Below are 67,927 nucleotides of genomic sequence, written 5' to 3'. Positions count from 1 at the left end.
GATTTGTGGGGATAGTGTCAGGGAATGGGAATTGGGTATGGGAAGACATATCCATAATAGAAAGGTTACATTCCCAGAGGACTAGGTTTGCCATTTTCTTCTCCAACTCATTTTCCAGATGAGGAAACTGAGGCAAACAGAGTAAAGTGACTACCCCAGGGTCACACAGCTGGTAACTAGGTATCTGAGGCCAGATTTAAACTCGGGCAGATGAGTCTTCCTGACTCTGGGCCCAGTGCCAGCCAGCTGCCCTTCCCAGGGGACCAGGGCATGCAGTTTGGATCCAGGAGTGGGATGGTGACAGATTGTGGGTGAGGTGAGGAGGCATGTGGAAAGCTGAGGGTGGGTCAGTGAGTCAGGTCTGCTGTCAGTGAAGGGGGCTGACCTGGGGTCTTGGAGGTCCAGGGGAACCCCATTCTTGGCCCAGGTGAAGACAACGTTAGGGACGCCGCGTGCCCGGCAATGTAATGTCGCCGAGCTGGACCTGTCCCCGGCGGCAGCCACCTTAGTGAGGGGCTGGGGGTGTTCGACCTCAGGAGCAACTTGAGGGAGGCAATGAGGAGTGGGCATAAGAGGAAGAATTCTGCCATCTAAAATGGGGCGCAGAGGGGTTTCTCTAAGCTCTGAGATTTCAAGGGGTCACAGTGAGGGGCCTCTGAGGACCACGGGGGAGTCACCTCTAAGGTCCAGGTGGCAGATGGGTAGATCCAGATGAACTTAGTGTGGAATCCCCTCATTTGGGAGGGCCTGTTACCTACATCTCACAATCAGCTGCGAGACTGCCCGGGCAGGAGGGGCTATCCCATTGTCCACGATGCACTGGTATGGCCCAGCCTGCTCCAAGGTGGCCCGATGGATCTGAAGACGCCCCGTCAATCCTTGGGATATTTGTTCCATGTCCTCCATTTCTTGTTCTTCCTCTCCCTTCAGGGACACAGATCATACTGAGGGCCAGAAGCCCATGGCAGAGGGAGAGACACAGCTCTGGCTTCTGCCTCCCGGGACTCTCCCGGACTTGGGCTTCCCAGAACATTCCCGACCCAAAGCCTCCCTCTCTCCTCTGCCTTTCTGTCCTCTTCCAGAAGTACACAGTCTAGGAAAGTCCCCATAATCCCATGAATGGATGCTTCAGGCGAAATCCTGCCAGTTTTCTGGGGTCATGTCAAATATCTTCCTTCAGCTGGGGGTGGGCAGGGCAGGAGCCCTTGGAGAAATGCCATCACAGAGTGGGCAGGGATGTGCCACCCAGGGTTGAGGGTTGACTCGGGTAAAGGAACAAGGCTGTGAAGTCGAAGCTGGGGTTGGGGGGAGGCGTAGGGGAATCCCTCACCAGCCTCTCCCACCGAAACATGTCTGGAAGGACAGGGTTGGCATCGACGATGCAAAGAATCTCAGCCGATCCGCCTATATCCACCTCGGTGAGATCCTGGATGGTCCGGATGGTGGGGGGATCTGGGGAGGCAAGAGGGGCAAAGGGCAGGTGAGAAAGCCTGGGGGGGGTGTGGAGGACGAGGGGAAGTCCAGCCTGATGATGGTCTCACAGTGGATGTCCAGCCTGATGATGGTCTCATTGACGCCCTCTGCATTCTGACAAAGCAGCCGGTACTCCCCGCCATCTCCCTTTGTCAAGTTCCACAGTTTCAGGGCTCCTCCAGGGAGGATCCGGTGTCTGGGACCCCCATCTGGGAAGTGAAGGGAGGGATGCAACATCAAAAAGGATGTTCAGGGGGCAGCTGGGTAGCTCAGTGGAGTGAGAGTCAGGCCTAGAGACGGGAGGTCTTAGGTTCAAACCCGGCCTCAGCCACTTCCCAGCTGTGTGACCCTGGGCAAGTCACTTGACCCCCATTGCCCACCCTTACCAATCTTCCACCTATGAGACAATACACCGAAGTACAAGGGTTTTAAAAAAAAAAAAAAAAAGGATGTTCTTCCTTCCCAGAACCCTTCAGGACCATAGTCTCTTTTCCAAGGGTCTTCTCTCCCACTTCAGGTACCTGGACTCAGTTTGCTTCCCTGGAAGCTCCAGTTGAAGAACTCTGGGGCTGGGTTGGCAGACACAGAGATGGGGAACAGCGCTCCCCCATGTTCCTGGGCTTCCACTTTGAGGACCTGATCGTCCAGGAACTTGGGAGGGTCTATGAGGACAGGGAACGTGATTACTGGGACCTGTGTGTGGAGCCAGGCTCCGGCCTTGGGGAGGGGAGGAGAAAGTCACCAGACATCTGTTACTCGTTCACTGTGTGCCAGGCCCTGTGCTAAGCTTGGCGTGGTTCCTGGGTCTGGCTCGGGATCAGGGATGGGTCACGGGCCCCCTCCCCAGCCTGGCCACCCCCCAGAACACGCACAGAGAACCTGGAGCCGATAGAAGGCGCTCACGGTCTCTTGAAGCTCAGGGCTGTTGGCCTTGCAGATGACCCGGTGGCCGTGGTCCTGGGAGGACACATGAAGAAATATGCTCCCCGAGGCCTCCGAGCCCCTGAACCGGGATGGCTTGTGCTTGAAGGGCACTCCTTGGAGCCTGGGAAGGAGGGGGACGTGAGGGGGCGTCGGGAGCCCCGGGGACAGCTCTGGGGGCTGGGATTCTTCAGGCCCAGCCAGGGGGGCCTCACCTCTCCCCTTCCTTTTCCCAGGACAGATTGGCCGGGGGATTACTGCTGAGGCTGACACACGTGAGCTTCACGGAGTCTCCGGGCCGCAGAACGGAGGTATTGGCTGAGATGGTCACGTTGATGGGAGGGACTGCCACGAGGAGGAAAGGGATGCGTGTGTGTGAAAAATGCTCTCGTGCCATCCCCAAATTTCCATCTAGAGGGTATGATAACTTTCCAGAACCTTCCATCCAACACCCTTTCCCCTTTCCCCCAGGGGTGAGAGTTTCCCAAGCCCCATCCCTTGGGGCTCCCTTCCCAAGAGGATCAGGGTGATGCCTCACACTGCACGTGGAACTTGGTGGAAGCCGAGGCTTGGTCGTTAGTGGCCTTGCAGTTGGAGGTGGTCTTGCAGGTGTAGATGGCCTGGTTGTCACTAGGGTCCAACTTTAGGACCAACTCTCTCGTGAAGGTGTTTCCTGACTTCTCCACACTGCTCCGTGACCTCTGCTCTGTGGCTGACTTGGGTTCTACCACCGGCTTCTTATCCTTGAAATCCATTCCCGTCCCAGCCCCCAGAATCCCTTGGCACCCAATAGCCAGTTGGGCATTTCTTTCCTCCTCCTCCTCCTCCTCCTCCTCCTCCTCCTCCTCCTCCTCCTCCTCCTCCTCCTCCTCCTCCTCCTCCTCTTCCTCCCATTTCTCAGTCTCGACTCTCCTCCCCACCCTTCCTTCTGAAGCTGTTCCAGGTTCAAATTCCTCCTCAGCATTCTTCTCTCTCCCCTCAGAACTCTCCTTGCTTAGGTAAAATCCCAGAATCCTGATCCCCAGAATCCCCCACCAGTGCATCATACAAGTGGCCTCCCAGCACAGAGAGCCCCAAATTCCTGGCATTTTCTATTCTCAGCGCCCCCACCTCGCCCCGCTTTATAGGCACACCTGCTTCCCTGGGAAGGAATTTCTGCCTTTTAGGAATCCTCAAAACCCTTCCTGAACCCGAGTTTTCCACACTAACCTTGCACCAGGAGAGAGAGGGATCTGGGTTGCCCCCTGTGGCCAGACACAGGAGCCGAATGTAGTTTCCTGCTCGAAAAATTTCCCCCTCCGGGAAACTCTCAATCCAGAGTCTTTGGATAGGATCTGGTGGGTGGTAGGGAAGGGGGAGATCAGCCTTTTTTCATCCCAAATTCTCCCTGAACTTAAGCTGTGGGGTCTAGGAAAGGGTCTCGGAGGGAAATGTCCTCAGGGAGCAGCCTGGACTATTGAAATAGTCTCCCAACGGTTCTCTGGGTCTCTAGCATCCCTAGTCTCCAATTCATGCAGCTGGCAAATGGACATTAAGAAAGCATGGACCTGATTATGCAGGTCACTCCTCTGCTCAAGAAGCTTCAGTGATTCTCTATTCCCTCTAGAAAAAAATACCAACCCTCTGTTTCGCCTTAGACACCCTTTCTGCTCTGGCTCTAGCTTGGTTTTCCAGGCCAGTTAATGCATTTCTCCTCTTCACGCAATCTTCATTCCACCCCATCTAGCTTACTTGGCAGACGGGGATACACAGCATTCCATCTCTGGGAGCCCCAGATGACACCTCCATTTCCAGGAATCCTTGCGTTATACCAAGATACTCCAAGATCACCTTTCTACATTTTCCTATTTGTTGAGGCCTTCCTACCCAGTCACTGTGTATTTATTTGGTTATCTAGTCTATGACTATTATCAATCTTGCCCCTACCAGTTTCCCCAGTTCCCACAGAGGGCTGGCTTGGATCCCTGCGGTATTTATATCCCCAGACCCCAGTTTTAAGCCTGGTACGTAATAGGTGCTTACTAAAAGCATGTCTGGGGCAGCTGGGTGGCTCAGTGAGAGCCAGGTCTAGAGCTGGGAGGTCCTGGGTTCAAATATGGCCTCAGGAACTTCCTAAACTGTGTGACCCTGGGCAAGTCATTTACCCCTCATTGCTTAGCCCTTAGTACTCTTCAGTCTTGGACATAATGCACAGTATTGATTCTAAGAGCAAAGGTAAGCGTTTTTTACAAAAATAAAAGCATGTCCATTGATTGGGAGGTCAAAGAATGTTCTGTTAGGTTGCTGACGACTCCAGGGGACTCACATTTCACATTGAGTGTGACCGATTTCTTGAGGGTCTCCTTGGCAAAAGCCTCACTAAAGGCCTCACAGGTCAGCATGAGCCCGTTGTCTGCCCTTCTCACAGTGTAGGTCACATTCGACATGGTCACTCGGCCACCGTGCAAGCCCTGAGGATGGAATCAGAAGCTAAATTGGGGCCTCCAGCCCTCCAGCCCAAAGATTTCCTCAGGACCCACTTAAGGTGGACCCAAGCCTTGGGGTCCTCCTCAGTCCCTACCAGTTTGCCCAGGCCCCACAGAGGGCTGGCCTGGATCCCAGCTGTGTTTATCCCCAGAACCCAGTTTTAAGCCTGGTATATAATAGGTGCTTAATAAAAGCCCATCTAGGGCAGCTTGGTGGCTCAATGAGAGCCAGGTCTAGAGCTGGGAGGTCCTGGGTTCGAATATGGCCTCAGGAACTTGGGGACCCTCCTCCTTGGGGACCAGGGCTGGAGCCCTCAGAACTCACATCAGTGACGGTTACGTCTGTGGGGATCAGCTCCCGCCACCCCAGCCACCAGCGCAGGAGGACTCCGGGGTTGCTAGACTTGGTGTAACAGGAAAAGGTTGTGGTCTTGTTTTCTTCTAGGCTTGTGGAGCCCAAGATGATGATGGCGCTGGGGGGGACTGGAAGGAGGGAGATGGAGAGATGTGAAGATGGCACCAGTCAGAGCTAGAACGAGGCCGGGGTGGCTGGCTGGGGCTTTCTCCCCATCAGGACCCTGCACTTTGCCACCCCCAAGCTCCCACTCTTACGGCGCTCCCTCTGCTGCCAGCTGCCTTCCCCAGTTTGTCTCAAGGGCCCAGGGCACTCGCTGGCTGCTCCTCTGGAGGAAGGGCTGCCCCTCCTTGTTGCCCTCCGCCATGTTTTTAGGACCCGAGCCATGCCTTTTACAGAGGACGAAAGTGACCTTCTTCCCAGTTATAAGGAAGCCTGGCGTCTATCTCCCTCTTCAAAGCAAGGCATCCCAGAGCCCCCTCTCTCTAGAGGTCCATCTCCCCAAACTGCATCTGCCCTGGGCACCAGAATTCCCAGTCACGGTTCTGGTGCCCAAGCTGGGGGCACTAAACGAAGGCTGGGGCAGAGGAAGGGGACACACAACTTCAGCACAGAAACTAGTGACTCCGAGGAGACTCTGGGACGGAACCGGGCCGAGGGCAGCTCTCACGATCCCGCGGTCCTCACAGGTGATGTGCAGCGTGATCACGTGCTCTTGAACCTCAGGGGACACGCTGTTCTGGGCCTCACAGCTGAGCTGGGCCCCATTGTCCTCCGGCTGAATGGTCAGGGGCAGGAGGCTTCGGGCCAGGGCCTGCTTGTGGTCAGTCTCCCAAACTGTGGAGATCACCTTCCCGTTCTGGTGTGGGGAGAGGGTGGAAAAAGTGAACGGGGGGTCCTGGCACTGAAAGCCTCGTTTTCCCAGATCCCCCACCTTACCTTTAGCCACTGTAGCGTGGCCAGAGGGTTTCCCCCTCGTGACACACAGAGCAGCTCCAAATTCTGTCCGGCTTTAGCTTTCCCTTCCAGCTGGCCTGGCCACTCAATGACAGGAGGGCCGGGGGGAACTGGGGAGAAGGGACCCAGAGGACGTTCAGCCCTGGACGTCCTCAAAGAGACCCAGAACGTAGCTTCCTCTACGTCCCACCCTGGCCTCCCATTTCCCAGTGAGTCGCGATGCCTATGCTTCCCGGAGGGGAACATGCTGGACTCTCTCAGTGAATGAACAGGGCCCCCCCTTCCCACCATGTGCTGGCGCCCTAACTCACACAGAATGTTCATGGTGAAAGAAGATTTCAAGGGCTCCTTCATGGCTGGATTGATCACTTCACAGGCCAGGAGTTTCCCGTTGTCAGAGGGCCTGGGAGTCACCCTAGGCAGAGAGGGATTCAAAGGGAGGGCCAGGGAGGAGACTAAATTGGGGGGAAGAGTTTGGGTCCTTGGGGGTCCATGGCCTGCCTTCCCACCTTACCTGACTGTAGCCTCGGTGGTAACGAATTTCTCCTGGGATCCAGGATTTGTGTAGGGAAAGACATCCGGAAGCAGCCAGGTGTCTGCTTAGCAAGAAGAAGGGGGAAAGGGAGGGAGAGACACACACAGAGCTAGATCAGGAATTAGGGAGAATGGGGGGACCACATCTCCCAGTGATCCAAGGGAGCTTATCCCCAAGATCCAAGCTTCCTTGGTTTTGCCTCTCTCGCTCTGCCCTCCACAGCCACACATGCCGATCTCTATCTGTGGTCTACTTTTGGGGTTCTCCCCACCATTCCATCTCCCTCCTAAGTAGCCTGCTAATACCTCCACCTGACTAACCCAGGCCAAACTCATGCTCTGGTCAACCAAACCCCCTTCTTCCTGCCTTCCCTTCTCCGGTTAATAGCCCTGCCCTCCTCCAAGTCATCTCCTTCCTCCCCTCCCACATCCAATCAATCCCAAGAGCCTGTTGATTCTATCCCAGCCCTGTACCCCCACACAGCATAAGTGCAAGCTCAGGATTTCCTGGCCCCTGCCTTGGAATATTCCAGCAGCCTCCTCACTTATATCTTGGCCTCTAGACCCTTCCTCCCTCCAATCCATCCTGCACAAACGGCCAGATTTAGCTTCGTGTGACTGGCTCTGGTTCTTTATTTTATTAGAGACGTTCCTGCTGGAACCTTTCAGTGGTTTCCCATTTCTCAGAGGATAAAGTCCAAATTCCTTGCTTTGATCTTGAGTCCCTCCTATGGCTTTGTTCCCTGTTGCTCCCATTTTTGTTCCCCTCCGCTCCAGCCCAATGAGTCCTTCTCGCTCTCTTTGACCATATCTTTTCTCCTCGTACAATTCCACAGACCTCGGAATGCCCGTCTGAGCCAAATCTAGTCTCTGCCCATCTCTCAGTGTCCAGGTCAAATGGCATCTCCACCAGGACGTCTTGCCTGATTCTTCCAAAAGGAAGTCTATTTATCCTTCCCTGAGCTTCCAATATAGTTCAGACCTTTAAATGCCCTTTCCCAAGCGGTCTGGGGTTAGAGGAAGGGAAGGGAAGATACATTCATTCAGTGCCTTCTATGTGCCAGGCACCTTGCTTAGAACTTGACAAATATTATTTCATTTGGCCATTCCTGGGCACATACCTTCTCTTTCCTACTATAGAAGAGCTTGGACAGAAATGCTAGGACATAGTCAGGGCCTGGACTCCTGATTTAATTGATAGAGGTTCCTCCTGGATAAGGAGGTTTCCCATGTCAGTGGAGGTCCTTGTGGGGGGAAGCTTTGACTGGGGTAGCCATCAGAGGACAGAGGGGGTTGGCACGGTAGCTCTTAAGCCATTTATCGTCTCTAAAAGGTGGCCTTTGGCTCTGGGAGTCGGTGACTTGCCCAGGGACACACAGCCAGAATGTGTCAGAAGTGAAGCCTAAGGGATGGCATTTGATTCACTTTTGGATTTCCCACAAACTACCCCCCCCCAATAAAACAGCAGACACTCAATGCATCCTCATGGAATTGGTAACTATGAATTAGTGAATGGATAGAGTATCAGGCCTTAAGTCTAGAAGACCTGAGTTCAAATCTGTCCTCAGATACCCTGGGCAAGTCACTTTACCCCATTTGCCTCAGTTTCCTCATCTGTAAAATGGGCTGGAGAAGGAAATGGCAAACTAGCGTCTTTGCCAAGAAAATCCCAGATGGGGTCAGAAGAGCCGGACACGACTGAAATGGCTGAATGACCACAAAATATTGGTCTCACCAAAAAGTCTCAGTCACATACACCCACTCACCCTGGTGAAAGGAGATCTCAGCCTCTGGTTTAGAGTCACTGGAGGTGCAGGTGACTGAATACTCCTCTCCAGCAACCCAGGTGACCAAGCTCCCAACCTCAGGATTCATTTGTATCGCCTTGGGAGGTACTGAAGGAGGAGGAGGGTCAGAGAGCAGAGAATCTCACCCCAAAGTCAGCGAGAATGACCCCAAGACTAGATGCCTGAGCCCCCCAAAGCTCGTAAAGAATGGGGTGACTGATGCAGGGATCTCCAAGAAGGTTCACCCCAGAATCTGGCTAAGGAGGCTCTTAGGATGGTCAGAGGCCGGTGGAGGCTCCTCTCTGGGGGGCCTGGGGCTGAGGTCAGGGTGGAGCAGAGGGAAGGGAGGAACCCTGCTAAGAACTTGGGGCCCTGAGGGCCAGAGCTCATACCTAGCACAGTGACGCTGATCCGAGGAGAAATGAGCTCGGGGCTGGTCTCGGACCGGCTGACTTGGCATTCGAACTCCGCGTCGTCGCTGATATCAACCTTAGAGATGTGGAGGTGAAACTCGCCTGTCCAGAGAGATTCGGCGCCCTGAGGTTCGTTCTAGCCCAGAGAGGAGTCTTCGCTTGCATTTGTGGGGTGATGGTCAACTCTCCCAGCAGCCCAGGTCAGGAAGGTCCAACCCCGACCCAGAAGGAATCCCCTCTTCCTCCGACAAGCAGTCAAGCAGGTCATCGTCAGACCTCTGCTTGGAGGCTGCCGGTGGGGCGAATTATTAGAAGTGTTTTCCTTGGGTAACCCTGGGCCCCTCTGCCTTGGACCTTGGCAGCCAGACAGAACTCACCTTGATCGGGGTCCCCTGTCATGTGGTACCTGGGGAAGCCTGGGATCTGAGGGTTGGGACCCAACACGAAACCATCTTTCACCCACTGCACGTGCCCTTGTCGGGCCCGGACGCCGCATTTCAGTACGACGTCCTCCCCGGTGATGACCGTCACGTTGTCTGGTAGCATCCAGAAGTCCTGCCGGGGTGGGGTCTGGAGCCAGACTTTGGGGAAGAGAGAAGTCATTGGAAGGGGACGTGGAATCGAGGTCTATTAGGGGGAGGGGTGGGGGCCGATGGTCTCTCTTACCTGCCCCAAGCAGCCGCAGGAAGATTCCGGTACGCAGCGCCGCCCTGGGCATCGCCATCTCTGCCCCCCAACTCTAGCCCTTCCCTCGCTCCGGCTCAGCTCCCTGCTTCCGGATGTCTGGGAGACTTAGAGACCATCAGAGCCGAGAGGGGCCTGGCTCAAAAGCAGCCAGCTGGGGGCCTGGAAGCCCGATCTGCTCACTCCCGGGGCACCCTTCTTTTCGTTACACGCTCTCCGGAGAGCTCTGGCTCTTTCCTCCTTATTTTCCTGCTGGGGTGGGGGCAGAGCCGGGATCAGGAATCCCCCCTCGTCAGCACATGCCAGAGACATTCCTCAGCCTGACAACCCCTCCACTCCCAGGAACAGCCAACTCTGCTCCCTGCCATCTCCCTCATCCTGCCACCTTGGGAGGCATTAACTGGGCTTGTCCCTCGGGGACCGAGTGGGGCTTTCAGGGCTCCTACAAACAGAGAGCTGGAGTCGGGTGGCAGAGCGGGCAAAGTGTTGGAGATGGCATCAGGAAGGCTTGAGTTTGAATTCTGCCTCATTTATTGCCTGTGTGACTCTAGGCAAGTCACTGCAATCAGATGTTCCTATCCTTAAAATAGTTACAATGAGAGGCAACTAGATGGTTCAGTGGATAGAGCACCAGGACTGGAGTCGGGAGGACCTGGGTTCAAATCTGGTCTCAGACACCTCTTAACTGTATGACTTTGGGCAAGTCACTTAACCCCAACTGCCTCGCCCTTATCATTCTCTTAAGTGATACTAAGACAGAAGATAATGGTTTAAAAAATAAGAAAAAATGGTTACGATGAAAGCTCTTCACAAGTTTGTGGTGAGGGTCAAAGGCATTAATCTATGTTAAGAAAGGGCTGTAAACATCTGTTCTTACTACTGCCATCTGATGGAACTTTTCCTTTTACAGAGAGGGAAACTGAGTCCCTGAGAGTCTCTGGCTTTAGAGTCAGAGGCTTTCAGTTCAAATCCTGATTCGGCCACAATCTCTGAGCTCTGGGAAAGCTATTTCACACTCCAGAGCCTCCGCTCTCCCTGTGTACGTAAAACGATGGAATCCGACTCCCAAACAACTCCCTTCCAGCTCTAAGTCTGTGATCCCAGACATCTTCCTTGAGGGCGCTTCCCTCCGTCTTCGGGTGCTCACAGAAACCCAGCTCTCTCCAGAAGACGCCGTGGCTCTCGGGGCCCTTTCCACGGCTGGCCGCCCCATCTCTCAAAGCCCCTGACACATATGTAGGGCCAGGAGGAGGAGGAGAAGGCTGTAAATATTTCTCCTTTCAGCCCTTCCTCCAGTCTCTGTCTCTCGATCAGTCAGTAGCCCAGGTTCCTCCTTAAAGTTTAGTCTACCCTGGCCAGATCCTCAGTGGATCTCATTTGTCCTTCTCCACAATGAATGAATGAACGAAGACAAAAGCATTTTATTCTTGTTTAGTCGTGTCAGATGTGACCCCATTTTAGGTTTTCTTGGCAGAGATTCTGGAGTCGTTTTCCATTTCTTTCTCCAGCTCACTTTACAGATAAGGAAACTGAGGCCAACAGAGTGAAGCAACTTGTCCAGGATCATACATCCAGGAAGTGTCTTAGGCTGGGTTTGAACTCAGGTCCTCCTGACTCCAGGGTCACTACTTTATTTCACCATCTAACTGACCCTTCTTTTTAAAAAATTTTCATTTATTTATTTATTCATTTGTTTGTTCATTCATTCATTCATTCTTTCGTTCATTTGTTTATTTGTTATTTTTAAGACCCTCACCTTCCATCTTGGAGTCAATACTGTGAATTGGCTCCAAGGCAGAAGAGTGGTAAGGGTTAGGCAATGGGGGTTAAGTGACTTGCCCAGGGTCACACATCTAGGAAGTGTCTGAAGACAGATTTGAACCCAGGACCTCCTGTCTCTAGGCCTGGCTCTCCATCCACTGAGCTACCCAGCTGCCCCCTAACTGGCCCTTCTTAAACACTTACCAAGTGCTTATTGGAAGCCAAACATGAGCTAAGCACTGAGGAGAGGAACACAAAAGTGAAGGAAGTTCTTACCCTGAAAAAGCTTATATTCTAAAGGAGTAGACCACCCCTGGGGGGCAATTAGGTGGTCCAGTGGATGAGTTCCAAGCCTGGAGTCAGGAAGACTTGAGTTCAAATCTAGTCTCAGACTCTAGCTGTGTCACCCTGGGCAAATCAATTAACTCTGTTTGCCTCAGTTTCCTCATCTGTAAGATGAGCTGGAGAAAGAAATGGCAAACCAGTCTAGTATCTCTGCCAAGAAAACTCCGAATGGGGTCATGAAAAGTTGGCTACAATTGAACTACATCAACAGAAGCCATCCCTAAAGCTCGGGAGGTGTGGAAGTCGGGAGAGGGTAATTTAGGCTAGTGTCTAGCCCTTGCCTCCTTCAAATGCCCTTGGCCCCCATGAACTGTCTTCAGGCTACCTCAACCGTCCTTGAACATGGAGAGAAAACCTCCCACCCACCCCCAGCCCCTTTCTTTATTTTTTCTTAAACCTCTTTGATTTCCTACCCAATGGGGTGACTTTATCAGAATGTGGTGTGTGCCTAGGAGGAGGTGAGTTCATCTGGTGGAAGCCCCTGCAGGGACCAGTAAAGGTCAGTTAAACCACAGCGAGCAAAGGAGCTCCTTTCAGGGGTGAGACGTGCCAGCCAGCCCAAGTAGAGTTCGGGAATTCCGAGGCTAGCGTGTGACCTAGAACAAGTCGGTTGGCCTATCTTGGCCTCAGATTCCTCATCTATAAAGTGGTGGGACTGGATGAGATGGTTGCCGAGGTCTCTTCCAGTTCCAAATCTGGGATTCCCCATTATAAATCCCTTCCCACCAAGTCTGGAGGTGAAAAGAGTGGACGAACCCAGCAGCTTTTCATGGAGGAGAGGCACAGACGGTGTGTGGAGTCACTAATTATTATGAGCCCGGGGAGATCTCAGATCCAAGGGAAGAAAGAAAACAGGAGGTGCGTGGCACAGTGAGAAGGGCCCTGGCTTTAGAGTCAGAAGATTTGGGTTCAAATCCTGTCTTTGATGCTTTGCCTCACCCTTCCTGGGCCTCTGGAGTCCCTTCGAGCTAGGATCCCATAATCATAGGTTAGGAGGGCAGCATGTAAAAGAATAGAAGCATTATATCTTGTTTAAAGATGGGAAGGTAGGTGGCTCAATGCATGGATAGAATGCTGAGTTTGGAGGCAGGGAGATCTGAGTTCAAATCCAGCTCCAGACACTAACTAGCAGTGAAACCCTAGGCACATTACTTAACCTTGTTTGCCTCAGTTTCCTCATCTGTCAAATCAGCTGGAGAAGGATATGGCAAACCACTCCAGTATCTTCACCAAGAAAATGGCAGACAGGGTCATAAAGAATCAGACACAACTGAAACTACTGAACAAAGGGGAGGAGGATCCAATCTTGGATGGGGCAGAGGGTGACAAGATTTCAATATGCAAGGTCCGGGCAAGGATGGACCTTCCCTCCAGCCCATGATGCAAAGTCTCCCTGGGAGGGCTTGAGCCTCAGCCCTTTCCTCCCTTCCCCAGACCTCCCTCCCTGACATGGCTGGGGTCTCCAGAGGTAGATGTGTCCTCTGACCCTCTCCGGGCAGAGCTGGATATCACACCTGGGGCGGAGGGAGGGCTGCCTTGGCGTTCTCTGTCCCTTTTTCCACGTCTGGTGGTGTTACTTTCAAGGGGGGGGCGGTGTAGCTGCAGCCCTGGTTAACTGCCCGTCCGGGCTTTTCCTCCATGTGCCCAATGGATTCCTACCCCATAGCCAGGAGATCACAGGAAGTCCAAAATGAGGCCCAGCCAGATTTTGCATCTACTCTATTAAATCAACAAGCAACCTCCCGGACACCCAAATGAAGCCGGGCAGGATTGGGAGAGACCAATCCGTGAAGCCACAAAAATGCTTCTCAGTTCCCCAGAGGAAGGCGCAGAGCAGAGAGAGGAAGATGTTTATTCACCCACAGGTGTGTTTTTGAGAGAGTTCCCAGGTGTTCTCAAAACCACCATTTCCATAAGGACGTTGGAAGCAGGGTGGAAAGGAAATGGAACGCAGGAGATTTATGGATGATCAAAGATGCACAGCCCTTTGGAGACTGGGAGGCGATATAACTAGTTGTGGATAGAGTGTTTTGGAGTACCAAGACCTGTGTTCAAATCATATATCTTGGCTGTGCAACCAAGGCTGAATCACTCGGAGCCACCATTTTCTCACCTATAAAATGCCCGTGGGGCCCAGATAAGAAAATGTTTTTAAATGGTTTACAAAAGGGGAAAAGACCTACTTGTACAAAAACATTTATAGCAGCTCTTTTTGTGGTGGCAAAGAATTGGAAATTGAGATGATGCCCACCAACTAGGGAATGGCTGAACAAAGTGCGGTACTGTAAATATGAAAAATGATAAAGGCTGTGATAATAATATAAATTAGTATTTTAATTAAAGCCATTTTGATAGATAAAATCATTAGACCACGCGCTTGTAAGCATTCAAAACTGCCGCCACCTCCATTTTGTCTCCTGTTTCCTGGCCATGGCCTACTCGCAAAGAGAGCACTCCCTCCTAACCCACGAGATTTAAGCTCTCCCCTGTGTCAAGACATAGGAGACGGAAATCAGTTGGACCATGTTGGATCACGGGAAATGTAGTTTTATACATTTCCCAAATTACTTTTTACAATTCCCCGTGAGGTCCGGCAAAAAAAAAGGTTAGTCCTTTTTTCTTCGCTGGACCTGTAAAAATAGCAACTTCTAAAATTTTCAGGAATTTTGGGGATAAAAGAAATAGATGAACAAATGGTTAAAATTAGACGCATTGACAAAAAACCAATTTGGGGGGCTGTCCCCCACTGGCACAGTGTACAATTTAAAACAATACATACAACTCAATTTCAACTCCCCATAGTTCAATCAACTGCACCCCAAAGTTCAAAGTTTGGTCTTCATGGTACAGTGAAGGCTTTTCAGACATCTTCATGGTGTCTTCACCAAAACAAGTTCGTCGTCTGGATTCTGGGGAGATGGCAAGGTCCTTATCCTGAAATTATTCTCAAAAGAATTTAAACCTTACATTATAGATTACAAAACATACATTTTCTTCTAAGATTTTATATAATTCCCCGTGAAATTACTCCTAAAAGAGTTAAATAAATATACATATATTTTTACATTATCGAATTTTAAAAAACTTAACAGATATCCCCGTGAGGTAATTCTTAAACACACCTTTTTTCTAAAAAAGGGTATCTCAGGTCAGCTAAGGATGAGTGGCTGAGTCCTGGGGGTTTATATGAATTCAATTGGCAAAATAAAAAGAATAAAATTCAAGAAAAAAGAAAAAATTAACTTGTGAAATGTAAAATGTGCAAAAAAATCTGGGGAAAATAAACTTAGACCTTTGAATGAAGGTCTAATTAAAGTGAATTCACAGTGTGCAATTACCCATTCAGGGCCAGGACATAAGGAAAATGTCTCTCTCTGATCTGACTTATCATCAGCTTTTTAGGGAAGTGAGCCAAGTAAATAACCAATCTTAGGTGCTTTCTAGGAATCTAAGTCGAGGGGACCCACGTCCTCTAAAGTTTTAGAAAAGACTGGGACTCCAGGACTCAAACCCAATTTCAAGCCCTAATGTATTGGCATAGAACTGCTATTTTGCAGATCTTAGTCAGTCAAGTCTCTGACCATGTGCTTTTTTTAGCACTATTAATGGCTTTCATATTCCCTTCTGGAATCAGAAAGGCATTTAAATCACAGTCCTATAGGCTCAGGTATTTGCTGTAGACTCAGAAAAAGGATAAATAATGATTATATATGTACTTCCAGTACAAGATGATAAAAAGGGAAAATCAATTTCTCATTAGAAAAATGTTTCAAAAATCAAAAAAAAAAATATATATATATATAGCTTAGAACTAGAAGGGTTATGTTACCCCAAAATGAGGTTTTCATTTTGTGAGTGAAAATGGATCTTACAAAAAGCAGATTCACAATGCACATTCAAATAGAGTACCATTATTTCCAGTAGCACATTTTAAAACAATAAATAATGATGTTCAAAATTATATACTTGTTACAACTTTTAACCCTTGGCAAATGCTGTTATTGCTTCCATAGCAAAATGTGATATTTAAAAAAGAAACCTTCTGGTATAATCATCCTCAGATAAGAATATACAGGAGCTCCTTGGCTTCCTGTTTTTAAAAAAATCCTGGATAGGAATGCTTCTACCCATTTAAGGCAATAATATCTCTTATAATAAAATATCTAAAAGCTTTATCCTTTAAGACAACAATTTCTTAAGGATTTAAAGTAAAAGTTAAAAAAGATCTCTTGTAAAATTACAAGGTAATATTTAAAGCATGGAAACTCTCAAGGTTCTTTGCAATTACCAAGACAGAATAAATTTTAAAGACATGTGCTCTATAAGATGTTCATAGGTGGTACATATAACCGCATTGTTTCTGATACAGTAAGCTTTAAGTAAATTAGTAAATATAATAACATCATAAGCAGAAACTTCATTAGCGTAAAATGATTCAGTGCAACAGGAATATCAACGAAGTAAGCAAGATTAATTAACAAAACTAATTAGCAATATACAGTAAGATACAGTCTTTTTAAAACAGAAATAAAGCTCATTCAGTTCCGAGGTTTTAAAAGTTCACCCCTGATTTCAATTTAAGGTTCTTTTGATTGAGTTCTGCTGAGTTTAAGGGTTTTTTTTTTTTTATCACCAGTCTTTGCTATCAGTTCAAAGTTCTGAGCAGGTATGGGGTGAATAGGCTTCCCCTAAGTTCAGTTTTTTTAATAATCGCAAAAGTTTGAATAGGCCAAGCGCCTGAGAGGTTCAGATGCTAGGTCCACGTGGGCTTGGGGTTAGAGGAGAAAAGCTCAGGAAAACTACCCACGTGTAGAGTCTGTGTGGGTTGTTGCCTAATTAGGTCTAAGGCTAGAAATAGGGAGAAAGGGGAATATACCCAAATGGTTTGCGTCAGAGCTGAAGCAGTCTCTGGAGGTCTCGATCTCAGCAAAGGCGGCAGGACTGGGTTCCGTCCTGGAAATCTCAGGTTCTGGAGCTCGGGGTTGAAGTGGAAGTGGTCAGGATCAGCAGCATCAGCAGCAAGAAAAGCATCAGCAGCAGCAGCATCAGCAGCAGCACATTGGCTGGGCTCCGGCATTTTAGTTTAAAGCCAAAAGCCCGAATCGGCTGGCCTGACCTCCCTCCCAAGGTGGCTTGGGCTGGACTGGCCGGCTGAGTCCCACTGGAGGCAAAAACGTGCTCTTGCTTTTAGCAAAAGCATGGCAAGGAAAGTCACTTTCCTTTTTTAAAAAAGTGCTCAAAAGAGCTGAGCCAGATGGCCAAAAAGCAGGCATGGCTATAGTTAGGCTATCTAGAAAATTCGCTTCTGAGACTCTGGGTCCCAGAGCCGCATGGCTTTTTCCTCTTAGGCTATCTAGAAAATTGAAAATTCTATTTCCAAACTTCTGGTTGCCATAATTGTAAATATGAAAAATGATAAAGGCTGTGATAATAATATAAATTAGTATTTTAATTAAAGCCATTTTGATAGATAAAATCATTAGACCACGCGCTTGTAAGCATTCAAAACTGCCGCCACCTCCATTTTGTCTCCTGTTTCCTGGCCATGGCCTACTCGCAAAGAGAGCACTCCCTCCTAACCCAGGAGATTTAAGCTCTCCCCTGCGTCAAGACGTCGGAAACGGAAACCAGTTGGACCATGTTGGATCACGGGAAATGTAGTTTTATACATTTCCCAAATTACTTTTTACAGTACATGTTGGTGATGAAAGACTATCGTGCTTGTGTAAGGAAAGAAGAACAGGAAAAAGCTGGAAAGAGCTCCATGAACGGATGCAGAGTGAAATAAGCAGAACCAGGAGAACATTATACATAGTAACAGCAATATTGTCTGATGATCATCTGTGAAAACTTGGCTCCTCTCAGCAAAGCAAAGCAAAGATCAGGGACAATCCTGAAAGACTAATGACAGGGATGTTCTCTACCTCCAGAGAAAGAGTCAGATGGATGCAGATCGAAATGGACTTTCTTTCTCATCAATATATTCAGTTTTATTTTGGGATTTGGGTTTTATATGAGTTCGCTCTTATAACAATGACCAACTTGATCAATGACACATGTAAAACCCAGTGGAATTGCTCGTTGGCTACAGGAGGGGAGGTGGGAGGAGGGGAGAGAAAGAACATGAATCAGGTAACCATGGGAACATCTTCTAAATTAATTAAATAAATAAACTTAATTTTAAAAAATGACCAATTGGAAAGTACGTGTTGCTTGATAATAAAAATAAAATAAAAAATTTTAAACTAAAATGCTTTACAAACGCCAGATATCATCGTCTCGTCCTGAATTCTTATTTAAAAAATTTTTAATAACAAATTTTCAGATAAGTCTTTGAAGTTATATGATCCATATTGTCTTCCTCCTTTCTTCCCTCCCTCCTCTCGGAGCTGACAAGCTGGGTTATACATGCATTATCTTTTTAAAAAAATCTTTCATTTTATTCCAATAACAAATTTACACATAAGTTTTCCAAAGTTACATGATTTGTGCTATCTCCCTCCCGGCGCTGACAACCAATCCAATCTGGGTTATACATGTGCTATCACGCAAAACATATTTCCATATCATTCATTTCAGTGAGTGAATAATCTTATAGAGCCCAAACCCCCAAAGTATACCCAAATAAACAAGTGATGAAATATATGCTTTTGCCTGTGTTCCTACTCCAACAGTTTGTCTTCTCATTTTTTTTTTTTTAACCCTTGTACTTCGGTGTATTGTCTCATAGGTGGAAGATTGGTAAGGGTGGGCAATGGGGGTCAAGTGACTTGCCCAGGGTCACACAGCTGGGAAGTGTCTTGAGGCCACATTTGAACCCAGGACCTCCCGTCTCTAGGCCTGACTCTCACTCCACTGAGCTACCCAGCTGCCCCTTGTCTTCTCATTTTACGGATAAGGAGACTGAGGTCAAGAGAGGTCAAGACTTTTGCCCAGAATCACGGAGCTAATTGTTGGAGCTTTTCCCCTGCCCCAGAGGCTAGGCCAGGGGTTCCCAAACTTTTTTGGCCTCCCACCCCCTTTCCAGAAAAAATATTACTTAGCCCCCTGGAAATTAATTTTTAAAAAAATTTTAATAGCAATGAATAGGAAAGATATATGTATTAATGTTTCTACCTTTTTCGTAAAATATAGGAAAGGTGTAAATTAGAAACATTGAACTTTGAAATTATGAAACTATTTATTGAACTCAGAAATGCACCTGTGGCCATCACCGCTTCCCTGGATCTGGATCGCTGCAGCACCCACCAGGGGGCGGTGGTGCCCACTTTGGGAATCACTGGGTTAGGGGGACCCAGGAGTCCTGGTTCTTCTTTCGTTTGAGTCACCAAACTTCAGGAGGTTTCACCCTCAGGGTTTTGGCTCCCCCCTAAGGTTAGAGCTCAAAGAGCCTCTGGGTCTGTTTCATGATCAGTGCTAGCCATGAGAATAACATGGTGGGAACTGGATAAATCCACTAAGGGGAGGGGGATCAGGTTAGTGTAGATGTGTGCGCAGAGGTTAAACAGCTTTGTCTAGCAATAGCCCAAGAGTTGCTGAGATGACGAAGGGAAGGAGATCCAGCATCCTGAGGCTCCCCAGCCCTGGTCCCTCCAGTCCTAACAAGCCCCCCTGGTCATCTCTGACCTCTCCATCCATCCCTGTGCCTAGCTTTAGTTAACATTTACCGATTACCATGTACCACCTAGTGGCAAAAGGCTAGTGAGGTTGATACCTTTCAGCTAGACTATTGGGAAAGTTCCCAACAAACACTGACTGATTAAGGACCTACTATGGGGGCAGCTGGGTAGCTCAGTGGATGGAGAGTCAGGCCTAGAGACGGGAGGTCCTGGGTTCAAATCCGGCCTCAGACACTTCCCAGCTGTGTGACCCTGGGCAAGTCACTTGACCCCCATTGCCCACCCTTACCACTCTTCCACCTAGGAGCCACTACGCAGAAGTTAAGGGTTTAAAAAAATTTAAAAAAAAAAAAAAAAAGACCTACTATACGCTGGGCACTGCTAGATGCTGGGATTCCTAAGGACAAAATAAAAAATAGTGTCTGGTTTCCTTCTCCCCATTCAATGTAAGTGCCCTGAGGGAAGGGTCTGGTTAGTTTTGTCTTCTTCACAGTGTCTGACTCAATCCACAAGCATTTAATACTGGGCCGGGCCAGGCACTGGGGAATCAAAGGCAAAAAGCAAAATAATATATAAATAAGGAAATGAATTCTAATAGGGCGATGTGTACTTACATGAGTATATGCAGTATAAATTAAAAGAAAATAAATAGAAGTTAGCCAAATGCAAGGGATTTAGGAAAGGAGACTGGGAAGGGCTCCATGTAGAAGGGGACGATTTGGGGCAGCTGGGCGGCTCAGTGGATTGAGAACCAGGCACAGAGATGGGAGGTCCTGGGTTCAAATGTGACCTTGGACACTTCCTAGCTGTGTGACCCTGGGCAAGTCACTTAACCCGCCACTGCCTAGCCCTGACCACTCTCTTGCCTAGGAGCCAATACACAGTATTGATTCTAAGATGGAAGGCAAAGGCATTAAAAAAAAAAATGATTGAGGGGCTGTGTCTGGAAGGAGGGGTAGGTAAAGAGGGAGCACATTCTAGGCATGGGGAGCAAAAGCAGGAAGACGGGAGATGAAAATCCCCTGGTGAGGAACAGATAGAAGGCTCTGAAGGGGCTGGAAAGCCAGGTTGGGGGCCGATTGGGAAGGGCTTTAAAAGTGAAATCGAGTTTAGTTTCCTCATCTATAAAAATGAGACCATCAAACTTACTAGACGCTGAGGTTCTTTCCAATTATAAATTTGTAACTCTGAGCTTATCCCAGTAACGACAGGGAGTCACTGATGTTCACTGAGTGGGAGAATAACAGTCAGGGCTGTAGAGAAGGAAAATCATTTTTGGCAACTATATGGAGGATGGATTGCAGAGAGGTCTTGAATCAGGGAGACGAGTTACAAAGCTATTGAAATAGTCTGGCCAATCTAGAGAGAGGAGGTCCTGGGTTCAAATATGGTCTCAGATGCTTCTCAGCTGTATGACCTTGGACAAGTTACTTAACTCCAATTGTCTAGTCCTTGCTGTTTTTTTTTTTTTTGTGTTAGAACCAAAATATAGTTTAGATACTAAGAGAGAAGGCAAAGGTTAATAAAAGAAAAGAAGAGAAGAGAAAAGGAGAGAAAAGAAAAGAAAAGGAGAGAAGAGAAAAGAAAAGAAAAGAAAAGAAATAGTACAGCCAGGAAAGATGTGATGAGGACCTAAATCTAAGATGGTGGCTGTGTGAGTACAGAGAAGGGCTCAGAGGGTAGAAATGTAGTGGTACAAAATAGCTAATGTAGACATATTTTACATGATTTCATATTTATAATGGGTATCATAGTTCTTGTCTTTTTTTTTTTTTTAACCCTTACCTTCCGTCTTGGAATCAATACAGTGTAGAGCAATAAGGGCTAAGCAATGGGGGTCAAGTGACTTGCCCAGGGTCACACAGCTGGGAAGTGTCTGTGAACCCAGGACCTCCCATCTCTGGGCCTGGCTCTCAATCCACTGAGCCACTCAGCTGCCCCCATAGTTGACCATTCTTGGGGAAGCTGAAACTGATGTTGAAATTAAGTACTATGTATTCTGGTGCCACCTAAAGGCCGTTAGAGTTTTAGCATTTACAGAACCTTCCATGTCATTTGTTTCTCACAACCACCCTTCAAAGTAGGTGATATTGTTCCCACTTTACAGATGAGGAAACTGAGGCTAAGAAGGTGAAATGACTTGCTTGATAGCTAGTAAGTGCCTGAGTGAAGATTTGAACTCAGGTCTTCCTGATTCCAAATCTATCAGTTTTGTTTTTTTTCTTCTTACCTTTTCTAACGACCTGGCCAAGCCTCCTAAACCAGATCTGTTCTAGAGCTCAACCTAACCATCCACACAGATTAAAACAGAATCACTTCCATTTGAATTGTCTTAGGAAGGTCCTGAAGGTACAGGTAAGATAAGGACCAGACACTGAGGTCTTTTCTCAGCCTGAACTGTCAAGCTTCACTACTGCAGAGGGCCCAGCTCTGATGGGTTGGCCATGTTGGTCTGAATGCCAAATGTTTGTTTGCCTAAAAGGCTATTTTATAGAGAGCTCACACAAGGCAAATGCACACAGAGGTCAGAAGAGATACAAGGACACTCTCAAGGTCTCTCGGGAGAACCATGTTGTCAATTGTGAGTCATGGGAGACCCTGGCACAGGACCGTTCAGCACGGAGTGCCCACCTCAAAGAAGACGGCAGTGTTCTACGAGCAAAGCAGAACTGCAGGAGCTCAAAAGTGGGATGCACAAATCTAGAGCCCTCCCCATCCCCAATGTTCATAGGGCTGTTGGTGCCCGGCTCATACTGGTTTGATCAGTCACAGTCAGACACACTGTACATGGACCCTGACAGTGATGTCTGTAAAAGTGAAATTTGGGAGATGCTATCTAAAAGTATATATATTTTCTATGGACACGTGGAAATTGTCAAACTACATTTCCCCGTGGTCCAACGGGTTTCCGTTTCCGGTTCTTTGGGCGTGGGGACGCCTGCGTCTCCATGCAGAGAAGAGTTTAAATCTCCTGGGTTAGGAGGGAGTGGGCTCTTGGCCAGCAGACTCGGGAGGAGACAGGAGACAATTATGGCTAGGCGGCAAGTTTTGAATGCTTACAAGCGCGTGGTCTAATAACTTTATCTATCAGCATGGCTTTAATTAAAATATTAATTTATATTATTATAGCAGCCTTTATTATTTTTCATATTTATACGTCATTTGGTCCTCTTCTAGCACCAAGTGCCAAGCACTGGCTTAAGTGATTAGTAAAACGACTCACACTAAATGAGCCATCTTATCTGCTTTTCTAACATCTTTAGTTAAAATACCAACTTTAATCAGGAACCCAACTCCAAACCAACCTTGTTCCCACACAAAAACCACTTTATCTGCTTTGTTAAGTTTCCACTACAGTAGGGACAATCCTGTGTATAACAGGAGGAGAAGCTGGTAAAGGAAGTCCAACTTGGTCATTTTACACACAGTTTTAGGTTTCGACCTGGAATTAAAATAATAAACACGGACCAACGCATGAAAGGCACAAGCTTTCTCAGAAAATCTAACTTCATAGACACTCAACAAAGGTTGGGTGAGGGATTGGCCCATCTCATCCTTGTCTCCCTGGGACAAAACACAGGGTCCCCCACAGAGAAGAGGCCTAGTCTCTCCAGCTCTCCAATCCCCCCAAACCCATTTAAGTCTCCAGAGTGAAGAAAACTCTGCCCACTGTTCAGCTCACATTGGCACCTGAGATGTGCTGTTCTGGAGAGGTGCTTTGAGATCTTGGCTATGCCCACCTAGGAAGGGGCCCATGAAATACCTACAGGCAAAGGCAGGTAACTCCAGGTTCATGGGCGCCAGAAGTCGGGGTAGGTGGGTAATGTTGTTTCCCCTCTCCTTCCCTCCCCAGCCTGCTATGGACATTCAAGGACACTCAACACTTGCTTGATTCCAACAGTTTATTTTAACATGATTCAGGCCCCTCAGGGTAGGAGTAGCCACAGATCACATTCCCCCCACTCTGAGGGAAGAAGGGATCCAGCCCCAGACATTGGGGTGGGGGAGAAGGGAGGAAAAGGAAGCTGCTCAGATCTTGCCAGGGAAGGTTTCTTCTGCTCTGCGATCATCCCAAGTATTCACCTGCAGATGATAGAAAAATACCAACCTCCTTCAGGCCTTATTCTATTTATTTCATGTGACCCACATTCCTTTATCTCAGCACTCCCACCCCAAAAGCTTATTCCTTCTTTCTCAGAAGAAAGAAGGGCAGAGACTTTCTCAGGGTCCCACAAAGGTCAAGGCTAGTACCTAGGCTTCCTCGCTCTAGGACACAATTAGCCCCTGCACTGTGGGGAGCTAATCCTAAGCAGGGGCAAAAGGCAGGCAAGTTTCAGGTCCCGGTAAGCTGGAGAGATAGCATGGCACTCTTGGTTAGGAGAGTCACTAAAGGCCAGCAGGTAGAAATGGAAGGATGGACCCAGTACACCCCCTCTCCCTCCCAAACAAAAACAAAGCCTCCCACAGCCACATACCCAGGACAAGGGACAGAGGGACTTGTAGACACGTTTGTACCACTGGCAGACAGACACATCACCACCTCTTGCAGTCATGGCCTTCTCACAACGGTGAAAATCTAGGAGGTGAAAGGAGATGGCTTTAGTAGCTGGCCTGGAGGAGATGGGAGAAGCCCCCGGGGTCTGGGGGAACGAAACTGAATCTCAGGGTCTGCGATCCCAAGAGGGGGCCAGACACCTGCAAATCACCAGCATTTCTTGTCTACTCTGTGCCAGGCATGGAGACACAAAGAAAGTCTCTTCCCTCTGACATCCTATTGAATTGCAGAAGTACTTTGGGGCTCAGGAAGGAAGGATTCCTATAACACAGACAGGGATTCTGAACTTTCTTTGTATCATGCATCCCTTTGGAAGTCTGGGGAATCTTGTGGACTTTTTCTCAGAATGTTTTAAATGCATAGAAATAAAACACATAGGATTATGAAGAAGACCAAGCATAGGGAAATATAGTGTGTTTGGTATCCTTTGTATTGGTTTTGTATTGTCTAGTTAAAGCAACCACCACCACAACCACCCACGTTCAGGCTTATGCTGGGAGGAGAGGCTGAGAGCATGTACTGGGTGGGGCTGGTGGTGGTGGTGGTGGTGGGGCCTCTACATACCCAGGTAGTTCTGCCAGCAGTTACGGGTCTGGTTCTGATTGGGGAAGCGGCTGTCAAAGGGTGCAGTGCGGTAGTTTCGGATCTTGGTCTTGATATCCTCAGACATGGTGGCTCCTGGTGACTGGAGGGACAGCAGAGGGTCACTCAGGGACCCTGAGACCAATGGAATAAAGCCCCTCCCCACCCCACTGTGGTCTGGTCCATCCGGGCAGGCAGGGCCAAAGGGGCAGCAGGTAGAGACCGAGGGTTCTGAGGCCCAGGCCTGTTCAGTGTGGAAGAATGAGGAAGGAGGTGGTGTCTGGAGGGGCTACAGGCTGGTCTATGTGGAGGTGGAGACAGATGGGCTGCTATGTGATACATCCAGGCACAACCACTGGGCTGGGGGCTAAAGGAGAGTGGATGGTGTGTGGGGGATTGGGGACAAGGGAATCTGGAAGATCTGGAAGGCCTGGGTGGGGATTGGGGGTAGGGGTGGATAGAGGGCAGGGTCCTGGCAAATGGCTGTGTGCAGACGGCCAGGTACATGGTATATAAACAAGTAGAAAGGGACAGCTGTGTGGCTCAGTGGACAGAGTCCAGCCTAGAGATGGGAGGTCCTGGGTTCTAATGTCGCTTCAGACACTTCCTAGCTATGTGACCCTGGTCAAGTCACTTAACCCCCACTGCCCAGCCCTTAGTGCAATTCTGCCTTGGAACCAATACACAGTATGGATTCTAAAACAGAAGGGAAGGGTTTAAATAAAATAAAATAAAATAAACAAGTGGAGAGAGCAGGGTATGCAGCAGTATGTGTGAGATTCTCTATATGTGTATATAATGGGGGGGGGGCGTGGTACATTCAGGGATATGTTGTTAATGGGCAGAAGTAGAGGCTGGGGGCACTGAGGCAAGTATGGAGATATTAGGGTGAGGGGTCCCTGAGGAGGGGATGGGAGGCCAAAAGGTGAACTGTCTGCTCTAGGTGATAAAGCTGTGGAATATGGTGTGCAGCCCTCAGATTAGTGTAGAAGATGGGGTACAGGAATATAGGAGAGTACAAGAGGTTGTGATTAATGACACAGACAAGTGTAGAAGGCGGGGTCTGTGGTACATATGAAGGAGTGTAGGATGTGGGATGCAAAGCATATGGCTGTGATGGTGAGGTGCAGATATCTGTTAACCACAATTAGTATAAAGGTGAGAACACAAGGTGGGTTGCCCAGGATCTATGGAAGTGCAGGGGCTGAGCTATGGGGGATGGGGTGCTGCATTCTGGTGAGTGTAGAAGGTAGGGTACAGGGTATATATGGAGTGTGCAGAATACGGACAAGCATCAAAGGTGGATATGGGGGCTCTATGGGGGTGCAAGGACTGTAATAGATGGGAGGGACTGCACAGCCAGTGTGGAAAATGGGATAAGGTATACAGCATTCAGGAGAGTGTATAAGAAAGGGATCAGAGTATATGGCTGTGCTATATGGGAAGGATGCATAGCATAGAGGAGAATCGAAGGTGGGGTGTAGAGTACATGAGGATACTGGTTAGATATACGGGAGGGGTGCCCCAGCATTCAGGTGAGTGTAGAAGATGGGGCACAGGGCAAATATAGGGAGCATAGGGTTCAGAAGGTGGGGTATAAGGTATATAACGGAGAATACTGAAGGTGGGATACATTAAAAACATGAGGGTGTGGGGGCAGCTGGGTAGCTCTGTGGATTGAGCTAGGCCTAGAGAAGGGGGGAGGTCCTGGATTCAAATATGGCTTCAGACACTTCCCAGCTGTGTGACCGACCCTAGGCAAGTCACTTAACCCCCATTGCCTAGACCTTACCACTCTTCTGCCTTGGAGCCAATACACAGTATTGACTCCAAGATGGAAGGTAAGGGTTTAAAAAAAAAAAAAAAAAAAAAAGGGGGTGCTGGCTGTGATATCTAGGTTCCAGCATTTGGGACGTGTATTAGGCAGAATATATGGTATAAACTAGGGTGCAAAGGGCTGCGATATGGGGAAAGGGTGCAAGGCAGACAGGCAGGATGGGATGCAAGGTGTATATGGGGAAGAAGATGAGGTTAATAGTAGATATGGGGGGCAGAGGGCTATGATATATAGGAGAGCACAGCCTTCAGGTTGTGAAGATGAGGCGCAAAGGGCTCTGATAATATGGGAAGAGTGCAAAGCATACAGGCCGAGTGCAGAGGGTGGGGTGCAGGGTGCTACAATTTATAAGCCTTCAGGTAGTGCAGAAGGTGGGGTTGAGGGTATACATCAGGATACAAAGGCTATAATGTATATTCTGACAGATGAGGTACAGGGCATATATCGGGGTGCGGGGAGCGCAACGTTCAGGCAGTGCAGAAGATGGGGTGCAGGGCATGAATGGGGGTACAAAGGCTACGATGAGCTAAGTTCGGCTTTCAGGCAGTGGTAGAAAATGAGATGCAGGGCATATATTGGGGTACAAGGGATGCGCAGGCCCCTGGCAGTGCAGGTGAGGTACATGGTCTATATCGGGGTGCAGGAGTGCGCAGCCGTCAAGGTACGCAGCCCACAGGCAGGGCGGAGGCCTGGGCATGGACATATCGAGGGGAGCGCAGCAAAGGACAAATGCAAAAAGAGGGGTAAAGGGTATCCAAGGGGCTGGGGGGCTCCCGCACACCCGGGAAGGGGGAGGTCACCTGAGGTCGCTCCCGCCGCTGTCACTGTCGCTGTCTCTGCTGCTAATCCCGCGGGCACCGCAGACTCAATGTGACCCTCAGCGCTAAGGGTCCGAGGCCGGAAACGGAAGCGTAAGCCCGGGACGCAGAGCGAGCAAGAAGGAGGCGAGGCTGACTTCCGGAAGAAGCTAGAGAGGCTGCGGAGGCGAGCGCTGCGTGCCCCCATTGGACCACATGGCACGCCCGTCACATCCCGAAGAGCCAATCCTCATCGAGAGCGCCGGAGCCCGATTCTGTCCCGCCCCCTTGTTCCTCTTCTCCCTCCTCCCCTCTTCTTTAAAAAACATATATATATTTTAATACCAGATTTCCACATAAGTTTTCCAAAGTTATATGATCCATATTGTCGCTCTCCTTTCTTCCCTCCCAGGCTCCAGGACTCCCGCGACATCTTTCAAGAGCCCGAAATTTTTTTTAAATTAATTCTTTGTTTTTTAGTCCCAAATTCTCTCCTTCCCTCCTGCCCATCCTCTACCCATTGAGAAGATACGCAATGTATCCACTGTACGTGTAAATCATGCCAAACATTTCCATATTATTCGTGCTGCAAAAGATAAATAAATGGACAAAGACACAAAAAAACAAGAAAAATAGAGAAAGTGCAACCAGTCTGCATTAATGTGCACCCATGGGTTCTCTCTGGAGGCGGCGGATGGCATGTTTCATCATGGGTCCTTCAGAATTGTTTGGGATCACTGTATTGCTGAGAACAGCGAAGACATTCATAAAGTGTTCATGGAACGATATTGCTGTCACTGTACATTGATCTGTTCTGTTCACTTCACTCTGCTTCAGTTCACATAAGTCTTCCCAGGATTTTCTGAAATTGTCCTACTCTGTCATTTCTTATAACACAGTAGTATTCCATTACAATCATTTGCCACAATTTGTTCAGTCATTCTCCAACTGATGCTCATTTCCTCAGTTTCCAATTCTTTGCCACAGCAAAAGGAGCCCCTAGAAATATTCTGGCACCAACAAGTCCTTTTCCCTTAAAAACAAAACAAAACAAACAAACAAACAAAACCTCTGGGATACAGACCTAATAGTGATATTGCTGGGTCAAAGGGGATGCACAGTTTTATAGCCCTTTGGGCTTAGTTGCAAATTATTCTCCAAAATGGTTAGACCAATTTTCAACTTCACCAACAATGCATTAGCATACCTGCTTTTCCACACCCTCTCCAATATCTTTCATTTTCCTGTCCCATCATGTTAACCTGTTATCTTCCTGCACAGTGCTAATAGGTTCTAGAACAAGGAAGGGTAAAAGACAGATCCTGACCTACTGCAGCTCAGAGTCCAGCTGGAGAGACAACATACAAATACATTCAAATAAGCTAGATACAGAATAAATAGGAAGTAATTAACGGAGGGAACACACTAGAATTAAGGAGATCAGGAAAGACTTCCAGTAGAAGTGAGGTTTTAGTTGGGACTTGAAGGAAACAGGGGAGAAAGCAGGAAGTGGAGATGAGGGACAGCATTCTAGGTATGAGGGAAAATGCCTAAAGTTAGATCTCTCATATATATTTATATATAAATTACAAATATATTTTATTATATTTATATTTGTTTGTACATAGATATCTATTTATATAATATGTGTTATATAAACATAGTTTATTTCTATTTATAATATATGATATATATTTTATTGTAATATAATATAAATAATATATAATATAATATATGTATTTACATAGATATGTTTTCTCTCCCATTAAATTGTGAAATCCTTGAGGACAGGCACTATTTCTATTCTTCCATGAAACTCTCGGGCTTAGCATAGGGCTTCCAGACTTAGCTACCTCACACCACTCACACGGCTAGGGCGGACAGTTATTCTTTCTTACTCTCTGAGCCAGATCCATTGCTCCATCCCACCCTGACATTGCCAAGTCCAGATTCACAGGAGAAGGGCCACCACCATGGGCTTACACTCATATTTATTCAAGATTCTAGGGCTAGACAGCTTTATTGTGAAGAAGTCCACACCCCCTTTCAACACATCTAGAGCTTTGAGCAGCTAGGTGGCACCATAGTACATAGAATTGCAAGCCCGGAGGCAGGGAGACTCCTTCCTGAGTTCAAATCTGACCTCAGACACTTACTAGCTGAGTGACCCTGGACAACTCACTTAACTCTGTCTTGATTTCTTCATCTGTTAAATGAGATGGAAAAGGAAATTGCAAACTGTTCCAATATCTATCAACTCTATCCCCTTTTGCCACCTAAATGACCCTCGACTACATTCTGCTCTTCCTTTTCTCCTATGTTGAAATGGTCTAGGAGTCTCCCAGCACCTTGCTGTCAGGTACTCAGACAGTTCTGATCCCCCTTCTTAGGCCACATTTCCCTCATCTCCTGGGGAGGGTGATCAGAAGACTTGGATCTTATAGGTCCCAATTTTGCCACTGACTTGTATTGTGACCCTCGCCCAATCCCTTCACCTTCCTGGGGCTCCTTTTCCTCCTCTGGACAAGGAGCCAGTAGCTAAACTCACAAAACCATATTAAGGAATCTGGGCTATGAGCTTGGATAGAAGCAGAGTAAATGTCCCTCCACTGCCCCAAAAACACAAGTGAGACTTTTTTTTTAAATCTTTACCTTCTTTCTTAGTATCAATTCTAAGTCAAAAGAGCAGTTTAGGGCTAGGCAATCAGGTAAAGTGACTTGCCAAGTGTCACACCGTTAGGAAATGTCTGAAGCCAGATTTGAATCCAGAGGGCACACTTCTGAGTTTAATTTTCATTACTAATATTTTCTCCATCACTTTCTTAAACCAACAAAATGCTAAATAATCAGGCTCTGACTTGCAGCGATTGCCAGTTTCTGAGGCAGAAATGTTCCCAATGACAGTTGGCTGTCCTCTTCAAGCTGGCTCTGCTTCATCTCTGGATGGAGGGCAGAAGGACCCAGCTGGGGCTTCTCTGAGAACTGAAATGTCAGGATTGAAGGAACCAACCTAGCCATTATTCAGCTCAAAATGCCTTTAAAAACTACATATTGTGTGTGTGTGTATGTGTGTACACATATACAAATACAACATATATGTGTGTCTTTGACTTTGTACATGTAACCTGGGGGAACTTTTCCTTTTCTCGGCCTTTCTGGATCTCCTTGAGCACTGGCTGATTTAGACTTGGGGATGGGCAGCCAGAAAGAAGGTAGGTCAGTTCTGGGACCTCTCCAGCCTACGTATCCCTCTTTGTCTCAGCTTCCTCGGCAAGGAGCATCTCTGCTAGTATCTGAACTTGGGTACTTTTGTAGCCTTGTGGGAGGCTACAAAAAATAGAGGATACTATTTACAACTATAGCAACACTAGGTATCATCAATAGAGTCCTTTTAAGATTTGCAAGGCACTTTCTATAGGTTGATGGACCCCCATCTATTGACTTCTCTATACTCCTTCTGCCTCACTTTTCTCGGGTCAATCTTAGAAAACATCATCTTGGGGGCAGGTGGAGGCTCAGTGGATAGAGAGCTAGACCTAGAGACGGGAGGTCCTGGGTTCAAACCTGGCCTCAGACACTTCCCAGCTGTGTGACCCTGGGCAAGTCACTTAATCCCCTTACCGATCTTCTGCCTTGGAACTAATACAGAGTATTGATTCTAAGATGGAAGGTAAGGGTTTAAAAAAGAAAGAAAAAGAAAAAGGAAGAAAGGAAGGAAGAAAGAAAGAAAAAGAAAAAGAAAGGAAGAAAGGAAGGAAGGAAGAAAAAGAGAAAGAAAAAGAAAAAGAAAGGAAGGAAGGAAGGAAGGAAGGAAGGAAGGAAGGAAAGAAGAAAGAAAAATATCATCTTGACCAGTCCAGGTGGGCTCAACCTGAAAGTGAAGGGAGTCATCTGAAACCTAGACCCTCTTCAGACTGTACCACTGAGAGGGTATACAGTCTGGCAAAATAGACACGTGACAACAATTTGTTCCAAGGGTTATGAAGGTGGCTGAAGCAGGTGCTGGGGAACTCTTGGAGCTTGGACAAAGAAGATGCCAGGATTATCCACTCCATCCTGGGTCATTGCCAGTCAGCTTGACTTTTGTCCTGCTCCTGGACTTTGGTGACTCTGGAAGAGAAAGTGAAGCCATGAGGCAGCAAGGAGTCTCTATTGATAAAGTATTAGGCAGATTAAGGAGCTAATTATTATTATTATTATTTTATAAATCCTTAACTTCCATCTTGGAGTCAATACTGTGTATTGGCTCTAAGGCAGAAGAGCGGTAAGGGCTTGGCAATGGGGACCAAGTGACTTGCCCAGGGTCACACAGCTGGGAAGTGTCTGAGGCCAGATTTGAACCCAGGACCTCCCGTCTACTAGGCCTGGCTCTCCATCCACTGAACTACCCAGCTGCCCCCCAAGGAGCTAATTATGGATTCAGTTGTGTCCTCTCATCTGAATTTATTACTGGAGCACAGTATTAATTTCTTCATTTGTCCTAATCAGATAGTCTACATCACTGATAGAAGAATTCTCTCTCTTTTTAAACCTTCACCTTCTGTCTTAGAATTGATACTAGGTATTGATTCCGAGGCAGAAAAGTGGTAAAGGCTAGGCAAGGTAAGCCATTTCCCAATTGACAAATGGTCAAAGGATATGAACAAACAATTTTCAGATGAAAAAATCAAAGCTGTCAATAATCATACGAAAGAATGTTCTAAATCCCTCATGATTAGAATGTGTCAGGGGGCAGAACTTGCATTGCTCTGACACTGAGGACATCTCTCTATTCACTATGACATGTTGCCTTTAACATTTTGCCTGCGTATCAGATTCTGATGTTTGTCAAGAAAAATACTTGCAAATGTTCATGTATAACTCTAGTGACTCTATAGCAATGGTTGCCAAACTTTTTTGGCCCTCCAGAAAAAAAATATTCCTTAGCCCCCTGGAAATTAATTTTAAAAAAATTTTAATAGCAATTAATAGGAAAGATCAATGCACCTGTGGCCATCACCGCTTCCCTGGATCACTGCAGCACCCACCAGGGGGCGGTGGTGCCCACTTTGGGAATCACTGCTCTATAGGCACCATAATCTTTTCACTAAAGGGAGGAATGCAATTTAGGGCAATCTTTTTTATTATTTTTTATTATTTTATTATTATCTTGGTCTTTCTGGACTTACAAAGGATCTGGGAGAGGACAGGAGAGAGGGAAGCAAGGCAAGGCAGATTCTGAGGCATTTCTACTGGGAAGGATTAGTTAATGTTGCTAATCTTTTCTACAGTGGATGATATTGTAAAAGGTAGAAACTGTGATTTAGGAAGGGGATTTCCAGAAGAGCTGAAAGAGCAATTATTGAGAACCAGAAGAAGAGGTGATGGCAGTCCCCACTTCAGCTGAACCCAGTCTTAAGTTTAAAATGTCTATTGCTGGGAGCTGCTAGGTGGCTAAGATTGAGATTGAGGAGCCTGAGAGCTAGACCTAGAGACCTGGGGACCCCAGTTCAAATCTGGCCTCAGACACTTCCTAAGTGGGTGATCCTGGGTGAGTCGCTTAACCCCCATTGCTTAGACTTTACTTTGCTTCTACCTTGGAACCAATACACAGTATTGAGTCCAAGATGGAAAAAAGTCTATTGGTGTCCAGATCTAAGAATCAGTAATAGCTGTGATGTGTCCTGCCTAGCTATTGGCTAGGATTATAATCAGTAAGTCACTAGAGTCTTGAGTTCCTTCACCTGTCAGCCCCCATTGTCCTTATAGAACAGTGATGGGCAAACTTTTTAAAGAGGGGCCAAAGGAAAGGAAATGCTCCTCTGTCAGTCTGTTTCTAAGGCAACTCTTTGGAAGTTTCATTGTATTGTATCCTACTCATTGTATTCGTCAGATTAGGAATAATGTCTCAGGCTGGATAGAACATCTCAGGGGGCCACATCTGGTCCGAGGGCAGTAGTTTGCCCATCACTGTTATAGAGTATTGCTAATTTTACTGAACAGAGGAAGTTAAGTAGAAGTCACCATCATGGAAGGAGGGGATAGGACTGGAAGTCAGAAGATGCCTGAGCATTTATAGACTGAACTCCGTTTGTTGGTCATCAGGGACACTAGAGTCTCTGCACACCCAGAGAGAAGGAGACAAGGTCTTTGGGCTTATATTTCAAATAGAGCTAGGCCTGGTGAGCAACTCAGCAATGGTACTATCTTGTATTATTAAGATAATGCCATGATGCCTTCTAGTAGACTAAAGCAATCAGTGCTGGACCTGGAAACAAGGTCTTAAGTGTGACATATACATTATCTTATTTGATTCCTTTCCCAACACTTTCAACCGAGGCCCTTGCTTCATATTTTACTGAAAAACAATTGAAGCAATTTGTTGAGAATTCCATTTTTCCCCCCCGTTCTCCTTGGCTTACCCTCCCCAATTTGATAACCTCCATATTCATTTTTCATCCTTTCCTCATTTATTCTGGTCTCTATTGAAGAGTTCACCTTCTTTATTTTTATTTTAAATTTATTATTATTAATTTTTAAGAGTTTAACTTCTTTATTTTTATTTTAAACTTATTATTATTAATTTTTTTTAAATTTTAAACCCTTTAACTTCTGTGTATTGACTTATAGGTGGAAGATTGGTAAGGGTAGGCAATGGGGGTCAAGTGACTTGCCCAGGGTCACACAGCTGGGAAGTGTCTGAGGCCGGATTTGAACCTAGGACCTCCTGTCTCTAGGCCTGGTTCTCAATCCACTGAGCTACCCAGCTGCCCCTTATTATTAATTTTTAAGAGTTCACCTTCTTTATTTTTATTTTAAATTTATTATTATTAATTTTAGGAGTTTAACTTCTTTATTTTTATTTTAAACTTATTATTAATTTTAAAAAGTTTACCTTTTTATTTTTATTTTAAATTTATTATTATTAATTTTAAATTTGCTTTCTTATTTATTTATTCTTAGCTATTATTATTTTTTTAGGAGTTTATCTTCTTACTGAGGCCAGCCTCTCTAAGTATTCTACCTCCTCTCTCCTCCAGCAGCTTGGTTCCAGCATCATCTCCTTTATCTAATCACCCAATCCCTTCCAATCTTTTTTCCCCTACTGACTATAAACACATAATCCCATTTTCCAGATAACTATTGTTCCACTGTATCTCCTCCTTTTCTGACTTTTAACTCTTGGAAAAAGCTGCTTCCAGTCTGTACCTTGATTTCTTCTTTTGTTTAATTTATTCGTCCTCTGAAATCTGGATTCTGATCTCATCACTTGCTTTCGTCTATGTTACTGGAAATCCCTCTTCTTAATCCTCTTCCTTCTCTACCTCTCTTTCTCCATTTGACAGGGCCAGTTCCCCTTTCTTGAATACTCTCTCTCCTCTTTGGGTTCTCCTGTCATCTGTCTGACCTCTGGCCATTCCTCCTCCATCTCCTTTGCTGATTCACTGTTTATGTCATGTCCATCGTTGGTGTTCCCTAAAGTTCTGTCCTGGGCCTCTTCCCCTTTTTCTCTCTACTTTCTCTTTTCATAACCTCATCAGTTTACAATGATCTTCTTCATGTAGATAACTAACTCCCAGATCTATGTAGCCCTAGTTTCCCTCTAGGTCAGCTGGGTGGCTTGGTAGATAGAGCTGATAGGCCTAGAGTCAGAAAGATCTGAGTTCAAATATAGCCTGTATGCCCCTGTCTACCTCAGTTTCCTCATCTGTAAAAGTGAGCTGGAAAGGAAATGGCCTGTCACTCCAGTATCTTTGCCAAGAACCCCAAATGGGGTCATGAAGAGTCATCAGACGTGACAAGGACAACAATTTTTCTTGTGCTTTTTAGCTTATCACCAGCTGCCTGGTGGACTTTTCAAAGTAAACATCCTGTAGCATCTCAAACTCGACACTTCCAAAAGGGAACTCTTATCTCTCTCCTCCCATCTCTTTTTCCAAACTTCCTTAGTTCTGAAGGTACCAATAGTATTCCAGTCACCCAGGTTCAAAACCTCAGGGTCATCCTGTAACCCCTCCCTCCTACTGCACATAGTTGCTAAATCTTCTCTGTTCTTTCAGAGGTAGCTTGGGGGGCCTAGTCAGAGTGCTGGAGTTGGAGGCAGAAAAGCCCGAGTTCAAATCCTGCCTGCTATACAGCCTCTCTTAGTCTGTACCCTCATCTGTAAAATGGGGATAATAGTACCTACCTTCCAGGGTACTCTGAAGCTAAAGTGGGACATTCAATTATTTATTTAATTATTTAGACATCCACCCACTTATTCATTCATTCATTCATTTGTTTATTTATTTGCTTATCTATCTATCTATCTATCTATCTATTCTTCCATCCATTCATTTATTTACTTGCTTATTTATTTATTTGTTCATTTATTCGATTATTTATTTATTTATTCATTTATTTGTTTATTTAAACCCTTACCTTCCGTCTGGGAGTCTATACTGTGTATTGGCTCCGAGGCAGAAGAGTGGCAAGGGCTAGGCAATGGGGGTTAAGTGACTTGCCCAGGGTCACACAGCTGGGAAGTGTCTGAGGCCAGATTTGAACCTAGGACCTCCCATCTGTAGGCCTGGTTCTCAATCCACTGAGCTACCCAGCTGTTCCCTAAGGTGGGATATTTATAAAGTGCTTTGCAAACCTTACCACCTATTATTAATCTCTTCCTAAACCCACCCCTAGGCAGGTCCCGTCTCATTGTCTTGTACCTGTCTTACTTAAAATAGCCCATTTGGTCTCTCTGTCTCAAATCTCGACCCCCCACTCCAGTCTTCTCTCTTCAGAACTACCACTGATTTTCCTAAAAGGCCGATCGAGGTCACTGCCCTGCCCAACAAACTCTAGCGGCTCCCCCTTGATTCCAGGATCAAATTTAGTTTCGGATGTCTCTCTCTCCCTCTGTCTTTCATGCTTTCTTTCTGCCTTTCTACAGGCTATTGACAACTCCCTTCCCTCAGTCTCTTTATAATCCCTGTTGTTTTTTCTTTTCCTTTTTGAAACAAACCCTCACCTTCCATCTTAGAATCAATACTGTGTATTAGTCCCAAGGCAGAAGAGCGGCAAGGGCTAGGCAATGGGGGTGAAGTGACTGGCCCAGGGTCACCCATCTAGGAAGTGTCTGAGGCTACATTTGAATCCAGGACTTCCCGCTCTCTATCCGCTGAGACTCCTGGGTGCCCACAATCCCTAATCTTCAAGATTCCTCTCAAGCCCGACCTCCACGAAACCTTGCCAGATCCTTCTTCCCGCTAGGACACTCCCTCGAAGGTCCTCTGTTACTTTAAGAGGCTCCTGGGCCCGCCCCCCAGTTACTCTCATCTTTTTTTATTCGAAAGCTGCTTGAGGACAATATGGGAGATTTCACTTTTGTCTTCGTTCCCCCAGTTTAGTGCAAAGGAAACCATCGCTTAGGGAATGCTTGTTAATTGATGCAGGGGGGCGCTAGTGCAAGGGTTACTGTCCTGGGCAGGGAGGAAAGCCCAGGCTGAGGGGTCTCGAGCCGGGTTCCGAGGGAGGATGCTGAATCCACAAGTGCCCGCCGGGAGCTTCCAGGCTAGCAGGCGAGAAGCCGCTGGGCTTGCTTTGCAAAGGCAGGGGAGGGCGGCGCTTTTCTTGCCTTTGCGCATCTCGCCTTAATTTCAGCTCTCCATACCGGAGAACGCCAGGTATTCAGAGCTGAACAATAAATAGGGTCCCAGCAGGATCTCGGGAGGTGAGCCAGGGCCGCTGCCCCATCCCCACCTCCCACCCCCGGGGAGGGAGGGCAGGCTCCGATTTCTCTGTGCCTAGAGCCCGCAGAAGGAGGGGAGGCCCAAAAGGCTAGTTAGAGGCGCGGAGGCTGGACGGAGGGGGAGTCCTGGGGTCCCTTGGGACAGAGAAACTCGTAGAATCGCGCGTTGAGTCCGAAAACTTTTATTCAGCCCAAGCACCAATACCCCCAGCCCCCCCGCGCATAGTTCTCTCCGGCAGGGTCAGGGTAGGTCGGGGACCCGGCCTCCAAAGCGGTAAGTGTATTTTCGGCCGCCGCTCTTGTGCACGATATCCCGGCGGTAATAGTAACGCAGCCCCCGACTCAGTTTCTCGTAGTTCATCCCCGGCTTCTTTTTGCGCTCCCCCCACAGACGGGCCACCTGCGCGGAGGGAAGGCAGACCAGGGGCTGAGCGCGGGATCCGAGGCTCAGGGGAGCTGGGAGAGAGGAGGGGCAGGCAGGGAAAGGGGGGAGTTTGGAGAGGGGAAGAAGGGGCGGGGAGCTCGGAAAAGGAACTAATGATTTCTGATGCGGTTCCGAAGAATCCAGTGTGCTTTGTCCTCTCTTTTGAGCTCCAAGCTGAGCTCCGGCTGCATAGCAGCCACTGACGCTAGGATGCCCCACAAGCATCTCGAATTCAGGTCCAAACTGAACGTTATTATCTCCCCACACCTTTCTTCTACCATCGTCCCCGCCCCCACTTCTTCTTCTCTCCTTTCTCTCCAATAGCATCACCACCGCTCCCTCTGGAACCACTACTTGGAAACTAGGTACCACACAGTACTACCTTTGCCTCTCCCCTCCCTCTCCTGGATTTCCTGTATCTTCAATCTTGTGGGATTCTCCCTTGCTAACGTCCCTCGCATGCATCTTTTTGCCTGTTGCCAACCTTAGCCGCCCTTTGCCACACATGCTTGGAAACTTTCAATAGCCTTAAAACGAGGGGCCATGAGGGCGCCCCTACCTCCTTCGGGTCACATAGCTGGAACTCCCGGCTATTCCCAGTCCAACGGATGCAGCCTTGGCCGGCTCGGTCCCGGAGGAGTTCCAGCAGGAATTGCCAAAGCTGGATGGGACCTGAGGAGCGGCGCAGCAGGTGAGAACACTGGCGTACCTGCACCCAGAGCTCCTCCACCGGGCCATTTCCCTCAGTGCCGCCTCATCTCTTCCCTCCTCTCCCCCCAGGGATCCCAAGTAGAGGTGCCTCCTTCATACAACCAGAGAACTTCCCCTTGGGGATCTTGGTATTCTATTTCCCCAGTCTTCCACCCCCCACCCCCACTTCATCAAGGACCCAGGCACCCTAGCCCTTGCCCTCTTACTCAAGGACTAGAGTTCTATTTCTCCAGAGCTGACCCCCCCCCCCCTTTATTGGGGACTCAGGCGTTCACATACCACGGTGTCCAGTCCTGGGGCCGCGGACTGCGATGGTACGGTCCGAGCGTGATGTTGAGTCAGAGGAGACTGGACACCCGCTCGAGGGAACTGAACAGCCCGAAGGTTGGCTGAACTCCCAGGAGGTGGGATATTCCATGCCGGCGGCGCTGCCGCCGTCCCAGCAAGGACCGTTGGGACAGTCCCAGTGGGTGGGACCGCTTGGGGCAGGGGTGGTAGTCCATGAGGTGAAGCTTGCTTGGCTGGTGGTAAGATCCGCGATTCCCGCGCTTTCAGGGTAGGTAAAAGGGGTAGGACAGTAGGGTTGGGAGCCTGGGTTGAACCAGGTAGAGTCCGTCCAGTCGCCAGAACACTGGAGATTCAAGGAGGAAGAGTCTAGGAGGAGATAGCCGTCGCGGTTGGGAGGTGTCAGGAGCTCCGCCTCCTTCCCCAACCCAACTGCGGGGACCCAGGTGCCCTAGACTCCCCCCCCGCCTCACTTCAGGGACTCGGGCTTTCTCTAGTCAGTCCCCTCGAAGGCTCGGGAGTTCGAATTCCCTATCCAGGTCCTGGATTCACTTTGAAGACCTTTGGGGTGACCGCTCGCCCCTGTCCCCGACGCTTCCCAGTAAACCCGGCTCCCGAATCCCCAGACCCAAAAGCAGGTCTCCAGGACTCACCAGTCCCCCACGGAAATTCAGGAAACGGGAAATCCGAGCCGCATTCGTTAGCTGGGAGCGCTGGAAGGTGTCAAATGGAGGCTGAGTTTGGGGAGGAGGGAGGGAGTAACCACCCAGGACTTCTGGATATGTGGCCTCTAGAGCCGCACCCCCAGCCCTCTTCTCCCCTCCGGGCTAGCTCCGCCGTCCATCCCTTCTCCACTCTTAGGGCCTTTGCAAGACGGGTTCGCTCCCACCTTCCCCTCAACGCTCCTCCCTGTTTGGGCTTTCTAGCGCAGACATCCCCTTCTCTGTGAGGGCTCTCGGGTCTTACCAATGGCTCCCTCTAAAAATTACCCCGCGGGGATTTGTCTCAACTGCTATTATAACGCCATGGTTCTCCCTATAGACGGCAAGGTCTTGGAGGGCAGGAACAGAGTAGCCAGTTTATAAATACTGACTTAGTCGGGACCCAGGTGTCCAGGCCTCCGGCACCTGCTCTCTTAGAGACCCGCCGCACATCTCTTTCCCCGCAGCTCTTGTCCCAAGTGTCCACCGCCCTCTCCTTACCTTTCCACCCAACTCCAGGGGTCCTCGGGTCCAAGCCTCTGGGGTCTGACAGGGTGGAAGCCTTTGAGCTGTAGAAATCTGCTTCTCCTGAGGCTGGAAAGAGGGAGGCAAGGGCATCACGGGAGAGCTCGGGGGCACGGATTTCGGGTTCGGGTCCCCGTCCTCCAGCAGAAGCGCCCTTCTCTCCCCCAGCCCAATTGCTTCGTACCCAGACTTGGGTGCTCCAAGACGGATCCCAGGGGCACTTCCTGCAACGCCAGCTCATCCCAGCAAAACCAGTTCAGGTCCATGGTCATTCCCGAAGTTCTTGGCAACTGCAAGATGCTAGGAGAGGAAAGACGCTCGTTTGACAGGGTCCTCGAGGGACGCGTCCCTGGCGTCCAGGCGCAGCCCTTAGAGACTCAGTCTCCCGGGTTCAAAGCCTGAAAGTAGTCCCGAGTCCCGGGCACCCACCCGGCCCCAGACTAGGGAGGCTGCGAAGACCCTTAACGCGCAAGACTTGGCGGATCCGGTGAGTCCTGGAAACCCTGCGCCTTCTCGGGGACCCAGGAATCTGGTGCCCCCGAACCTCGGCCCCCTTCGGTCAGTCAGGGGCTTCGGGCTCTCTGACTCTCTCTGGTCCAGCCCCTGCTCCCTCCAGGAGTCCCAAGGCCCCGTGGCGCTCACCTCTCCAGTGTTCCCTCTGTTCCTCACCCCAGGGCCCTCAGCCCCATTTTCATACAGACCCCTCCTCTCTGCGGAGTCAGGGGAGGGGGGATATTTTCCGACACGTCAGAGACTCTAGGAATAGGAAAGGGGTCAGGTTGCAATCGGAGTAGGGGGCGGGGTTGGACCGGACATCGATTCCGAGCAGTGGGTTCATCCTCTCGAACGCTAGCCCTCTCCTGAGGCCGCCCGGGGCGCCCCCCTTCTTGTGGTTTTCCCCAGAGTAATTCACTCCAGCTTTGGACCGGGTTTTGAGAGGAGCAGGAACCGTGTGTGGGTGCGGGTTGGAGGTCCGATCCCCCCAGCACCAGCCCCTCACTCTCAGGGGCCCGGGGTCGGCCTGGGAATGGGGTGTATTTGGGGGGAGTGGTGGGATCAACCGAGCTAGCGACCCCCAGCCCCTGGCCACCCCCAGCCCCGCCCTCAGGGGCTTGGGAGCCTGGGACTGTCGCTGTAGCTGGGCGAATCCCGCGGCACGAGGGATTTGCGGTGGGTGGGTCCGGCAGGTTTTGGGGACAGGAGGTAGAGCGTGACGGGGGCCACTGGAGGTTCTCTCGATGGCTTTGGTAGGCTTGAGCTTGGGAAATGGGGCTCCGCGGCAGGTAGCTTAGACATGGGGACCTGGGGTCTCTGGACAGGGTTAAAGGTCTCTGCTCCGGGAGGGGGTTGCGGGCCGACGGTCTGGCGGCGACCGTGGCGGGGAGGGCTCGAACTCTTATCTCCGGAAGTGGAGGATTTCCGGCTGGACCCCCCAGGGACTGACGTCACAATCGGCGAATGTGACGCTTGGGGAGGGGGTGCGGGTGCAGCCCTCCGTCCTCCTCGCCCGCTCAGGCAGCCAAGTATTGTGTGTCCCTGCGATTGCTTGGCTCCTGGAAGCCCTTTGGGGCTCGTTTCCCAGCTCCCAGGGAAGGTGAGCCGTGCCTTGGGCCTCGGGCCCCGGGTTCTCTCCCAGCTCCCCTGTCCTGGCAGAGTCCCGTGACTTCAAACATCGCTGCCCTCCTCCTGGCTCTGCCACCCCACCTCCGAGGGGCCCTCCCTTCCCTCTCCCCACTCTGCATGCTTCTGCGACTCAGTTTCCTCATGTGTAACATCAGACCGGTAGGCCCAAGCAGAGTGAGTGTAAGACTGTAAATCTTGGGCCCGGCCAGCGAATGGGCGGCCCCAGTTGTTTCCGAAGCCCTCCTGGGCTGAATCTCTATCTCTTTTTCCATCGGACTCTTCCTGTTTCTGGCCCCATCACTCATGTGTGTTTACAATGAGCTGAGTTGGGCTCCAACCCCCACCCCCCCCAGACCCTGGAGAACTGGGGCTGGGGGTGTTGAGCCCAGGAGAGGAGGGGGCCCCCAGGTTGTTTCCTGTGGGAGGATGGGCCCCATCCTGACCCTGAGACTCCCTCACAGCATAACGGAAAATATGACATCAGAGAGCCCGAAGGAGGGAAAACCCTCCCCCTCAGCGCTCTCCTCTGGCCACTCTCTTCCACAATGGCCTCAGCTGCCTGATGTTCAGGCAGGGGGACTGGATGACAAAATGCTCCACAGAGTCGGGTGGAAAGAATTCAAATTTATTCTGAGTGGGGACAGGGACAAAGTCAACAGAGGGGCTAAGGGGGAATCTTGGGGTCTGGGCTATCTAAGGCCCAGCTTCTTCTTCTCCTTCTGCTTCTTCCGCACCACATCCAGGTTCCGGTCCTTCCACATGCTCTTCCGTAGCTTGATTGGCCGTGAGCCCACGTACTTCCCTGGGGGAGAGAGCCAGGTGAGTGGGGCAGCTGGGCTCCAGGCTGGGGTGACCGAGGCGGCGGGGCCTCGGGATCGGACTTACCGTTCATCTCCCTCATGGCCCGCACGTAGTCACTGGGGTCCTTGAAACTGACAAAACCGTAGCCCTTGGTCTTGCCCGTGCGCTTATCCCGGATAACTTTGGCCTTGAGGAAGGAGGGGAATCTGCTGAAGGCTCGGGCCAAGATGTCGTCATTCACTTCATTGCCCAGGTCCCCGCAGAAGATCCGGAAGTCATCTAGGCCACGGAGGGAGAGGGAGAAGACGGTCTCTTTACCTACCTACAGCCCAACCTCTCCACAAACCCACTTCTCCCCATCCCTAGTCCCGAACCTCTTCCCATCCGACTTTTCCCCTGGGCACAAGGGCCCTTAAAGAGGGCCCCTTACCTGCATCCCACTCAAGGAGGCTGGGGTCTTCCCAACTGCTCCCGGCTGCTGTCCGGATGCAACGTTTTAGTTTCTCTGGCTTCCCTTTCTTCTTGTCCTCACCCAATGGCTCTGGGACCTGGGGGAGGAGGCGGGGTGAGGACTGAAGAGTCTTTGGGCAACAGGAGTGTCCTCAGACCTCTGCCCCTCCCCAGCCAACTTTCTAATTCAAATCAGAAAGTACTTACTAAATGCCTACTGTTGGGAGAGACTCCCCTGATATATCCTCCAAATCATCCTTAACCTCCCTAGACCCACCCCCATGCCACTCTTCAACTGAGGGCCTGGCCCATACTGACCTCCAGGGCCATGAGTCCTGGGGGTGGCTGGGGTTCAGGCCGGGGCCGGGGCCTGGGCCGGAGGGACAGGAGTTCAGGGATTCGTAGGGGTGGGAGCAGGCCCCGAACGACTTCCAGGGGTAGAGGCAGGGGCTCAGGCTCAGGCAAGGGCATGGCCAAAGGCAGGGGGAGGCTGGGCCCAATGACTGCAGCAGCTCCTGGGCCCCCCACGGCTGCACCCGCTTCTTCCAGTCCTGCAGCTGCAGCAGCTGCCACAGCCACAGCAGCAGCCTCCTCTTTCTCTTTCAGCCCCAGGCCCAGGCCCAGACCTAGTTCCCGAGGGGCTGGAGGCTCCTCCTGCCAGAAACACAAGGAGATGAAGGTGTTAAGATAAACAGTTGGGAACAAGGGGCCCTGGAGCCGGGGCTGGGGAAGTCAGGGACAGTTTGGGCCATGTGATGCCCAGAGCAAGCCCATTCCCCCTACCTCCAAGACTAGGAACTCACAGCTTAGAATGTGTAATACTTGAGTGTGTTCAGAAATTGAGTGGAAGGAGGCAGAGAAAAAAGACAGATACAGACCATGGAGAATGAAAAAGGAAAACAGAGAAGGATGCAGAGAAACCAGAGACATAAACATCTAAGAGAATCCCCCGACAGACACAGATGATACCCTCAAAGTTAGGAGCCTGAATTCTGGGGTTTACAATAGAGATGTATGTATCCCCAACACATTTCCTTCTCACATGCTCCAAAAACTCACTGGGGGAGGCCTCAGGGTTGCCATTGTGCCAAGTGGGGGTCCTGGTGCCCGGGCCATAGGTGGCAACATCATGGGGGGTCCAGGGGGACCAGGGAGGGGAGGCCCAACCAGGGCCTGATGTGGTGGCCGAAGAGCCATGGGCCGTGGGCCACCTGCTAAAGAGAAAGAAAAAGTGTGTAGTGAAGGAGGTCCCAGGGTCTTTGAGGTGCCGGGGACGCCAAAGAGGGGATGGGGCCGGGCCGGGAATAATCCCTGGGCCCTTCTCTCACCCGCTCTCTGCAGCACATGGGGGACGAAGGCTGGGCGCAGGATTGGGGGACGCTGCGGGGGCACTGCTGAGAGACAGAGATGGAGACAGCGTGAAGGGCCATGCCTCACGGTCTTTGAAGGAAGTCCCCAGGGGTCCAAGGGTTCTGAGCAGGCCCTAGGATCACTTCAGACATTTCTCATGGGGTGCTTGGGTCACTGCTGGCACCTCTGAGTCAGTCTGAATCTTAGGGAATTCTGGAAACGTTGGGATGGCTACATGTGGGAGGAGGGAATGAATATCTAGGGGTTAGATGATTTTTGGAAGGTTTTGATAGTATCTTTTGGGGTTCCTTGAAGTCAGAGGGCTCTGAAGAGGAGGTACTGGGCTTGGGAGAATTGTCTCTGAGGAGACAATGTGCAATTTTTTTGGAATTCTAAGGGCTTGGGAAAAAATCCTGGGGGAGCTTTGGAAATTGGTGATTGTCATAGATATTTCCTAGGTAGGTTTATTTATTTGGGGGGGGGGGTCAAGGGCAGTGTGTTGAATCCTGGGCTTTTGGTCCTGGGCACTGACCCGCCCGGCGAAGGAACATGGCATCTCGGGCTTCAGGGCTATCGAGGCGACCTCTGTCTCCTCCAGGACCAAAGCCAACTGTGGGGGAAAAGAAACTTACATTGGTGGGGGGCCCTCTGGAATCCTCCTTCTTGACCCTCCCCCTATACCTCTTCCCCAACTCACCAGGACCCACAAAGGGGCCAGGGGGACCTACAATAGGAGCAATTACTGTGGCTGCTGCTGCTGCCCGGGCCTCCAGGCTCTGCTGGACCTGACCAGGGGGGAGGACAAGAGGTGATCAGTGAGAGAGTCCAGATTCCCTCTCAGGAGCCTGAGCTAAGAGACAAGTAGGATAAACGATAAAAGCAAGTTTGGAATTAATAAACTAGTTGAAAGGTACAGTCTCCAAGGCACACTACACCCTCCTACCTGCTGGTAGGTGTTAGTGGCAATGATTGGGCGGATCACAGGGGCAGGCTCCACAGCTGGTACAACTGGGGTTGGAATCCCAGATATTGGAGCCCCCAAGACTTCCTGCTCAAACCTGTAAAGCAGAAATAGGAAATGATTCACATACAAAGATGCAGCATTGGGTTTGGTATCAGAGACCATCTGGAGCCATCCTATCTCTTTGCAGATTCAGAGAAAGAGAGGAATAAAGACAAAAGGCAACTTGAGGCCAAGACAACTGAGGAGAGACAGAGGCTCAGAGATGGAAAGAAGGAGTTTAAGAGATGCGAAGAAAGATGGAAATAATGGGACAAGGAAATGTGTGGAGAGAAAACTGCTGGCATGGGGCAATTTTGGACAAAGACCCGAACGTGGGCAGGGAGAGAAGACAAGGGGAGATATAGAACGCTCTGAGCCCTGGACCCCTTTAGAAAGAGGCTGGAGACAAATGCACCAGGAAGAGACAGACATGCAGAAAGACATGTAGATACAAAACGACATCCTGCTGGAGCAAAGTGTTGAGACGGACACTTTGGCAGGAGGGTAAGAGATTCTCGGAGACAGACCCAGGACGGAGGAGGGAACGGACACCCGGGGTCGGACACACTCGGGTGGGAGACTGGCGGCTTCCCCTTTCCTATCCCGCCCTCGTGGGGGCGCCCTTCCCCGCTCCCCAGTTTCTCGGCACGGAGGCAGGGGGACGGCCGCCCTGGCCTCTGCGCGGCGGGCGGGGAGAGGAAGGGAGGGGCTCACAGCGCCATCTCCGCCTCCATCTCTTTCAGTCGCTCCTCGCCACTCTTCCCGGGCACGCCAGGCCCCGGGCCCGAGGGCACGGCTCCTGCAGCGCCAGGGAGTCCCGGGGGCGGCCCAGTCCCAGCCATCGTCGTCGCCACAGCTGCTTCCGCCGCGGCCACCGTCAGGCCGTCTGTGAGGCGCACGCCGATGACGCAACGCGCACGTGTTCAAAGAGAGCCAATCAACCTCACTTCGTGAGGGCCCAGCAGACACGCAGGCGCAGAGGGCCCCTCATTGACCACAGCCAATGAAGGCTCGATGAATGAAGGCCACGCCCCCAGCTCGCAACTTTGTTTCCTTCTCACTACACACTGGTGGAGAGTTCCTTTGGCCGACGTGTTCCGCCAGCTCCCACCAGAAACGCCCCGCACGAAGCCAAATTCCACCCTTTGGCTTTTTCGGTAGGAAAATGCAAAGTACGGTCTGGGAACCCTGGAAGCCTGCGAAGAGCGGAGGCTAAGGGTCACCTCCTTGGGAAGCAGTAAGGAGAGGGGAATGGCTATTTCAATAGATAAGTGGCTCAGTGGATAGAGACCTAGGTCTGGAGGCAGGAGGTCCTGGGTTCAAACTTGACCCCAGACATGTCCTAGCTGTGTGACCCTGGGCAAGTCATTGCCCTTTGCCAAGTCCTTGCCACTCTACCGCCTTGGAACTAATACTTATCGATTCTAAGGCAAGAAGATAGTTTAAAATACATATTGGAGGTTGAATAAAGATTAGGGAGACTTGAAGTGTAGGGAAATGGGAAGAGGGCCAAGGAGCAGTAATAATACTTATTACAAAGCCTCCCTTGGTTCCTCCAAGTGTAAAAAAAAAAAAAATACTTGCCTCCCAGGATTCTTGAGGATCACGTGAGATAACTATAATGTGTTTTCTAAATTTTAAAGGGAGATATGCTATTATAACTGAAAACTGAAGGACTAATAGGTATGGGATGAAGGTCACTTTTACCAAGTAAGGGAGGGGTACCCCTTTTCTGGGAGGAAAATGCCCCTTTCTAGGAGACTATTCAACCAGAAGCCAAGATGAGCTTTTTTTATGGGGGTGAGGGAGGGGAGGTTGCCCATGAGAGTTTAGGTACAGATAATACGGAGAAAGAGGTAATTGCTGAGGTCTAGCTGAGGTCGGGGAGGTCTCAGAGAACTTTTCCCTGATCCTTGGATGGGGGCTGACTTAACTCCCTGACTTTTCCTTAGACTGGGCTATGTACAACTGACCTGCTTTTTACTTGGGTGTGGTGGACTGGGAAAGAGAGGAGAGAGGACACAGGCTTATTGGTTATAACTACTTTCTTTTTTTAAACCTGGAACAAATAACATAAAAGATGCCCTCTCTTTGGGGAAGGGGGCAGTTACCAGGAAGGTGAGGGAAGATAGTCTTTCCCCTTCCCCAAGAGAACCTGCTGGCAGGCTGGTCCTATTTAGTGCAAACTTCCAGTAGAATAAATACGGGGACTGTATTCAGTCAGGCCTTGTATTTCTAGGGCCTCGGAGTAAGCTTAAGAAAAGAACTGGCTTCTTTATACTTGGTACAGAAGAGTCCTGATGACTGAGGGGAGAAAGGGGCTGGAAACCTTTACAGCAAAGAGAGGTTGGAAGGAAGCTTGAAGCCAGTCTCTGTTCCCACCTGCCCCAAACCCTCCAAATTCAGGGAAGACCTAGCAGAGATCTTCAAGAATCATTTTGCAAAGTCCCTATCCATGGATTGCTGAGGCCTGAGAAAGTAGAAGTGATTTAAGGTCGAATTCAACTAATATTAATAAGAACTGAAGAAATAACCAAATGGAGCCCAAATCTCAGACTCAGAAAATTAAAGGGAGGGACCTTGCAGACCACCTTGTCCTGCCTTAGGAAGGAAATAGCCTCAGACAGAGTGTCATACCTGAAATGGGAGTCAGAACTGAATTCCCACCCCTGATTTTTCAGCCAGGTTATTGGAATTCAGGTTTCCTGGGAGACTGGGGAAGCCAAAACTTCCAGAGCAGAGGTCCCTGGTCATATGCCTGGGGGCCTGGGGGATGGCAGCCCTTTAGTGTTTCCAGCTGCATCCTATCCCTAAGCTTGGATCTATGGGGAAGTTTTAAGTAGTTTAGGAGGGCAAAAAGCTACAGTTGGAGGGGTAGCAGTATCATCTCCTAGAAGGTCTGACTCTCCAGCAGGGGTTCAGGGTCTGGCTTCTATCCCTGCCTTATCTCTACTCCCTTCTTCCCACTCCCCAGTAAATACACTGCTACTCTCCTAGGAAAGATCTTGTTAAGAAAATGGTGGCTGAGTAGCCCAAGGCCTGGGGGGAAGCATTTCCCTCTTTCTGGGGAAGTCTGACCTCTGTAGGAGTCCAGGATGCCTGAAGTGACCCTCCCATGACATGTTTGACATATCACACACATTGAAGCAGGAAACATTTAAGAACCTTGGAAGGGGGTAGTTGGGTGGCTCAGCAGGTTGAGAGCCAGGCCCAGAGATGGGATGTACTGGGTTCAAACTTGACCTTAGATACTTCCTAGCTGTGTGACCATGGGCAAGTCATTTACCCCCTCACCCTCCCCTTGCCCAGCTGTTACTTCTTTTCTGCCTTGGAACCAGTAACACAATATTGATTCTAAGATGGAAGGTAAGGGTTTAAAAAAAAAAGCTTAGAAAGCTCTGAGAAAGATGGTCCCATGGAAGATGTGGACCCTCATCAAGGGCAGATTCCACTGTATCCTCTCTAGTGAAGGGCACCTCACCCCTCCCTGGCCAAACCAAGGTAGGGGGAGCTGTGCTTCCCAGTCTGCCCTCTCCTCATGTGTAGCATATCAGGAAGGAGCCAAGGGCACACTGAGGGTGACAGCTTGGAGACTGGCTCTTGGGTCAGGGCCAATTGGCTTCTAGGCCTGGTCCTGGGCCCTTAGGCCAGCCCTGAGCTCAGGCTTTACCTTGTTTGTCTGTCTAAAGAACCTCTAGAGTGGGAGCTCATTTCTAGTTCTGCCACAGATCTGTCCTCCCCCTCACTCCCCATCTTCTCCCTTAGAATCATACCTTCAGGGGGCAGCTGGGTAGCTCAGTGGATTGAGAACCAGGCCTAGAGACTTGGAGGTCCTAGGTTCAAATCTGGTCTCAGACACTTCCCAGCTGTGTGACCCTGGGCAAGTCACTTCACTCCCATTGCCTAACCCTTGCCGCTCTTCTGCCTTGGAGCCAATACACAGTATTGACTCCAAGACGGAAGGTGAGGGTTTAAAAAAAAAAAAAAAAGAATCATACTGTTATCCTTTAATTTCTTATCCTTAGAGAAATATCCCCTCAGAGGGGAACAGTGTCCCCTGGAGAAAGCCCTGACTGTTCTCTAGTTCTGGCTGAGGGGTATGTGGAATTGGGGGGCTTTAGGAACAGGCCCCATAGGCAGTGAAGGATTAGAGAAGTTGGAACGTCAGAGGTTAAAGGCACAGAGGAGTAGCCCTGATCCCCAAATCTTCAGGCACTTTACTGAGAGGAGTTTGCCATTTTATCACTGAGAGGATTTATCCAATTCTATCCATGTCCACATTTACGTCTGGCTAGGTGCGTCCAAGTCCCTCCATTCAGGTTCTCCGCCCCTGGGCCCGGGCCCAGCGAAGCTTCCATTGCTGTAGGGAGAGGCCGTCCTGGTCCTGAAGCTCTTCAGGGAGTGCATTCTGGCCTGGCTGGTCCCACCTAGAGGACAAAGCAGGGTGAAAGGCAGTAGGGAGGGCCTGGGTCACCTGTAGGTCCTGGATCTTCCTTACAGCCCAGACCCTGGTACACCCCTTCTCAGTTCTCCATGCTAGATCCTTTTCTTGATCCCTCCTCAGTTCCCTCCAGCCCCAGAGCTGGCCCCCCTCACCAGTCCCCCACAGCCTTCAAAAGCTGGGGGATGTGATTCAGTCCCTGCTCCAACAGCTCCTCCAAGCGGTGCAGGGTCGGGCCCAGGTGCTCTTGTTGTTTCTTCTCCTCAGACTTCTGGATCTGAAGCAATTCTGGTATTGGAGGGGAAACAATTCATTGTGATTTGATGAGTATCTCTTAAACACAGAGTAGGACCATGAGTTTGGTGAAGGGATTTTAAACATGATCCCTGTCCTCAAGGATTTTTCTTTTTCTTTTAACCCTTACCTTCTATCTTAGAATTGATCTAAGTACCAGTTCCAAGGCATAAGAGCAGTAAGGGCTAGGCAAATGGGATTAAGTGACTTGCTTAGGGTCACACAGCTAGGAAGTATCTGAGGCCAAATTTCATGTACAGAAACACGTACGATGATAAAGGAGAGTGGGAAGGGCAGATGCAATGTTTCAGGGAAGTCTGAGGTGGAAGCCAACTTTCAGCTGGGGAAAACACAGTTTGACAAGGGAGATGAAAGGGATCTGAGCTTTGGAAAAGAGGAAAGATTTTACAATGCAAGGATGAGTCTTCTCTCCAGGCAGATGGGCACAAGAGAGAGAGTAAGATGAGGCTAAGAGAAGAAAGGTGAGTAAGGCTGGTTGGCCAATATCCTCAAATGAAACCTTCCTCTTTGTACCTTCCATTGAGCTTTAGTCCTGAGGAAGGCCTGGAAGTCCAACAGGTCTTCTGGGGGCGGGGGGAGGAGATGGCATTTTCCATTTCACCTGTCTGGGGCCCATGTGGAGGGCACTTGAACAGGCCATTTTCCCCATAAACCTTTAGGTTTTCTTTGACGCCACTCTTCACTTCACATGCCCCTCCTGTGGAGCTGGTCTCGACACTATCTTTGCCATGGGTGCAGACATTGGGAAGGTCCATTGCAGGTCAGGGGAGGAGATTTCTAGCCAAGATGGCTGTTGACTTGGAGGCCAGCCAACTCCCTGACATCTATTCTGGCAAAAACCTGAAATCCATACCAGATTTAATAATGACCAAGAAATCAATTGAGAAACTATGATAAAAGTGACTTCAACTCTAGAAATACACAAAAAGCCATCAGCCCACAAGCCACAGGAAAGGGGCCACCAGCAAAGCAGCCAAACCTATACACCATAACCAGAAAAGGGTCAGGGATAAGAGCAGTTTGTAGGGGCAGCAAGAAAGAAGCCTCCCTTAAAAATCTTAGGGGAGTTTTAAACTCCAAATAGGAAGGACTCTGACTAGAGTGAGAGTGGTCCAGACCAAGGCACCACCCCAGGCTCTGAGGTCCCTAACATCCTGTCTTGACTTGATCTATAACTTTGGACCTTGGATAAGCAGAGGGCATTGGAAGAAAGAGGTTCAAGGGGAGCCAGATGCCCAGAGGAAAACCAGGTAGGGCCAAATACCTTGCCCAAAAGAGCAAAGCTGCCAGGGGGAGTATCTTGGTCACCCCAGAACCTCAATTTAGGAGCTAAAGCTGGAGAGTTGAGAAAAAGAAAACATTAACGAGTGCCATAAATTACTACAAATCTGGAGATTCATCCAGAGGAAAGAGATAATCACTCTGTTAACAAATATAGGTGGCAGAGGCAGCTAAGTGGGCTCAATGGATTGAGAGTCAGGCCTAGAGACTGAAGGTCCTGGTGGGTTCAAGACTGGCCTCCCCCCAGACACTTCCCAGCTGTGTGATCCTGGGCAAGTCACAACCCCCATTGCCTTCCCTTGGAAGCAATACACAATAATGATTTTAGATGGAAGGTAAGGGTTTAAAAACAAACGCAGGTAGAGACTCTAAGGGAAACTGGATTTCCTACAAGGACTATTTGAATAACTCTAAGTAAAATGACAAATAAAAAGAACTAGAAATTGAATAGCTTAGAAGAGAAAGTAGTAAAACTTCCCTGAAAATAAGAGTTCAAACAAATTAATATAAGGGCAGCTAGATAGCACAGTGGATAGAGTCAGGCCTGGAGTAAGAAGGAGACCTGGGTTTGAATCTGACCTCGGACACTTCCAATCTCTGTGACCCTGGAAAAGTCACAACCCTCATTGCTTAGTTGTTCCTTTGCCTTAGAATCATGCTATAAGACAGAAAGTTTAAAATATATAGCTATATAATACCAGGTGTCAAAAATAACTGACTTGAAGAACAATAGATCAAGATATTTTAAGCATCATTATAATCCCTGAAAAACCATGTTTAGAAAAAAAAAAGCCCAGAAATCATAAGTGAAAATTGCTCAGATCTATTAAAGCCAGATGGCAAAATGAAAATATAGGATCCAACAATTGTCTTCTGAAAGGAATCTCTAAAGAGAATATTCCATATCAAAGAAAAAATACTGCCAGATCAAAAAGGAAGCAATCCAAGTACCAAGAAACCATAATCAGGACCACAAACCTGGGCAATTTTGAAATTGGAATACAATATTTCAAAAGTCAAATGAGTTAAGTTTAATTAAGAATAATTTATCTAGCAAAGCTGAATATAATCCTACAAGGGAAAAAAATGGATATTTAATGGAACAGAGTGCTTCAAGGCATTTTTGTGTATTATAGCTAAGTAGGAACTCTAAAATAAAGAATCCAGAGAAACCTGGGAAGATGAATGTACTTGAAGAATGGACCTCATGATATGAAGCTACATTCTGGAGGGGAAAAGAAACATGTTTCTTTGGGATTTAATTTCCACCAAGAGAGATAAGAAAAAGGGATGAGGATGAACCAGATCTTCTCTGAAGAGAAAGAGAAGAAAGACTACAAGGATGAAGAATTACTAGTGTAGATGGGGAGAAAACAGTGGGGCCTGCTGCTTCTCATAATGGGGGTAGATGAAAAGTTTATAAACATGGTGGAAGGGGTGGACCTCACTCTTACCAGCAGTGGACATCAGAAGGATGAACATGCCACAGGATTTGGTACAGAAAAACATCAGATTCAACAAGGGGGATGGGGGAAATGGGGTAAGAGGGAGCATGAGGGGGGGAAGGAAGTTCTTCTGACTCTGAAGGAGGGGAATAAACAGGGAGAAAGAAGGGTAATGAAGAGGAGGCCCACTCACTGGGAAACAGCTTGACAGACTGTGACATGTCAATATAAGGAGAGATTACTGTGCTGGAAGGGAAGATCAAAGGGAATCTTGGGCACTATGACTTGATCATAATCAGAGAACAATTTACCTGAGGTTTGTCAAAGCAACAACTGGCTAACTTGTGTCTGTGGATGGGTTCAGGGTGTAGAAAACATGGAAATTTTTGGATGTGGTCACAGAGGGTGGATTTGTTCTGCTACTATGCTTACTTTTCACATTTTTTTTTTTTTGTGAGAAGGAAAGAAGTTGGAGGTGACTGTCAAGATACAATAAAAACAGGGATAAAGAGGTTAAAAAAAAAAATACCAGAACAAAGGGAGTTGTGAAAAGCTCAACTGATTGAAAGGCAAAGATGAGGTTCTCAATCCTTGAGAGCTTGGAAAAAGTTGCTGTGACTAATACTGTGCCTGCAGCATCTGTACTTCTGAAAGGAGCAAATTCCTAGGTTCCAACTGCAGGCTGGCCTATCTTTTTCCTAGAATTACAGAAAGGGAAGGTGAAATCAAGGAATTCCTCTCTTTCTCACAGGCCAAATTGTCATACTGCCTGTTTTTGGAAGGCTCTGGAGTGCCAAGAACTAGGTTATACTTGTAAACAAAATTTGATTGTATTTTCAAATGGAAGAACCTGTTCTTGGCTACAGGTAGGGTAGCTGGCCAGCTCCTGCTTTAGGTCATTAGAAAGACTGCATGTCCTAAACAGCCAATCCTAATGTTCTTGGCTGTGGACATAACTGGCCATTTTCTTTTTTCATAGCCTTGGTACTCAATAAGCTTCCTTGAATAGAGACTGAGACTTAATCTAGCCATTCCAGTCTTCCCCTGAAATTTCAATCTCACATCATCTCAAACTGAACCGTCTGGAAGCATCTCAAACTCAATGAGTCTTTCTTCACTAACCTACTCTTCCAAAATTCTCTATGTCAATGGCACACTCTTCTCCTAGTCTATGATGTCTGCATTATTCTCTCCCTTTCTATAGGCTAGAAGATGTCAAATCCTGCCCTTTCTACTTCCTCAACTTTTGCATTCATCCCTCCTCACACTGAATCACCACAATTCAGATCATTACCACCTCTCACCTCCAGTCTCTCCACTCCAACCCTCTCTTACAAAGTGATTTCCCTTTTCTGATTATGTCGCTTTCCTTCTCAAATACCAGTGGTTCCAAATTGCCTCCAGGATCAAATAAAAACCCCTAAGTTTATTTTTTCAACATGGTCATAACCTGTCTAACTTCATACATTCTTCTTCCTATACTCTATGGCCCAGTCAAACTGGCTTTGTTTGTCCTTCACACATGACATTCATCTCCCACCTCAGCACCATTGCCCCACAGACTCCCTCTCCTTCAAGACTCAGCTTCTGCATCACATTCTACAGGAAGCCTTTTTGGCTCCCCTTTTTGCCCAAACTACCCTCAGTACACCAGAGACATACACATACTGCCCCCCACCCCCATCCCCATCCCCATCCATATGTACATGTTGTCTCCTTGGCTAGATTCCTGAGAGCAGGAATCGTGTTCCTTTTTTTGTATTCCTGACACCTGGCGTGGTGCTCTCACACAGTATGGGTCAGAACAGGAGGGATGTAGTGGGGATTGTCCATCAATCCCTGTTGAGGGGGGAGGAAAATGACATTTGGCTTCACTTTGCTAACAGAAGAGAGGCCTACTGACTCCGTAAGATAAGTTTTAAGCAAAGAACCTCATAAGACTTGTCTTAGCAACTACTCACTTGAGGTTATTCACAGGGACACAAATGATACTGCTAGAAAACCGAGCCAAAAGTTATTCAATCTTAGGTGAGAAACGAAAGACCAAAAGTCTATATATAGGTAGTGATTACATCACCAAAGTCCAAAGAAGGCAAGGGATGAAGAAAAAAAATATGGATTTGGAAAGTAAACTGATGGCTCAAAAGATGGGGTGTCTAAGATAGCATTTGGATTTCTAAATCATGTTTTAAACTATGATGGGGGTGGCTCAGTGGATTGAGAGTCAGGCCCGGAGGTCCTGAGTTCAAATATGGCCTCAGACACTTCTAGCTGAGTGACCCTGGGAAAGTCATTTATTTAACCCCGTTGCCTAGCCCTTACCACTTTTCTGCCTTAGAACCAGTACACAGTATTGATTCTAAGATAGAAGGTAAGGGCTTAAAAAAAAAATAAATTATGATCAGTGACGAAGAACATCTAAAAATGTATTTGCCAGTGGAGACAGAGTCAAGACAGTGGAAGGAATTGAGCTCTTCCACTGAGCTCTGTGAAAATTTGATTAAGTAATTTTTAATCACTTATAAGCCTCTATAATAGGTTGATAAGCTGTAACTCTGTGATTTAAGTAAGATGTAATGATTATAAGAATAGTAGTAAGAGCCTCTGCAATGATGAAAGTGCCTGTACACTTCCCCTTTTATTGCCACACACTGGAGGAAAATGAGTGTCATAACCAAGTAACCTGTGAAGAGAAAGGGGTGTTTGACCAGGTCATAACCCTTTTACTGGAATTTATTAACTCTTTTAGCAAAATGTTCAAACCTTATTTTAGGAACATATTTAATTGTCAAAAGCTTATAAAAATTCTTGTCAGCATCAAGAAGATTGCCTCTGGGGGGCAGCTGGGTAGCTCAGTGGATTGAGAGCCAGGCCTAGAGATGGGAGGTCCTGGGTTCAAGTCTGACCTCAGACACTTCCCAGCTGTGTGACCCTGGGCAAGTCACTTGACTCCCATTGCCTACCCTCACCACTCTTCTGCCTTGGAGTCAATACTCCAAGATGGAAGGTAAGGATTAAAATTAAAAAAAAGAAAAAAAAAAAAAAGATTGCCTCTGGTTGCAGACTGGGGCTGCCAGACCTTTGATTTCTATATTTTGTGCCCTCAAAATAAGTCTGATCTTGGCTCAGGAGGCTTGCCCAGCTCTTTTTATTTCTTTCATCTCTCTCAACAGAACACTCTAAATAACTTTCAAAAAAACCTGCCAAATCAAATTCTGAGTAAGATAACCAGGAACAAGTCAGTAACTCATTTTTCTAATCTAAGACAGTTTAAGAGGGCAAATAGAGAGGTCAGTGTGTCCTGGGGTGGAGACTAGGAAGTAGTACAGGTTGTAGGACATGAGAGGACAGTAAGATGACTAAACATTTGTCCAGAAAGAGATTAAAGGGGATTCCTGTGTGAGCACTGGGTGCAGGACCAGGTGCCATTTGGTAGTTCCTTTGCCCCTTACCCAGTTCTGGATCACAGTTCCAGGATAAAAAGATAGTGCCAATCTGCAGTCATGTGGGTGTAGATACCCTGCCTTGGTATGGAGCAGAGCCCAGACCAGAAGGATAGTGATCAGAACTCAACCTGGATCACACCACTTTGGAACCATTGTAAACCTATGGGTTCCCAGATCTAGCCACAGAAACTCAAGCTAACCATCACCTCCAGAGGTGAGCAACCCTAACATAAAAGTTAAAAATTAAGAAATAAGATGGAAATATGAGCAAACAACAAAAAAAGAACCTGACAATAAAAATCTTATACAGTGATAGGGAAACTCAAGACAAATTCAGAAGACAATGACTTGAAACCATTTATAAGGAAAACCTCAAAGAAAAATGCACATTGGACATAAGTCCAACAAGAATTCCTAGAAGTTATTAAAGAGTAAAAAAATCAAAATAGTGGAAGAGGAAAAATTGGGGAAAATGACAGCAAAGCAAGTCAATTACTAAAAGAATTAACAGTTTGGTAAGAGGTACAAAACCTTGCTAAAGAAAATAACTTCTTAAAAATTAGATTTGGGCAAGTGGAAGCTAAAGATTCCATGAGACATTAAGAAAATAAAAGTTCAAGAGAATGACAAAATAGAAGAAAAGATGAAATAGCTCATCAGAAAAACAACTGATCTGAAAAAAAATTGAGGAGAGATAACTTAAGAATTATTGGACTACCTGAAAACTATGATTTAAAGACAATATTCAAAACATTCAATTTCAAGAAATTATAAAGGAAAAAATTACCCAAATATCATAGAACCAGAGGGCAAAGTAGAAATCAAAAGAATTTTCCCACCTCCTAAAAGAAATTAAGTGATACCTCCCAGGAATATTATCACCAAATTCCAAAGTTCCCAATTAAAGGGGAAAATACTTCAAGAAGCTAGATTAGATAGAAACAATTCAAATACTGTGAACCTAAAGTAACAATCACAAGATTTAGCAGCTACCACTATACAGGAGAAGAGGGATTGATATGATATTCTGGAAGGCAAAGAATCTAGGATTATAACTAAGAATAACCTACCCAACAAAACTGCATATAATCCTTCAGGAGAAAAAATGGATTTAATAAGGGACTTAAAATCAAATGGTTTACATTCCTAATATGGGAAGATGATACATGTAATTCCAAAAATTAGAAGAGTTAGGAGACTATATAGACAAAGAGAATGGGTGTAAGTCAATCAATCTCAAAAAAAAAGAACAGAAAGGTGAGGAAGAGTGATGTACTAGGAGAAGGGAGGAGAGAAAGAATAAGGAAAATGTTCTTGAATAAAAAAGGCTCACAAGTAAGAGATTTTACAATGGAGGAGAAAATAGGGAGGGAGAAGTGGGCAATGTAAACCTCAATTTCATCTGAACTGGTACAACAAGGAAACATATGTGTGTGAATGGAATTAACTCACCCTCATTCATTTGTTTAGACCAGTGGTTCCCAAACTTTTTTGGCCTACCACCCCCTTTCCAGAAAAAAATATTACTTAGCACCCCCTGGAAATTATGAAAACTATTTATTGAACGCAGAATAGAATGTAATACAAAAATAGTGTGGCCATCACCGCTCCTTGGATCGCTGCAGCACCCACCAGGGGGCAGTAGCACCCACTTTGGGAATCACTGGTTTAGACTCTAGCCACCAGGAATAATGTCACCCCACCCAACTTAGAATTAAGTGGGGAGGGGGAGGTCTGTTACCCATACATGATAGTAACAAATCAAAAACAAAAAACAGTGTTGAGGCTGCCATTTGTCCATTTGAAATTGGAGGTGGATGCAGGAAGTGATGAAAGCTGCTGTCTTTTATATATGGTGGTAACTTCCTGTGGAGGTGGTTGGCATTTTGAACTTCGTGTTGAAGGATCTCTGGTGAGACCTCAGACAGCTTCCCTTTGAATTGTCATGTGGGTAAGTTAGGCTGACTTTCTTTCTCTTCCCTTGGCATTTCTGGAGGCTTTAGCCTTAGGGAGGCCTCTCTTCTTGGAGGAGGCCTTGTGGCTAGAAGCCTTGTTTAATCAACCTCTGTGCCCCTCTGCCGGGGCCTCTAAATTCCTACCTGGTTTGGGCCTCTGGTCCAGGCCAGAGTTTCTCTCTCTCTCAACTTCCCTATCTTCAACCTTCCTAACTGTAAATAAACTACCATAAAAGTCATCCTGACTTGGGTCTATTTTATTTTGAAATGAGTTAATTGATTTCTGGTGACCACACCTTAAATATCTAGTCTCCCCTCTTACATATGTATATATACACACATACATGACTGGGATTAGAAATACACACATACATGACTGGGATTAGAAATTCACCTTACCCAACAGAGAACAGGAGGGGAAGGAACTAAGAGAAAGGGATTCTGATTGTAAGAGGTAGGGTAGATTAAAGGAGGCTAGGAAAAATAACAAAATTCATTTTGAAGAACAAAAGATCAAGAATATCAAGGGAATCAATGAGAAAAAGTGAAAGAAGGTGGCTTAGCAGTACCAGATCTCAATTTATATTACAAAGCAATAATCATCAAAACAATTAGGTACTGGCTAAAAAATAGAGTGGATGATCGATGGAATAGATTAGGCACACAGTATACAGAAGTAAATGATCACTGAAATCTAGTGTTTGATAAATCAAAGATCTACGCCAGGGGTTCCCAAACTTTTTTGGCCTGCTGCCCCCTTTCCAGAAAAAATATTACTTAGCCTCCTGGAAATTAATTTTTAAAAAATTTGAATAGCAATTAACAGGAAAGATAAATGCGCCTGTGGCCATCACTGCCCCACTGGATCGCTGCAGCACCCACCAGGGGGCGGTGGCACCCACTTTGGGAATCACTGATCTAGGCTATTGCTCACTGTTTGGCAAAAATTGCTAGGAATTCTGGAAAGCAGTCTGACAGAAACCTAGGCACAGACCAGCATCTGACACCATATATCAAGACAAGGTCAAAATGGGTACATGATTTAGACACAAGAATAAGATCATAAGCAAATTAGGGGAGTATGGAAAATTTTACTTGTCAGATCTATGGATAAGGGAAGAGTTCATGACCACACAAGAGACTGAACATATCAAGAGAGGTAAAATGGGAAGATCTTACACAAACAAAACCAATGCAGCCAAAATGAGAAGAAAGGCAGGAAGGTGTTGGGGTGGGGAATTTATAGCAAGTTTCTCTGATAAAATGAATTTCTCAAAAAAATGTAGAGAACTGAGCCAAATTTATAAAATAAGAGTAATTTTGTAATTGACAAATGGTCAAAGGATGTGACAGGCAGTTTTCAGAAGAAATCAAAGCTATAGACCAGGGGTCGGCACCCTTTTTGGCCGTGAGAGCCATAAACGCCACATTTTTTAAAATGTCATTTCATGAGAGCTGTACAGTGCTCACAGTGCCGCTCCTGTAACAGCGCCTGAAAAAAAAATGGACTTTATGGCTCCTGCAGAAAGAGCCATATGTTGCCGACCCCTGCTATAGACATAAGAAAAAAGTTATAAATCACTATTAGTTAGAGAAATCTAATCAAAAGGGCTTTAAACTGAAAGGCGAAGGAGAAAGAAAACTTTTGTATTCACTGAGCCAATGCCAGAGAGGTAGCTATGATAAAGAGTAGCAACTGAAATAGCCCCCAGGGGATGAAACTCCAGAAAGGAGCCATGAGTACAAATCCCAGCCTCTGACAGCTAGACACAAACATGTAAAATCTAGGCAGTGATCCAGACATGGCAGACTCCTTGCCGTAAGTTCTTCTGATGCCTAACATGATTGCCCAAGGCATGTTCTCAGGTCATGGTAGCTGGATTTGGGCCCAGCCTTTGGTCATCTTCTCAGCTCAAGACTCGCCTATAGAAGTCAGAGCATGGAGGACTTTGAGACTGGGAGCTTCTGTGACATCCTGACGAGGTGGAAGTAGCCTCTCCCTCAGCACATTGCCTAGGGCTGATTCTATCTCCATACTCTCTAGATACTATCTTTCCTTTCCTCTCTTCTCTTCTCCACTCCTACAAGTGCAGTTCAGGCTCTTAACCCCTTTCACCCATGCTGTGAATAACTTCTGCACTGGCCTAGTCTGGTCCTACCTCTAGTTTCTCCCTGCTCTGCTTGATTGTCATCCTCCTAATGCCACTGGAGGGGGAAGCACATCCTTTCCTCCTTCTCTCCCAGGCACTTCTCTGGGATTCATTCCCAGCCTTTCTCAGCTTGTTTCTGATTCTAAGCCCTCCTATGGTTTTATTTCACATTGGATTTTCTATAGCAGAATGAATGTAATGTCACAACAAACAGCATCAATAACAAAATTTTAAAAACACCATCTGATTTCCATTTGAACATGACTCAGAATCATAGACAGTCTGCAAGGGAACTTAGAGGTCTAGTGCCAACCTTGCATTTTATATAAGAAGAAATTAAGACGGGCAGCTAGTACCTGGTGGAGCCAGTCCACTCCCAAGGGCTCCTTTGGCTCTTTCCCTGCTCTAGGCTTTCACTCATTCTGTTCTTTCTTCCACATTACTCCCGACACTTCCCCATTGCTGCCTTCAAGGCCTAACTCCAGTGTGGCCTCCAGGAGCTCTTTTGACCTCCCACCCCCTGCCCATGTCTCCTGGCTTCAACTCTGCCCATGTGTCCTTGTTATCTCTATCATGCTCTTTGGACCCATTACCAGGAAGCTTCTTGAGAGCAGAGTCCATGCTCTAGCCTTCATGCCTAATGTGCCTTATGCATAAGGGGGACTCAAGGAATGATTACTGAATAGATTGAATTACTGTAGTTTCTGAGCAGGGGAAGGGCCAGGCCGGATCTGTGCCCTTGGACAATAAGTAGAAGATGGACTGGAGCGGAGTGGAGCTCTGACCAGGCAGGTGACATGGTTGTCCAAGTGGAAAGGAAAGTGACCCAAGGACCAAGCACTGCTCTTCCTTCACCCTTGACCAGTGCCTGGGCTACAGGAATGCTTCCTAATGCTCAATGACTAGTAGCTATCCCCAGTGCTGGGGCCTCTCACCTTGGGTTGATGGTCCTAGGGGCAGATCCTTCTGTAGCTTCATCAGTATCCCACGCCTGTGACTCAGCTGGTCCTGGAGAAACAGCCATTCCTGACGCAGGGAGGCTGCCTGGTGGAGAAGGAATTCTGGGGCCTGGGAAGGAGAGAGCTCAGTGAGGTTAGGAGGGCACCAGGGGGAATATGGGCAGTCACCAGATTGGGGGGGTGGAGTTAGTCTTACTTTGCTTGAGGGCAGTCCCAGGTTCTGGCTCAGACGGATGAAGTTCTGGGATTTAGGACATGCTGGATGCAGAGCATGGATAGATGGGAGGATGGCTGGAAGAGGCTGGGGCCTGCAGGATGGAAGGGGTGGTATGGTTTACGGAGGTCAGGATCACAGGCAATGGGGAAGGGAGAGGTCTCTAATCTCAGGGATTAGCAATTGGGAAGGAAGAAGAAAAGGAAGAAATCTTCCAAGATATGTTCTTACCCTCCAGGATGGCGCCGAAGCAAGGGATTGAGCTCCAGCCCCAGGAGCCACTGGGACTCATCATCTAGTCTTCCCAGTAGATTCTGGGCCTGTAGCCCCACTGCTCCTGTAGCTGGAACTACCTTCCTTTGGACTAAGGCCTGTACCTAGAGAAGTAGAGGATAAAGCATCAGAAAGGTAGCCTCCCCTCCCACCAGGGACTCTTCAATCCCCAAGGACCATAAGCCCAGTCTTTCATCACCTGCCTCCTTCAGACCCCCAAGTTCCAGAGGCTGCCCTTCCATCAAGCCACCGTCCTCGCCTTTACATTGGATCCCAAAGGCCCAGGTCTGAAGCCCCCTCACCTCTCTTGGGCTTTTCTGAAGGTGACTCTTGCTGACAGAATTCCCTTTGATCAGGACCCGGATCCGCTCCTGTGTCTCCTCCTGGGGATATAACCAGACTTAGGGCAGAGTGGGTAGGCCTTGCCACCCCCAGGCTGGTGGCAGCTACTCACCACTTGTTGTCGCCAGCTCAGGATTCGATGCCGTTTGGCCTGGAGCTCCCAAAGTTCCTGCTGCCTCCGCTCAGCCCCCTCCTTCAGGCTCTGGCCCTGAGCTCTCAGAGAGTTACGGGTGGCCTGGAGTGCAGCCACCTGGAGCCTCAAGGACAAGGCTTGGCTGAGGAAGGGAGGGAGGGAGCACATGGGGTTAGTGGCACAGACTTGAGAACAAGAACTCAGAGAGAGACACACACACAGATACACACAGGGCTGTCATCTCACCAAGCCTCCTGGGGCCCTGCCACTCTCTGCTTCACTTCCTTCATTAGGCACTGGAATCTCTCAGCCAGGGCTTGACTTTGCTGCAGGAGAGGGCCTCGCCTCGAAGTCAAGGCCCCTACAGCCTGCCAACCTTCCTAGAGGTAGAGAGGAAGTAATATAGCAATTATGGAAGTCCTAGGCCCCCCCCACCCCCGGAAGGATGGGGATGGAGGAACAAAGCCTCCCCTTTACCTGGATGAGGTGGGTCAGGGAGGGCAGGACTGGGGACTCTGACACACCTTCTAATTGTAACCTATCAAGAAAACAGGAGGATGAGAGGCCCTGACGGAAACCTTGACCCTTCCCCTCTCCCTCAGTGGCTCCTACCTATGTGCTTCCCCATCCCACTGATCGGTGAGCATCTGCAGCTCAGCGGTCTGCCTTGAAGCCAGGTGCTCCAGAGCCCCCAGGATTTGGGCAGGAGGGTAGGAAGTCATCAGGGCCTGGTGGGAGGAGGGAGTCTGAGACCTAATGCTCCTCTGGGTCAGCTGGGAACACCCCCAGGCTCGGCTCCTCAGGTCCTCCCCAAGGCCTTACTCACCTCCGTTTCGCTAAACCACTGCCTGTGAGTTGTGGCAAACAAGTCTTCCTGGGTGGTCCTGAGGGGAGATGGTGTTTAGAGGAAGGGGAATGAGGCTCCACAAAGACCATCCCTAGGGCCTGGGAGGCAGTAGCTGTGGGGGAAAGGCAGGGGCTAACTCACAAAGTCCTTGGGTCAGAATGAGAGCTCAGCAGGGCCTGCAGGAAGTGGGAGCACAGGGTACAGACCCTCATGACCTCTTGCTGGAAAGAGAACGAGCAGGAGTGAGAGGAAGCTATTGCCTGGCACTGCCCCTCAGGGGGTGTCCTGGACACTCACCAGGACATCTGGCTCCAGGCCCAAAGGCATGGGTGTTGGAGGCCCAAAGGCTACATCTGCTTTGGCCTTCCTGGGGGAGAAAGGTTTCTGTTACTTTGTTTTGTTTTGTGGAAGCAGGAAAGATTTGGGGCTTCAGACCCCTAGATCCCTAGGGCTGGAGGGACAGGGATCAGTCATGCCAGGGCCTACCTTCCCATCTCCTGCAGGTGGCTGAGCTGGCCTCGGAGCCGCTGGGTCCGGTCCCTGAGGCCTCGATGCTGCCGTCGGGCAGCTTTTGCTCGTGCCCGGAGGAGCAGAGCCTTGCCTTGGGCATCCCAGATCTGCTTCAGCATGAGCTCCTGGGCCATGTCTGTAGGGAGAAATAGGACCCAAGGCAGTGTTAAGGAATCTGAAAGACCCTCTTCTATTCCCAGGCTTTCCCTAGTTGCCAAACGGTCACTCACCCTGAGCTACGGCCTCTCGTTCAGTTAGCTCCAGGTTCAGGTCAATTTCTTGAATCTCTGCCCGAAGCCTCCCCAGAGCTGCCTCCAGCTCTCGCCTCCTGACAGCCTACCAAGCAACAGAGATCAGATGCTGCCCCCTCTGGGAAGCCCTTTGGTTTTGTTTCCCCCAATGAGCTAGCTCTCCCCAGCCCACTCTGGTCCTAAGTTTTCTCCAGGTCAGGGTGCTGCTGGTCTAGAGAAAAGTGATGCTGTGCTATCCCCAAAGGCTTTTGTAGAGCTCTGTACAGATGCTGTCTTTATTCATTTGGGTTTACTTTGTGGGCAGGGACTTTTTTATAGTCTCTGTGTCTCTAGTGCCTGGCACATAGTAGGTACTCAATCAGTGTCCGAATGGTCCCTGCCAAGGAAGGGGGAAGGCAGAGGACTTTTGTTCTCCACCCCCATTCCCCCAGGGGCAACACCCAGCAGAGACTGGACTCTGATCTCACCTCTGGGCTTTCCTGGTGGCTGTACCTGTAAGGAACCAAAGGGTTAAGGAGTTGAAAAGCAGGGTCATAGAAGGATGAATTGGAAGTGCAACCACAAGAGGGTAAGCAGAGACACAAATGCTTTTCAGGGAAAGACCAACCCAGAGGAGCCTAATCAGCAAACTACAGGCAATTCAAAAGCTGGGAGAGGGCCTCTGCTTAGCAAGTTCATCTGGGAGGGGCAGATAGGTGACTCAGTGGATAGAGCACCAGGCCAGTAGTCTGAATGACCTGGGTTCAAAGCTGGTCTCAGCCATTTCCTAGCTGTGTGACCCCAAGCAAATCACTTAACCCCAAATGTGTAGCCCTTGCCCTTCTGTCTTAGAATTACTACTAAGACAGAAAGTAAGGGTTAAAAAAAAGAGTTCATCTAAGGGACCATCTGAGGCCCCCCAGCCTTGATTTTCATGCCCTTTCCCCATTCCACTGAGAGGTTGCCCCTTGATGCTTTAACTTAAAGGGTCCCTCCCGCCTCTAGGTGTTCCAGACAGGTCCAAAAGGCAAAGAGCAGGGCCAGGTGAGAAGTCAGGGCTGGAAGATACCACAAAAGGTTCCCACGAATCTTCCTTACAGTCCTGGAGGAAAGAAAAGAATATAAAGGATAGGCTTAGCATTAGACTTTCCTCTCCCAGAGAAGGAACCCTCCCTAGCCCACCATTCTACTTGTGTCTCTCTCTCACCTCTGGTTATGGATCCTCTGGGTCAGAAAGGTCCAGATATCAGCCATGGGGCCTATACACATCCTGAGGAAGTGGGTTGAAAGAGAAGTCATAAAGCCAGAAAGGAAGAGGATCTGGGGAGGCTAAGGGGGTGACGGCTAAGGGGACTGTAAAAGTATGAGTGACAAGAAAGGCCAAGTAGCAATCCTAGGTTGAAGAAACAAATTCGATTTCAAGTGTATCACTGAGAAGAGATGGGGCCAGTGATTGGAATATGGCTTATTCAAAAAGATCAGATAAGAGAAAGGGCTCAGGCTGGGCTGGAAATAGGATTGTATAATGTAACACACTTCTGGAAGAAAACCTAGGATCCAGAGGGGATGGTGGGGAACAGACCATCAGAGAACCAAAAGTGCTACAACTACAAAAGCATCCTACAGGGCATCCAGCACTTGGCACAGTGCCTGGCACACAGTGGGTGCTTAATAAATACTAACTGATATAGACAGGAAGAAGAGAAAAAGACTTTGGGAAACAGACATGATTCTGGCACAGAACCCTGATGTAGTTAAAAGGGGAAGGTCTGCCTTAATGACAAATTTATCCTTCAAAAAAGTAGAGTAAGCTGCAATGGGAACTATTAATTCTGGATCTAATTGTTCTTATTAAGGAAGAAATTATGGGGGGGGATAAATGACTACTCTGTCTTGCATTGTGCCTGACCTTCTTCTCAATCAGAAAATCTAATAGACATTCAGATTTCAGAGTGCCAAGAAATATAAGTTTTTGGATTATGTAGTTTGAAATTCTAATGGAAAAGTACACCAGACAGAAGAAATGTAAGGATGACAACACTTTTTTTCTTTCTTTTTTAAACATTATATTGGAGAAAGGAAGCTCAAAGAAAGAATGGAGTCATGGTTCATCGTGAAGGCTAATAAATGTGAACAAAAGAGAGAAGGTGAAATTCTTGTTGCTATTTAACAGTTCATTTGCTTGTTTTTTGTTTGTTTTGCCAAAGAGAATGATCTTAGGACTGGAAAGGACAAAACAAAAAAGACTAATAAAGAACTAACTCCTAAGACAGGCAAGGAGCCAGTGAGAAAGACTGGACTGCAACTGCCAGGCTCAGCTCCCTGCTGTTGGCAAATGGGATAGCTGAACTGGGGTGAGTGATTTGGGAAGACTGTGGAGGACAGGAAAGGTACTATCAGGTTGGAAAAGGGAAAATGACTTGATTTTCATAAAAGGGACAAGAATGAGAGGCAACTAGGTGGCTTGGTGGATAGAGAACCAAGCCTGGAGATGGGAAGTTCTTTTTTTTTTTTTTTTTTAAATAAATCCTTACCTTCCATCTTGGAGTCAATACTGTGTATTGGCTCCAAGGGAGAAGAGTGGTAAGGGTAGGCAATGGGGGTCAAGTGACTTGCCCAGGGTCACACAGCTGGGAAGTGTCTGAGGCCAGATTTGAACCTAGGACCTCCTGTCTCTAGGCCTGGCTCTCAAACCACTGAGCTACTCAGCTGCCCCCAGATGGGAAGTTCTGGTTTCAAATCTGACCTCAGATACTTCCTAGCTGTGTGACTCTGGGAAAGTCACTTAACCCCCATTGCCTAGCCCTTGCCACTCTTCTGCCTTGGAACCAACACACAGTACTGATTCTAAGACGAAAGAGAAGGGTTAAAAAAACAATGGGAAAGGAATGGCGTTTGAAAATTCCAGAACATATCATTAACAGGAAAGACGATTGTCAACATCAAGAATGGGAAGGCAGTAGGCCATATAGAAAACCAATATGGCTCCATCCAGAATAGGCTGGAATGACTGCTTATTCTTCTAACAAGGTTACTGGGTTCAACCTTCAGGAGTGCTGGAGATATATTTTACCTCAATTTCAGTAAAGTATTGAGCAAAACCTCTGGTGCTGTTCTTGTAACAAGGCCAATAGATGGGGGCTGGACCACACTGCATTTTGGTGAATTTCAAACTAGCTGAATGACTAGACCTAAAGAATTATTAATGGTTTGATGCCACTTGTCCATTTGTGAGAGGAAAGGGTTGGCCTCAATGACATTTAAGTTCCATTCTGATGAACTTGGAAGGAAATCTCTTAAGAAACGTTCCTTCAAATCTTCCTCGAGCTTAGATAAATAACCTACTTATCAAGATGCAGATGACTCAAAGTTGATAGGGATAACCAACAGGATAGATGACAAAATCAGGGTCCAAAAATCCTGACCAGTTCAAAGAGGTTTATAAAATAAGAAGAGGGGAAAGGAATTAGATTAGATGGCTTCTAAGGTCCCTTTGCTGCTCTATGATCCTATTACTTGCCCATGGTTACACAGCTAGTAAATGTTAGAGCTTTCTTGGGTCCAAAAACCTAACTGCAAGGTTAACAAGAGATGAGCTGGCTAGAGAGCAATTTGTCTGAAAAAGTGCTAGAGGTTTTAGTGGCTGCAAGTCAATGAAGCAATAATATGACAGCAAAAAACCCAAATTCAACCTTACACTGAATCAAGAAAGAGAAATGCTTCTAACAAGGGAAGTATCCATCCTACTCTGCTCTGCCCTTCCTGGTCAGACCACGAATGGAATATTATTATTATTATTTTAAACCCTTAACTTCTGTGAATTGGCTCCTAGGTAGAAGAGTGGTAAGGGTAGGCAATGGGGGTCAAGTGACTTGCCCAGGGTCACACAGCTGGGAAGTGTCTGAGGCCGGATTTGAACCTAGGACCTCCTGTCTCTAGACCTGACTCTCAATCCACTGAGCTACCCAGCTGCCCTACAAATGGAATATTATTAAGCTTCATTTTAAGGACATGGAGAAACTGGAGTACTTCCAGAATGGTAAAGGGATATTCATTTGTTGCTAGTGCCCCTACTCTCCATCCCAAATTATTTTGCATTTTGTATTTACTTGCACTCTCCCCTCCACCCCTCAATAGAATTGAATTCACAAAAATTTGAGAGCAGGGATTATTTTCCTTTATTGTCTTTGCACCCCATTACTGAGTATAATAATGAATCTAAATTGAATTATTGCTCATATTTACATGGCTCTTTTTTTTCAAGCATTCAATAAAGCATTTATTAAGAAGCTGCTCTGCAGCAGCCACTGTATTAGGCATAAGGACACAGAGGAAAATGTAACAGCTCCTGTTCTCAAGAAGCTTGTGTATTAGCAGGTAAAAAGTATACAAGAAGGAGGGCCCAAGAGCCAGGGAAGGGACGAAGGATCAGTTAAAGGAAATAAGAATCTTAAGCCCAAAGAAATAGACTCAAAGGGCACAAGACAGCTATCCTCAGCACTTCAAGGGCTGCCAGGCATTTGAAGGATTTGAGTCACTAGATGGCTCTGAAGGGCAGAACCAGGATGGAGGGGTGGAGGCTGCAGACAGACAGACTGCTAGAGACCAGAAAAAATCTCCCCAACAGAGTTTGGCCAAAGGAGGAGTGGGCTGCCTGCGGAGGGAGTGAGCGCCCCATCAAATCAAAGGGTCCTAAATCAAGTCCACTAGTCAGGTCCAAAG

The 67,927-nt window shown here is 48.0% G+C and overlaps 5 protein-coding genes across 13 annotated transcripts in view; all 5 read right to left on the bottom strand.

The window, feature by feature from the left end:
• Positions 1 to 9,660, bottom strand: part of NPHS1 (NPHS1 adhesion molecule, nephrin) — a 17,634-nt gene extending 7,974 nt beyond the window's left edge. For 2 of the 3 annotated variants that reach the window (XM_044667455.1, XM_044667456.1), the window contains exons 1-18: positions 9,283 to 9,328; positions 8,885 to 9,007; positions 8,472 to 8,600; positions 6,686 to 6,767; positions 6,483 to 6,586; positions 6,154 to 6,281; positions 5,902 to 6,073; positions 5,185 to 5,342; positions 4,700 to 4,844; positions 3,604 to 3,728; positions 2,933 to 3,137; positions 2,610 to 2,739; positions 2,346 to 2,518; positions 1,995 to 2,135; positions 1,542 to 1,682; positions 1,331 to 1,452; positions 759 to 924; positions 386 to 542 (exon numbers count right to left, since the gene is read on the bottom strand). In XM_044667455.1, the coding sequence (XP_044523390.1) occupies positions 386 to 542; positions 759 to 924; positions 1,331 to 1,452; positions 1,542 to 1,682; positions 1,995 to 2,135; positions 2,346 to 2,518; positions 2,610 to 2,739; positions 2,933 to 3,137; positions 3,604 to 3,728; positions 4,700 to 4,844; positions 5,185 to 5,342; positions 5,902 to 6,073; positions 6,154 to 6,281; positions 6,483 to 6,586; positions 6,686 to 6,767; positions 8,472 to 8,600; positions 8,885 to 9,007; positions 9,283 to 9,304 (2,423 nt within the window). In that variant the 5' untranslated portion in view covers positions 9,305 to 9,328. Of the gene's footprint in view, positions 1 to 385; positions 543 to 758; positions 925 to 1,330; positions 1,453 to 1,541; positions 1,683 to 1,994; positions 2,136 to 2,345; positions 2,519 to 2,609; positions 2,740 to 2,932; positions 3,138 to 3,603; positions 3,729 to 4,699; positions 4,845 to 5,184; positions 5,343 to 5,901; positions 6,074 to 6,153; positions 6,282 to 6,482; positions 6,587 to 6,685; positions 6,768 to 8,471; positions 8,601 to 8,884; positions 9,008 to 9,282; positions 9,487 to 9,571 lie in introns of those variants that run through there. The other variant, XM_044667454.1, reaches the window with a different exon arrangement.
• Positions 9,661 to 23,202: 13,542 nt separating this feature from the next.
• On the bottom strand, positions 23,203 to 27,204 carry LOC123243030 (cytochrome c oxidase subunit 6B1). Its single transcript, XM_044671198.1, has 4 exons — positions 27,089 to 27,204; positions 24,434 to 24,554; positions 23,790 to 23,890; positions 23,203 to 23,397 (listed from the first exon to the last, which is right to left on the bottom strand). Exons 2-4 carry the CDS (start codon positions 24,537 to 24,539, stop codon positions 23,344 to 23,346), a joined length of 261 nt encoding a protein of 86 aa, XP_044527133.1. The 5' UTR covers positions 24,540 to 24,554; positions 27,089 to 27,204; the 3' UTR covers positions 23,203 to 23,343.
• A 9,788-nt stretch (positions 27,205 to 36,992) lies between these two features.
• ETV2 (ETS variant transcription factor 2) lies at positions 36,993 to 39,703 on the bottom strand. Its single transcript, XM_044665997.1, has 6 exons — positions 39,622 to 39,703; positions 39,414 to 39,506; positions 38,865 to 38,924; positions 38,206 to 38,580; positions 37,775 to 37,887; positions 36,993 to 37,191 (listed from the first exon to the last, which is right to left on the bottom strand). Exons 1-6 carry the CDS (start codon positions 39,701 to 39,703, stop codon positions 37,033 to 37,035), a joined length of 882 nt encoding a protein of 293 aa, XP_044521932.1. The 3' UTR covers positions 36,993 to 37,032.
• A 1,966-nt stretch (positions 39,704 to 41,669) lies between these two features.
• On the bottom strand, positions 41,670 to 45,533 carry RBM42 (RNA binding motif protein 42). Of its 7 annotated transcripts, none has more exons than XM_044671191.1 (10): positions 45,379 to 45,533; positions 44,605 to 44,719; positions 44,359 to 44,446; positions 44,194 to 44,271; positions 43,640 to 43,705; positions 43,371 to 43,546; positions 42,630 to 42,965; positions 42,292 to 42,409; positions 41,946 to 42,140; positions 41,670 to 41,862 (listed from the first exon to the last, which is right to left on the bottom strand). In XM_044671191.1, exons 1-10 carry the CDS (start codon positions 45,504 to 45,506, stop codon positions 41,750 to 41,752), a joined length of 1,413 nt encoding a protein of 470 aa, XP_044527126.1. In that variant the 5' UTR covers positions 45,507 to 45,533; the 3' UTR covers positions 41,670 to 41,749. The 7 variants fall into 7 exon arrangements, with proteins under 7 accessions (XP_044527126.1, XP_044527127.1, XP_044527128.1 ...); XM_044671192.1 differs by having other exon boundaries at positions 43,371 to 43,525; XM_044671193.1 differs by having other exon boundaries at positions 43,371 to 43,522.
• A 3,069-nt stretch (positions 45,534 to 48,602) lies between these two features.
• Positions 48,603 to 64,474, bottom strand: HAUS5 (HAUS augmin like complex subunit 5). The gene is made up of 18 exons (XM_044671190.1): positions 64,413 to 64,474; positions 64,275 to 64,307; positions 63,694 to 63,718; positions 63,206 to 63,311; positions 62,952 to 63,111; positions 62,763 to 62,832; positions 62,607 to 62,686; positions 62,445 to 62,502; positions 62,231 to 62,346; positions 62,096 to 62,156; positions 61,865 to 61,998; positions 61,598 to 61,760; positions 61,446 to 61,526; positions 61,102 to 61,247; positions 60,853 to 60,964; positions 60,633 to 60,765; positions 49,261 to 49,393; positions 48,603 to 49,091 (listed from the first exon to the last, which is right to left on the bottom strand). Exons 1-18 carry the CDS (start codon positions 64,472 to 64,474, stop codon positions 48,980 to 48,982), a joined length of 1,785 nt encoding a protein of 594 aa, XP_044527125.1. The 3' UTR covers positions 48,603 to 48,979.
• Positions 64,475 to 67,927: the final 3,453 nt, after the last annotated feature.

Source organism: Gracilinanus agilis, chromosome 3 (genome assembly GCF_016433145.1).
Source record: "Gracilinanus agilis isolate LMUSP501 chromosome 3, AgileGrace, whole genome shotgun sequence".
NCBI classification, from domain to species: Eukaryota; Metazoa; Chordata; class Mammalia; order Didelphimorphia; family Didelphidae; genus Gracilinanus; species Gracilinanus agilis.
Note: the sequence above shows the minus strand (reverse complement) of the source record. Positions and strands in the feature narration are given on the sequence as shown.

Coding starts and splice junctions, on each gene's coding strand:
- LOC123243030 (XM_044671198.1), bottom strand. CDS start 24,539: ATGTCTGAGGATATCAAGACCAAGATCCGAAACTACCGCACTGCACCC. Junction 23,891..24,433: donor CTGCTGGCAGAACTACCTGG/GTATGTAGAGGC, acceptor TTCACCTCCTAG/ATTTTCACCGTTGTGAGAAG. Junction 23,398..23,789: donor CCCTCTGTCCCTTGTCCTGG/GTATGTGGCTGT, acceptor TATCATCTGCAG/GTGAATACTTGGGATGATCG.
- ETV2 (XM_044665997.1), bottom strand. CDS start 39,703: ATGGACCTGAACTGGTTTTGCTGGGATGAGCTGGCGTTGCAGGAAGTG. Junction 39,507..39,621: donor CTTGGAGCACCCAAGTCTGG/GTACGAAGCAAT, acceptor CCCTCTTTCCAG/CCTCAGGAGAAGCAGATTTC. Junction 37,192..37,774: donor AGCTATGTGACCCGAAGGAG/GTAGGGGCGCCC, acceptor CCCTCCGCGCAG/GTGGCCCGTCTGTGGGGGGA.
- RBM42 (XM_044671191.1), bottom strand. CDS start 45,506: ATGGCTGGGACTGGGCCGCCCCCGGGACTCCCTGGCGCTGCAGGAGCC. Junction 42,966..43,370: donor CAACCCTGAGGCCTCCCCCA/GTGAGTTTTTGG, acceptor TGTTTCTGGCAG/GAGGAGCCTCCAGCCCCTCG. Junction 42,410..42,629: donor CAGGACTCATGGCCCTGGAG/GTCAGTATGGGC, acceptor CTCCTCCCCCAG/GTCCCAGAGCCATTGGGTGA.
- HAUS5 (XM_044671190.1), bottom strand. CDS start 64,474: ATGTGTATAGGCCCCATGGCTGATATCTGGACCTTTCTGACCCAGAGG. Junction 64,308..64,412: donor CAGAGGATCCATAACCAGAG/GTGAGAGAGAGA, acceptor TCTTTCCTCCAG/GACTGTAAGGAAGATTCGTG. Junction 60,766..60,852: donor TGGGACTGCCCTCAAGCAAA/GTAAGACTAACT, acceptor TCTCCTTCCCAG/GCCCCAGAATTCCTTCTCCA.